Source organism: Spermophilus citellus (assembly GCF_964194105.1).
Source record: "Spermophilus citellus genome assembly, chromosome: 5".
In the NCBI taxonomy this organism is placed as follows: Eukaryota; Metazoa; Chordata; class Mammalia; order Rodentia; family Sciuridae; genus Spermophilus; species Spermophilus citellus.
This window is the reverse complement of record NC_138186.1, coordinates 167,115,973-167,187,611: the sequence shown is the minus strand read 5'-3', so window position 1 is coordinate 167,187,611 and position 71,639 is coordinate 167,115,973. Positions and strand designations below refer to the sequence as shown.

Genomic DNA, 71,639 nt, shown 5'->3' with positions numbered 1-71,639 from the left:
AGAAGCACATATCTTATTAAAGTGGTATCATAAATCAATGGCGATAGATATTTTATAAAGAAATAGCCTGAGAAAATCAATTTGAAATTTTGGGAAAATATATTAATTTCTTATCTCACTCATAATAAATTTCATATGAATTAAATGATGATGTATAGAAAATAACCCCTTAAGCATAATAATACATGTTAAAACTTTATCTCATCACAGCAAGAAGAGTATCAAAGTATAAAAGCAATGGAAGAAATGAAAGAAAAATCTTTTAAAATTTTGAGCAATTTTGTGGGTCAAAACTCCTTAAAACCACAGGAGCCCGAGACGCATGCCTGTAATCCCAGCAGCTTGAGGGGCTGACGCAGTAGGATTATGAGTTCAAAGCCAGCCTCAGCATTTTGTGAGGCCCTAGGCAACTCAGTGCGACCCTGTCTCTAAATAAAACACAAAAAAGGGCTGGGATGTGGCTCAGTGGTTAAGTGCCTCTGGGTTCAATTTCGAGTAATCCCCCCCTCCCACCACCACCACACACAAACTCTTAAAACCAAAAGGCCAAAAATAAGCTGGGGGAAAAGTCACTGGCACACATTTCCAGCTTCCTAAAATGTACTGGCTTCGCATCGCTCTGCACTCTGGCCGAGAACAGGCTATTTCTATGTTGCGGGGCTTGACTGAGCCTGTGCCCGTTCTCCTGACCCCCTTGTGTCCACGCACTGGAGATATGGGAAGACGCTGGAAGGAAATTCTACCACTGACTTAGAGCGCTTTTTGAATGCCTATGCAAATATTGAACTATTTCAAGGATTAAGGATCTCATCATGTTAAGTGTGTTTTGAGAAGTTGTATTAATTCAGGTTGGAAATGTGATATGGTCCTTCAGGAGAAGTCAGAGGAACAAAAATAGATTTTCAAGGACTGAATTTAACCAAATTTCAAGTAGATACTTGAAAGGAGCAGCAAAGAACCCCACTTACCAGAGAATATTACTCCCTTAATAAGAAAGATGTCTCTGAATGCTCATCAGTGAGAGATAGGGCCAGGATTCCCTAACTCGGTCATTAAGGGGCAGGTACATGTTACTTAGCAAACAAAACCCAGAACTTATTTGTCTGTTTGGTTGCAGCATAAAAACTAGGATCAATTTCACTTGCAGAAATGTGCACCGTGTGAGTGCAATGTGAAAGATAACCCCCCCCCACACACACACACACACACAAGCTTGTTAAGGAAATAAAAATGAATTCACTTGCAACTTCTGCTCTGACCAAGGTGGAATAGAAGAGACCAGATTTACCGGCTGGCCAAAACCATCATGAAAACTAAACAAAATATAGCCAGGTGCAGTTTTAAAGGCATCAGAAACTGGGCATCAAAGGATGTAATCCTGGAAGACAGGAAATATCAAGGCCAGCCCTGGGCCCACCCCAGCTTGGTGCTATGAGAAGGTTTCCAGGCCATGTGGTGGGAAAGGGAATTTAGAGGACATCCAGTGTCCCCCTGGATAAACACAGCTAAGTCTCTGGGAGACCAAGGAGGCCACAGTTTGCAGATAAAAGTGCCAGAAAGTACAGAGTTGCAGGAACAGAGAATTCCTGAGATCTGTGGAGGATCACCCACCCTGAGGATTCAGCAGAGTGCTGGGAAGCCCAGGCATGCTGGGAAGCTCTGAGGCTGGGGAAGAAGCGTCTTAGAGGGTTAGAGGGAAGAGTGTCTGGTCCTGACACAGGGCTGCCTGTCCCTACCCTGGGACCGCCTTCCAGCCCGTGGATCACAGGGTGGCATGCTCACAGCAGTCTTCTCGTGCATGGAGTACTAGCTGTGACAGAGTTGCTCCCTTCTAACTAATGAGTCTTACAAGCAAGAGCCAAAAGGATCAAACTTTTTCCAAGTAATTTAACTGCAACTCGAAGTTCAAGATATTTTAGATACACAAAAATATCCAGACCAATTGAAGTAAAATTCACCAAGCATACAAAGAAACAGGAAAATATCTATAATGTGAAGGAAAATCAACCAAACAAAACCAACCCAGAATGGATATGAGTGCTACAATTAGCAGATAGGACATAAGGAAGTAATTATAACTCTATTAGTGTATTCTGGAAGTTCAAAAGATAAGTAGACCCAAATCAAATTTATACATCTACAAATTATTAGGTGAAAAAATACCAAATGTAAATTAATAGGTTTTTAGACATTCCTGAAGATAAGGTCAGTGACTTAAAACTCCAAAATTAATTTTAAGTTTTAAAATAAAAAATCAGCAAACTGTGAGACAAGCTTCAATTGACAAAACATATGTGTATTTGGAAACTCTGAAGAAGAGTAGAAAGGGAAACAACAGAAAAACCATTTTAAACAATAATAGATACAAATTTTCAAATTTAGTAAAATGTATAAATCCACTGATCCAAGATCGTTTTCTAATCCTGAGCTCAAGAAACATGAAATTACAGAAAGTCACTTCAAAATAAAACAGTTGAGCTCAGTGAACACACCTGTAATCCTAGCGGCTCAGGAGGCTGAGGCAGGAGGATTATGAGTTCAAAGCCAGCCTCATCAACTTTGTGAGACCCTGTCTTCAAATAAAATATAGAAAAGGGCTGGAGATGTGGCTCAGTGGTTAAGTGCCCCGGGTTCAATCTGTGGTACTGAAAAACAAAAACAAAACAAAACAAAACAATCTTGCACAAAACACTGTTAAAAGGAGAATCTGTAAAGTAGCCAAATAAATAAATAAATAAATATTTCTGTAGCTATCTCTCTATAAATATAAATATATAGATAAATAGCTACAGAAGAACCCAGATGAGGGTGAGAGCCAATGTTTTGCAAACAATGCAAGTGAGAAGATAGTGAAGCAATATCTTCAAAATACTGAAAGAAAGAAAAAGAACCTGTCAACTTAAAATTCTATGCCCCGTAAAATACTTTTCAACAATGAAGACAAAATAAAACAAGAATTATACATTCTGAAAAGGGTGAAAAAAATGACAGCAGTCACAATAAACATTAAAGGAAGTCCTTCTTAGGGAGGAGTAATGGGTCTCTGGGCCACCAGATGGGAAACGGTCCAGGAAGTCACCAGAGCGAGGTGGGACCGCCAGGTGGGACCCCTTGGGTTAATCTTGGGGAGGGCCAGAGTGGCCCTGCGAGGTGGCAGTGAAGAGGGTGACAGTGAAGATGGTGTTGAGCCTGCAGATTACACGTGCGCAGGAGATAAACAGGAGTCAAGGATAACGCGGGAGTTTGGGGGCTGAGCTACTGGAAGAAAGGCATTGCGGGTAGCTGAGTGCTGCAGACTAGGGACCAGCTTGCAAGTTGCCTCAAACATCTTCCAAAAAAGTTGAAACTTGGAGCACAATTTAAAGCAGTTGATAGAGATCTTCCAAGCTCAAAAATAAAACCAATTCGTTGGCTATTGGATTAGTCATCGGCCTGAAAGTTGTCAGCAGCCAAAGAAAGTCTAAGAAAAAATTGGGGGGAAGAAAAAAATGTAAAATTGAGATCTGTTCTGGAGTTAACAAAAAGAAAAGTGCGAGAGGGGAAGGGAAGAGGAGAAGGAGGCGCCTGGTTTTCGTTGCTGTTAAAGTGGACCCTGTTTGTGCAAAAACAGTGCTTTGCGGGGGGGGGGGGGGGGGGTGGGGGTGGGTATGTTTTGAGAAGAGCAACCTTCATGGTTCACCCCTAGGAGCTCACTGGTGGAGCTGCGAAGTCCCCCGCCTGCTGTGGGCGCTGGCTCCAGGCGCCGACAGAGGGCGCTGCGGAGACAAGAGCCGCTCTCGCGGAGGAAGACCTGGGACCTCCGCGCTGAGAGGCCGGGAGCCTGCCTGAGCCGCTGCTTCCACCAGAGAAGCTGGAGGGTACTCACAGAAGGGTACCCAAGGACAGGAGGTCACGAGAAAAGTCCCTGACAGTGAAGGATTGGGAAGGAGGAGGATGCACTTTGCTGTCCATTGGCCTCTCCCTTGGCACATGCAGAATTGAACCAGGTTGCAAGGGAGACCAGGAAAAGATGGGGACACCCGCAAAGTCAAGGTGACGTAAGGGTGGCCCACCGAAGTCCAGAAGAACAGACACTCAGCCTGCAGCGTGCACCATCCAGAGGAGCAACAGGACACCTCGAGTATAGGGACATTTATAGCACGGGCCTCCCAGCCCCAGCAGAGCCCAGGCACAGTTCAGTGCAGGAGCCACAACCACACGTGGCCACTTTAAATGTAAATTGGCTAAGTTAAATGAACTTAAAAATGCAGTTCTTCAAATACACTAGCCAGATTTCAAGGGTTGATAGCCTCATGAGGCCACGTGTGGGAAGAAGGACCTAGTGTCTATGGACTTCTGCAACCAGCTCTGCCTGGAGACCAGTGCTCGGTTCTCTGTGGGTGCAGCTCGAAGCCTGAGACATGGGACCATGCAGGGAGAATTCCAGGCCATCTCCAGGGCAGTGTCCTCCCAGATACACTCACAGAAGCTGGGAGCAGGGACCCTGCGGCTGAGTACCTGGCAAGTATTCATTTTATCCAGCGTTTGCCTTCTCCGAATCCTCCTCCACAGTGGACTTTTATGAAGCATTTTTCATGTTTCTACCTCCGCCTTGGTGGTGAGTGCTTGGTTCAGGCTGGGTTTGCTCTGCTATGAAGGGCTGTCAGAATGGAAGCTGTAGCTGTGGAACACCCTCTCAAGTAATTCCCAAGGAGACTCAGGGCTCAAGCTGAACAGGCTGCCTGGGGTGCCTGGGATCAGACCGCCATGAAGAAACCAGTTGGGTTATACTGGGGCACCTAAGATTGTGTCCAGGCTTGTTCTGGAAGCCCGTGAGCCAGGTTCTCAGGAGGAAGTCTAGATCTTTGAGCCCGCACCTTGAATCCATGGGCAGCACAGCCTGCATGAGTAGTGAGCACCCTGTCGCACATCTCCAGGAGTCACTGGGGAAAATGCTGAGTCCCTGACCCCAACTCAAAAACTGTTCGAGCCATGAATGGAATCCAGATTTTGAGACTCACTGCCATATGGGCATCCTGCTGCCCATGAGAAGGACCAAGAGTCAGGGCCGCCTTCACAGAGGTCCATCGTCAGTGGGGGCAACAGTCTGTCACAAACACACATCTGGGTAGGACAGTGCAGAAATTCAGAGCACAGACCAGAGCTCCATGAGGCCCCAGACTTCTTGCCAGGCTTCCTTTACTCCACCAACTTGACTTGTTTCCACCCCTCTTCAGGTGTACTGTGGATATTTCTGGGTTCTACATGAAGCTGGCCGCACATTCGTCATTGGCTGCAACGGGGAGTGTAACACACAGAAACACAGTTCGTCTTGCCGGCTGGCAGCAGCTGAGAATTTTGCTCTCGCTGGTCCCAGCGTAAGCGGGTAAGGGCGTTGAGCCTCTGGATGGCGTCAGCAGCGTTCCTGAGTTATCTCCTGGAGCTGTAGGTCATCACAACAACAGGCAAGGAGGTGCACCTGCTGTGGTCCCTGGCAGTGGCCACAGGCAACGGTCTGTCCCGGCAGAGACACTCAGCAGCCCTGAGGGAGCGTCGAGTTGTGAATTTCGTCACTGGCACACTGACATAAATCGAGTAGAGCTTGAATGTCACTAGCTATTTGCTGGCTCTGGTGGTCTTTCCCAGACTCAAGCCTCTGGACTTCATGACAACAGCTCTGCAGAGTGTCAGATTTCAAGGTGGGGCTGCCAAGTGACCCCAAGCAACCTGTAGGCAGGTAGCCTCTTGTGACCAGAAAGGGCTGTGTTCTCAGCAGAATGACCCCCCAGAAAGAGCATCCTGGAGCCTGATTCCTTCACTCTCGCTCTGCTGTCTCTTACCCTTGTTCATCCACATGGTGACTGAGAGGCACATGGACAGGAACACAGGGTGTCAACTATGATAATTAATCCCCCTCCCTCAGGCCTCTGAATGCACTGACCAAAGGAAAGGATTCCAATAAAACTGGATGTTTTCATGAAATCAACTTTAACTCTGCAGAGATCACACCCAATTCTCAAAGGATCAAAAGCTGTGTGTGGATTTATTTACTGCTTGGCAAGCATCTGGCCACCCAATCACCAGCACTGGGGAAAATGATCAAGTGTTCAAAAATCCTCTGGGATGGGTCCAGAGGGATTTTTTTTTTTTTAACAAGGAGATGGAAAGAAAAACAGACACTTTCCCAAAAAGAAAGTGTGAGTGTGGGAGGAACATTTGGTTTCTTAGAATCAGCTCAACAAACATCATTGACAGGTCACAGGGATCTTTGTTCTTAAGTGCATTGGAGCTGAGCCAGAGAGTGCGAGCAGACCAAGCAGCTCAACCAGAGAGATGCTATTTTGCAGGTCTGAACCCGGAACTCTTGAGCAAGTGGAATTGAAGGTCTGACTGACGTTAGCCAGCAGGGTTTGTTGCAAAGGGCCCTGATAAATCAGCACGACCAGGAGTGGTATGCGGGTCTGTGCCATCTGAGCCACATTGCCCACCCTCTCTGAGTTCTCATTGTTCATCCCTAAAATAAGAACTTGGACCATCTATCCACAGGCATGCAGTATGTTCTGGAAGGGGAAGGGAGTCTGCTGGTACCTTCGGCTGGAGACCAGAGATGCTGCAAACCACCCTATGCTGAGCGGAACATCCCCACCGAAAGAGAGAGGGATGGCCTCAAATTTTAATCATGCTGAGGTTGAAAAGCCTGATTTCAACTCTAGTGGATGACATTTTCAATAAGTAACATCCAGCTCAAACATCCTTCAGATAGCTCAGTACATTTCTTCCATTTCAGATCACTTGTTTTTAAATTGTCCCCAATTATTTATCCTAGATACAAAGAAAAATCTTCATACCTTGCCTAAATATGTGGATGGTTAGCTCTGTTTGAACAAAAACAAACAGATGAACAAATGGAATAAAGAAAGCTCCCTAAGACATGGGGAACTGGCTCCTAATATATACCTACAATGGCAGTGTGCAGCAATTCAAGGTCTTCCAGGGCATAGCCCATAGGCCAGCAATAAAATCAATCTTTTGGGAAACTACCTGAATAATTGTTGGGCTGATGTTTGCTGAATGAATGATTCATCCAATCAGCTGGGCTCAGACCTGCTGAAAAGAAAACACAGAGCTCACAGAAGGCCCAGACTGTGGGAAGTGGGAGGCGAGGGTATCTGTGACATGGTGGCTGTTGGGCCTACGTGCAGCTCTGGAAAGAAAATAAAGCTGAAGGTGTTTCCCCCACAAAACGCTCTTTCACACTCACCTTCTCCAATAGAAGCTTTGTTTAGAAGAAGGTGCTTTCTTGGCTGACCGCCTGTCCCGCCCCTTCCCCCTGCAGCCTGAGTCAGAGGCTGGGGCTTCCTCCTGGGGACTTTCTCAGAACCCGGTGACACTCGCAGCTGGCACTGCTTGCATTTTACTTCATTGTCTGTCTGGCCCACTGGACTCCAAGTTTCTTGAGGGAAAATACTGTGCCTTGCTTGTTTCTGTATTCTTAGCATCTAGCCACTATGGACATACAGTAGGCACATCATAAATGTCACCTGAAACTGGTCCGTGGGGCAGGCCAGAGTCATCGTAGGAACTTGGAACCAGAGAAGTGGCTCTTGAGTTTCCAGATGAGTTGAGCCCCTGGGTGTGGTGACCCCTCAGTGCTAGACTGTCATGCTCAAGGAGGAGCCTGAGTCGAGACCTCAAGCTTGTACATGACGAGTAGCTAAAACCCGGCTCCCAGAATAAAGTAAGGGGCTCTCTGGAACAGAGGAATAAGAGAATTGGAAAACATGTTTATGTGTCTGCTTAAAAGTCAAACTCTGTAAAGGAAGTGGCTGAATGTGTAACAAAAGGACACAAAATTACAGAAATAGAACAAGGAGGTTGAAAGGCACCAGATACAAATTCGACCATCATGACAGAATGCCATGACAAGTTACCCGTCAGGCCAAACACGGAGGAGAAAATCAGGGAGGAGAAGGGGCATCTGAGAACTTGACATGGACTGTGACACGGAGGTGGACTGGAAATACAGGCAAGAGGTCAAAAGAAACAGAGAGGTCTTAGTCCATTTTCTGCTGCTGTAACAAAGTAGCAGAGACTGGGGTATTCTTAGTTTCTATAAGGAAAATGCTATTTTCTCACAACTCTGGAGGCTGGGAACTCCAGGATAGAGGGGCCACGTCGGTGAGGGCTTCTTGGTGCATCATAACATGGCAGAAGGCGTCCTGTGGAAAAGGGGCACTCACGCATGTGGTGGGGGGTGGGGTGGGGGAGAACTGGGCCAAACTGGCTCTTTTAGTCAGCAATCCCACTTCCTTGCAGACAGCATTGACCGACCCGTTCACGAGGACTCAGATCTAGTCATCGCTCAAAGGTTCCACTTCTCTATACTGTCCTGATGGCAAATCCCATGGTGAGTTTTAGAAGGGACGTTCAAGTCCTAGCAGAGGAAAGAATGGAAAGCTTAGCTTACTTATGAGAAGATTCCAGTTAAGAGAATGGGGCAGAAACCTTATGCTAACAGAAAGCAGATAGAGAAGTTTCCATAAGAAACCCTGCCTGAATCTTCCTGTTACACCCATGGAACTGTGCTTCTCAATCAGCCAGGTAAATGTCGCTGCTAGTAGCATTACTACAACCTCTTAATTAGAGATGGGGTCTCATAACTAGAGAGAGCTGCCTCCTACGATCCTCTCTGCTCTGAGCTCTGCATCTTTTCTGAGGAGACCAGAGACTTCTTCCCCAACATGCCATTGTACACCACCATTCCCGGGGACAGCTTCCCCCAACACAGAGTTCTGTTCTGTAAGCAGAACTCTCCTCCCCAGGCAGAGTCAGCTTGGTTTCTTTGTATGAAGTAGCTAATGATTATCCTCCATCTAACAGACAGCCAGCGTGGGAGAGATGGAGTGGACAGATGGACGACAGCCAGACCACGCCAAAGCCAGCACTCTGTGGCAGTCAATCCAGAAGCCAAGCCACCGTCTGTAGCAATCAGCCCAGGAGGCCACCCTGTAGCCATAAACCCCACGTGGCTGGGACTTGATCGATACCTGGCAGTTACTATCCCCAGGTTTTGTCCTTGCTTCCAGTTTAGGACCAACCAGAGGAAGCTAAATATGCTCTCAAATGCAGCACACAAGATGCCTGCCTCCAGTTGGCTGCCTCAGCTTCCCAGGCCCATGGCTCCCAGTCAGGGCTCAGGTGAAGCCACCCTTGCCCACTCCAAGCCGTCCCCTGCCTGCATTGGAGCCTCTGCTGGAACACAACTCCCTTGCTACCGAGAGCTCTCGGGAAACAGCATTTACTTTCCCACCTGGGTGGGCTGTTTTTGTTTTTGTTTTCATTTCCTACACTTGCAGGCCTGGGAGCTGCTGGAAGACCTTAGCCAGAGCCCGGCTCAGTAATCCTGGACATCTAACTTTCCAGGCCAGCCCAGGACCACTGTCACCCTGTTCGTTTACCCTTGTCTCCCTTTCCACTCATTAGCCAGAGAGAGGTGAAGGAAGGTAAGAGGAGCCAGCCAAAGAGGGACTGGGGTTGTAGCCAAATAGCTGAGACCAGGTCATGTATAAACAACGGAAGTTTATTGCTCACAGCTCTGGAGGCTGAGGTCAAGGTGCTGCAGGTTCTGTGTCTGGTGAGGGCTGCACCGATGGCACCCTGTTGCTGTGTCTTCACCTGGCAGGGGGCTCACTCAAGCCTGACTGTAGGGGCGCTGATCCTGTTCATGAGGATGGAGCCGTCAGGACCTGATCAGTCCCCAAGGCCCCATCTGTTAATACAGACAGCCCCCAACTTGTGGTGGTTCCAGCTTGCAATTTTTCAACTTTACAATGGGCTTACCAGGGTATTAAATGCATTTTTGATTTAGGATAATTACAATTTCAGCTGACTTTGTTGGAATGTGTATGTTCAGGGTTTTCCATAGAAACAGAACCAACAGATCGCATATGATTGTAAGAGAAGACGTATTAGATCGTTCGCAGGATCACGGAGCAGGAAGCTTCCCACATGGCTGTCTGCAGGCTGGGGGGCCAGAAACCAGCCACTGCTCTGTACAAGAAGCTGCAAGCTGCAGAACAGGAGAGAGAGGCCGACGATGCAGCCCAGTCCTGCCCCAAGAGTCCCCCGGAGAGCCACGGGTAGAAGTGTGAGTTCAAAGACGAAGGACCTGCCATCTGATGTCCACAGGTGATGGCAGGACTGAAGCACACCTGCTCGAGGAGCGAGAGTGTGAGTGACAGGCTGGCTTCCCCTTCTTCCGTATCTTCCCTCCACTCAGGCCCCGGCATGTTGGGTGTGAGGCAGCTCTCCTCACTTGACGTGCTCACCCCCGTGCCAGTCTCCCCTGGAAACGCACTCATACACACACCCAAAAGTCTGCTTTACCAATTTTCTAGGTCTCCCTTCATCTGGTCAAAAATAGCCATCACTGGATGTAGCCCCATAAGTCAAGGAGCACCTGTAGGTTCCAACGTGTGAGTTTGAAGCCACATCGACAATCAGACCATGGCAGGCTGCCTCACCAGGAACAAAGGAGTGAGAATATGGGGTGCAGCTAGTCAGGAAGGAAGCTCCCTTCATTTACATGAAATACCTACCATGGATTTAGTGACCTCCTTTCTGTGGCTGCATCAGTTTCCTGTGGTGTTATAACAAAGTACCACAAACTCAGAAGACTAAACCTAAAGAAATCTATTCTGTCATGGTTCTGGAAGCCAGAAGTGTGAACTCTGATTGTTAACAGGGCCTCCTCACCTCTGAAACCGGCAGGGAGGATCTTCCTTGGCCACTGTCAGGTTCTGGAGGTGGCTGCTGATCCTCCTTGGCTGGCAGCCACAGCACGTAGTCTCTGCCCTCACCTCCAGGCCTCGGCCTGTGCATCTTCTCCTCTTCCTGTGGGGATTCCAGTGACATTGGACTCGGGGCCCACCTATTCCAGGATGAGCTCATCTTAGCTCATTCATCTGCACCAATCCTGTTTCCAAAGGCGGTCACATCCTGAAGCACCAGAGCTTAGGAATTCAACGTGTATTTGGGGGAACATATAATGACCTTCTGTCTTTCCCCCCCTTCCTATGGTGATCATGCTTAAAAGCCTTCCACCAGAAAGTTCTGTGTAGATGGAAGGACCTAGGGAGATGGAGCCCTCCTTGTCACCAGGCTTGGAAGAGGACAATCCCACATGACAGAGTGGGTGGCAGAGCCTGTGTAATGTAGGAGAAAAGCAGTAAACACAGTTTTCCCTGCTCCCCCACACAACGGTGCTGCCACCATGCACCTGGAGTTAGCGTTGGCTCCACAGATGAGGAGCTCAGTCCTACAACTGCCCACTCTTCAGATACTGCCTCCAAGTCCAGGCCTCTGGAACTTCTGACAGTGCAGCTATCAATTGTGGACTCCCACGAGTTTCTCTTTGGGTCCCATTAATCTTCTGAAGCAGTTGGCAGAGCTCAGGGAAGCACTTCACTTTCTGTTGCCCAAGTATTGCAGAGGGTCAGCCCGTGGAGACTGAGAACAGCCAGGTGCAGAGATGCCTGGGGCAGGGCCTGGGCAAGGGGTGCAGAGCTTCGGGCCCTCTAGAGGCACACACCCTCCAGCACCTCCATCTGGTCCCCAGCCCAGAAGCTCTCAGACTCCCATAGTTCAGGGTTTTCTTGGAGGCTTCACTACAGAGGCACATCGATTGTGAACTTGATCTCGAGCCCATCTTCCCTTCCTGGAGGATGGGGGTTGAGGTTAAAGTTCTAAGATTCTAATAGTGTCCTGCTCTTTCTGGGTCTATTCCCTATCCAGGAGCCCACCTCTAGTTACCTCATTAGAACAGAAGATGCTTCTGTCACCTGGGAGATTAGAGGGGCTTAGAATGTGTTAGCAACTGGCGTCAGAGACCAAATATCAGAATAAAAGATGGCACCTATGTATCAGGAAATTGCAAGGGTTTCAGGAGCTCTGTGCCAGAGATCACACAGATCAAACACATATAATCCTTATTCTATCACAATATAAGAGTCCATTCTCTGGCCTCCAACCGTGGGCCACTTATAGTAAAATGATATGTCACTCAAAAGATACTGGCACTTTATAGAATCCCATTCAGTCATTAATATCAGCCAAGTCCCTCATACTGCATAAAATGCCCACCAGGATCACCATTCAGGTTTGCCAACTTGCATTCCATCTTGTCAGGTTCCCAAAACAGGAGGGTCTCAGCAAGCACGCACCCTCCACCTTTCGGGCATCTGGTGTGATTGAGGTAAAACAAGGTCACATCTCAAGGTCATCTCTTGCCCTGAGCCTCTTTCAAGGTGTTTATGTAATATAGATCTCCCTCACTAAATAACCCGTTTATTCATTCCTTGGCTTGCTGCTGCTATTCCTCCTTCTCTTTGTTTATACCCCAACTTTTTGCCCATGGAAGGGACCGGGGGATGGGCATGGTAAGGACATGGAGATGGTATGCTGGTATGCACTGCAGGCAGCAGTGCAGGTCTAGCAGGTGCCTCCCCTCAGTTCACTCCGAGTCACTCAGGGTGAGTTTGCAGGGTACAGAACTAGAAGGTCATGTTCACCACGGAGCATACAGCCATGTTCAGTCTAACTATGACTTTGCCAGATGGGGGAAAGGTACAACCACCCCATCAGGCCTGTTTCAGTTTGGATCTGAAATGTCCCTCAAAAGCTGGTGTCTTGAAGGCTTGTTCCCTGTGCAGTATTCAGAAGCAGGCCTTCAGGAGGCGGGGCCTAGCTGGAGAAAGTAGGCCACCGGGTTGTGTCCTTGAGGCTATATCTTGTCCCTGGCTCTCCCCCCTACCTCCTCCTGGCTGCCATGAGCTGAGCATCCTCCCTCTACCACATGCTCCTGCCTTCCCACAGGCTCTAAAGCAACAGGCCTCCAGACCAAGGACTGAGACATCTGAAACCCTGAGCCCAGCGAGCCTTGTTCCTCTCAGGTATATCGTCACAGTGACAGAAACAGGCCCTTAGGAATTCTGACACTGGTCTAAAGATCGACCAATAGTCAGACCATAGTTTCCTACTTAGAAACCACCCCTGCATTCTGCACTCGTCAGCATGGCCTTTATATGACCACTATATGGGGTAAGGGATAAAAGAATTGAGGCGACTTGGGGAAGCAAGGAGAAACACAATCATAGTCACTTTGCCAGCGTTTCTCCCTCGGCAAGAACTGCAAGTCACTCTGTGTCCTCCCCACACCCTCCTCAGCTCCACCAGGAAAGCAGAGGAGTATCCATGGACACAACCTCAGCTTCTAGACTACACCGTAGGGGTCACGCCCTTTTACTGGATCCACAACTGAAACCAATGGGTTTGCCCCTTGGTGAGTACCAAGCCGATGAGCACAACCTGGACATTCAAGGGGGAGGACAGGTGCGTGACCTGCAGCAGTAAGTGGCACACTGAAGACAATTCTCCCAGGAGTTACTCCCTGAACAAAGAAGGCAAGGGACTCTGGAGAAAGCTAACACATATCCATGCAGGAAAGACTCGTCACGCGTGGAGTTGGGCACGTTCCTGAGCATGCCCAGTTTGAGGTCGAACATCACATGTCAAAAAAATGGTGGTCAGGAAAGAACACCCTGGGGTGCAGAATTTAGTATGACAACGAACAAAGTTCACTCTAGGTCTCCTAAGAGTGAGACCAAGTCATTCAATAACTTTGGTTCGTTCCTTGTAAGTTTCTCTGGAAGTCTTAGCTGAAAAACAAAACAAAACTTTGAAGGAGCCTTAACAGTCAGTTGAAGGGGCAGCCCCACCCCGCACATAGGTGATTGCCCCTGGAAGGACCTGTCTAGTGCCACAGTGCCCACTTAGCCATCCTAATTAATACTGCTCAAAGAATGGATCTGCAGCTTCTGGTTCACAGTCCTGTATTAGAGGAAGCACTCCCCAGTCAAACATGTCTATTCCCACAGGAAACCAGGTAAAAGAGACCCAGCCCTCCATAGGAAGCCCGTCCAAACACACTAATTCTTCTACAAACTTTCACTTGGATTCCATCACCGTTACAGTGCACATTGTAAGCTCCACTTGGCCTTCATCAGTAGGTTTGGCTTACACACTAGGTGGCAGAAATGTCCCCATGAGACAGGGTAGAGCAGAAATAAAGGACAGGCAGAAAGGAGACAGAAGGAAAACAAAGCGTCTCTGATCAGAACGCCTTACTCTAAAGCTCCTCGTACCATTCCTCCCCAGCCCGGTTTTCCTCCAGCCCTGTCACTCCCAGATTTCTGAGAAATCCACAAACTGTAGAGCTACTGAAAATCCACTCACCTGTGAAAGTTTCCTGGTTTTGATTAAAGCTTCAGTGCACTGTTAACCTATATGTTATGTGCATGGCCAGGTGAAATCAACCAGAGAAAATTCTAAGAGACTTTGAACATTCTCCACACGAAAGCGACGTCAGCCTGACGATCCTGGGAGACCAGACCACCATACATGGCTTGTGATCCATGATCAGGAACTGAGCTCAGCAGGTGACATTGTTCCCCAACACCTGCCCATGCCCACCCCTCACAAACTTTCCTTCAGAAGAAGAGCCCGAGACCCCACTTCTCACTCTCGCGGTAGCTGCTTTCTGCTTGGGAATGTGTATCTTCACCTTTTGCCTTCTGAAAAAGCCCTTTCTCTTTGCTAAAACCTGACATGCCTTAAATCTTTTTTTTTTTTTTTTGGCAATGTGTCAAAAGCTTAAAGGGTCCAAATACAGGTCTCCTCTGCCTCTGCTCAAACCCCTAAAGGTGACACCAGACAGGTGTGCTATCTCTTCCACACAACACTCAGATAAAAGAAGCACACTTCTGTACGTAAAGCTTGTTTAAGCATGTCAACTCTCATGAACCTATAACTGCTATATTTGTATGTTCTCTCACTCTGTGGAACCAAAGCCCACTGGTGAGGGCCTTGCAGACACTACTGTCATATTAAGTCCTAGGAACTCCTTATTTCCATCCTTTGACGGGGGTGACCTCCTGTGCATAAAGCTTTGGATCCCTGGCTCTTTTGTGAATCTTTACCTTGATTAACCTGCCTGACCATTGCACCCAAGCGATTGCTGGTGAAGTTTCCCATTGTAAACTTTCTTCTGACTTTTAAAATTTCTCCAAACTGGGGGATATAGAGTAGACTGGCTTGGAGCCCTTTAATATTGGGGGACTTGCAGGTAGTGCCTTGGCCCATCCAATCTTTGGTAATGTTGTAATAAAATCTTTATTTTAACATCATTAATGTCTTTTCTTAATAATCATCTAAACATTTCCACCCAGCTGGGCCGAGTCCCCTGTGTCTATCAGGATTTGCTTTATTCACTTTATATCTTAACAATCATTTTAAAATTTCTACCTGTGACTGTCCCCTCTGCCTTGCCTCGTTTTCTTTATTACCTTCGTGCTTTCATTAGCATCTGATGGACCCTTGAGGGATGTTCCTTAAGTCTCCCTGAACTTCTGTGGGTTCTGTGGCAGTAGGGTGACGGTGCAGGTGAAGAACCCCTAGCAAGCACCCCCCACCCTCCACATCTGATCCTCCTTGATATCAACCTCCTCAGCTGGTCAGCTTCCTCATCCTCCACCCACCCCTGCATGATGTTGAAATCAGCTGCGGCCTGGACAGAGTTGGACATCAATTCCTTAAATAACAGAGCACTCAAGTTGTCTTTCTGTTGCTAAAATTCTATGCCAGGAGGACTCTGAGGGTCCCTACAGACCAGGTCCAGTTATCTGCCACCAAAATCAAGCAGAAAAGGTTCATGCTAAAGTAGGAAAGGACTTTATTCAGTTTAGCTATACTGGGAAGGACCAGGGAGCCAGACCAAAGGCCTGTTCTCAGGGAGCTAAGAGGAGCTTCAGGGATAAAAATAAGGAATAAAAGCAAGGGAGGGGGCGGGTGGTAAGAAGTATGCAGAGTCAAGCGGTCTTGGTCAAACTGGTGATCGCTGGCTCTGGATGGCCAGGCAGGGCCTTGTCTGGGATAAGAAAATTGCCACTGCCTGGGAATCTCAGTTCTTGTCCTGAGGTATTACCAAATCGGGTCTGTTGTTCCCAGAATCCAAGTAACTACAGGAGAAAATGACTCAGAGAAAGAGTAAGTCAGAAAGGCAAGATGGAGTTAGGTAGGACAAGGACTAAGCCCTCCTCAAGTTTAGGGCAATGGCTGGAGACTTCCAGGTGCCACAGCGGTGGTTTGGGACAGCTGGAGGTTGACAGTCCCTCTGTCCCTCTGACTCATGAAAATATCTTAGTTCCTCTTGGTGCCCTCGGCCTTGAAGGGAAGGATTGCCAGTTTTAAATGAACATTCTTAAATGATTAACATGTCTAGGCGCACAGCTGCGCAGGAGTCTGACCCGGAGTTCAAGGTAGAAAGGAGACAGGTGCAAAACGACGGTGGAGATGCTGAGGTTTCATCCTGCTCTTTGTGACCGTCTGACATCGGCAGGCCCAAGCGATGAGTCTGTGCTTTTTAGCAAATACAACTTCTAAGTCCCTGTTACATTTCAGGAAAATCTTCCAGAACCCACACAAGGATGGTTTGGAACTCACTTTTCAAGAAAGGGCACATGCAGGAAAAACAACCAACTTTTCTAGAGGATAACACAAAGCCCCAAGTGCAGCACAGGATGACCCCCCCAGCCCCAAAGGAGCCCTGTGGGCCGTGAGGAAGCATGGTGGCCGTCCACAGCTGTGCGAAGAATCCTGAACGCCCCTTCTCACCACTCTGCCCACAAGCAGCTTCTCCCACTCTTTTCCTGGAAGATCCCCCAACTATCAAATGATCGCTGGGCCAGATTTGAGCTGTCACCTTTCTAGTTGGCCACAAAACAAAGCCTTTTCTCTTTGCAAAGATCCAAGGCCGTAGCATTGGCTTCTGTGTGCATCGGGCAGCGCGCCCATTGCTTGAGACCAGCGATCACCCTGGACTGTCTTCAGCAAGAATCTTGTTAGTGACTTAGCCTCCTCCTGACCCCTGGTGTCACCTCAGCCATTTTCCATACTCTGACCCCCACCCTGCTTTCTGGCCATAAATCCCCACCTTCCCATGCTGCATTCAGAGTTGAGCCCAATCTCTCCCCCAGTGTAAGACCTCACTGCCCCGGTCCCCTCACCTTTGGACACGGTTTTGAAAAAAGTCTTGCTTTCTATGCTCTCACAAGTTCACTGAATAATTTTTCCTCCAACAGAAGCTAGGAGACAAAGCTCAGACTCACTGAAATCTGAGCTTGATTTAGTATCAAGATTTGACCCAGAACTGTCTTTTCATTTCTTTTTAGCCATTATAGAGAATGATAGCCAAGAGTTTAATATTTCACCTTTTTTTTCATTAGTTTGCATTTCCTTATACACCCAGGGAACCAGCTCCTGGGAGCTGAATCCATCTCTAAATCACTGGTAAATTTCACCTGTAGTAGCTAAGCCCAGCACAGCTGTGCTTCTACACCCCGAGCGACCGACTGTGTGGCCACAGGGAAGCAAAGGCTCTTCCTCCTTCACCCCTTCATCCTTTCCCTCCCCACCACACATTTCTGGGAGCCAAGGCCGTTCTAGCAAATCCTACCTCACAGACACCATAGGAGAGAAAATCAGGCTGAAACAAAGAAAGGAAAGTGACTGCATTGAGAAATGTCTCTTGAAATTCATAAAGCAGGGAAATCCTTGAGAAGCTGGCAGAGGATGCTGCCACAGGCAGAAAAATCAGGAGGCTTGAAATACAGCAGCAGTTGCAATTTTGTGGCTTTAATTTGCCTTACTAGTTCCCTCCATTTGCACTGACTTTTTTAAAAAAGATTTTAAAATACCAGACAAACTGCCATTTCATCCATAAATCCTCCACATGGTATGTGCTAATTGACTGTGCCTCTTTGTTTAAGCATGACCACAGGCTCTCATCAGACCTGATTACTGAATATCACCTGCTTCCCAGTCCACATTACAATCTCCCTCACTGTCTCCAAGATTATTTTTACAGCTGAATCCAAATTCGGTCCACTCCTTGTGTTTGGTTTTACATTTGCCAAAGTCTCACTGATTCCTTGGGGAGACTGTCATGCACAGAAAATCTGGTTCTGAAAATGGCTGATTCCTTCCTTATAGTATCACTTTGCCCCACCCTGTCTGTGAACCGATAGGTTGGGGCTAGATGGGATTCAGGTGTGTGTTTTAGGTTGCCTGCTGTGCAAACACATTGCCTCACAGCGCTCGGCCCATAAAGTCTCATTGTCCCACATTTTGAAAAAACGTTTGTCAGATAATCACTGCACAATGTGCTGTCTCAGGGCAGTTAGCACATCCTCACTTCAAATGTTTCTTTGTGGTGAGAACATTCAAAATCCTCTCTCATGGCTATTTTGAGCTGTCAGTACATTAAAGTAAAAGATGTCATCCTGCTGGGTAACACCAGAACTGTGCAATGGAACTCCACAACGTACCCCTTCTTATTGTAACTTTGTCCCACTTTTGGTATTGTTCCATGTCCTCAGATAATGTCAGGCTGCTCCCTCCAACATGTGTTTCCCCTGATGTGCCACCTAATGAGTTGAGAGTCTATGGAAGAAGACGACGTTAAGATTCATTATTTCATGGAATTTACAAACATCACTATGAATTCATAGATTATTTACACTTCATCTGTCTCAGTTCAGGTATCTCAATATGTCTCAGTTATTCTCTTTAATGTCAAATTATCCCTTTTTGCCAGTGGGGGCATCTCCGGGTCTTGTTGACCACTCCTTGGTCAGTGGTCCCAGCTTTCTCGATTTCTGGCTCAGCAGGCTGCTGCTGGCTGCTGATGTCCCGCCCCTCATCTGGAATCTGCACCTTTTCTAAGAAGGTGCATTTCTTTCATCCACTGCACCTCTGCTCCAGTGGAAAGTTGTGACAAAATAAAGCCACAATGGGCCTTCCCAGCAAACCTCAGGATTCTTTTAGTGGTAAGCTTATAGCTAAGCTGCTTTGTATTTTTAAACTAGTTTGTGATTAACATATCCCCTTGGATGCTACCAAACCCGTGTGGAAACCCTCTTATCACAAACTGATGGGAGGCTCGCGGGCTCCGGTTTCCTCCATGCTTTGGATAAACAGGCTTAAGAAATAATAACTTGGTCAGGAGGATATTGCTTGCTAATCCAAACTTAAAAAAAAATGAAGGCTGAGAATTAAGGCAATGAAAATCTTAAAAGACTCTTCCCATTATTCCCAGGTAGTGCTCCAGGTAACAGTTGAAGGATATTCTTTCGGTTCTTTCTTGTTGGAGTCCCTCTCCAAAGAAAAGCAGTCTAATCAAAAAGTTGACTTGCTCTTGGGATTGGAGAGGTTCCATGCTCACAGAAATTCTAATTGCATTCAGATTTTTAATGAAGAGTTCACTTTTGGTAAATGAACTCAAGCTGCCAGCCGAGTTCCAGGGCCTGCCTGCCTACCAGTCCGGATGTCGAGGAAAGGAACAGATTTCCTCACCATCGCCAGCCTCATGGTGCGGCCCCAATGACAAGAGTCAGATTAGCAAGGGGAAAGCATGCATTTGTTTAACATTAAGATTTACATGACACCGTAACCTTCTGAAATAGACCCCAAATGCAGGGAAAGCTGTTCTTCTTTATGCTTAGTTTGACCAGAGTGGGCGGTGATGGACGGTGACAAGGAGGAACAATTGGACAAAGGGGCACTCAGTGGGTGGTGAGTCCCTGTGTCTTCAGAGAGAAGGACGCTCCTTTTCTGCTGGCCTAGGGAGGGTGCCTCTCAAATGAGGTGCTGCAGGGGAGAGGGTAAGTGGGAGAGGAGATGGGCTACTTCTGCTTTCTTGAATGCCAAGGGGCCATATTTGAAGGTGGCATGTCCTGAACCCCAGCGCTAATTTGGAAACCTTTAGACCAAACCAAATACTTGAGTTTAATTTTAGATGGAGTAGTAACACAGTCTCTAAAGACAAATGCTGCCGGGGAGGGAGAAAACCTGGCCCTAACTGAGTCTTTTTAAAAATGATGCCTAGAGCTGGGTGACCCTGTGTAGTCTTCCGGGTTACCCTGGTGGTTGTGTTAGGCTCTTGTCTTTTAAGAGCTTAAGAGTCCAGTCCTTTGTGACTTCTACACTAGACTGCTCCATGTGAAGACAGGAAGTGGAGGAGGAAAAGAAGCGCTACCCAGAGACCAGGCGCCCTGGGACCAGGAGCCAGGGAGCCATCCTCCTGTCTCCTCCTCCCCCATGGAGGATGCCTGCTGGTCTCACCACCAGTCTAATCCCAGCTTCCTGGCTCCAGGGAAGCAGCCCAGAGCCGTCATTTTGTAGGGAAAACAGAACCAATGCAGATAAACAGCTCCGAGCTCACCCCGGGGACGGAGCCCCAGGAGAGTTCTACTACTCTGCCCTCCCTCTGCTCCCCTGCTCTCTGGACTTACGAAGTCTGCTCTCTCCAGCCCTGTTTGAGAAGAAAACCTCTGGTCTACACTGGGCAGGCCCTCTGGAGTGGTCACACTGAGGCAAGACAGAAACCACTCTGGCTGTTCCTGGTGGTAAGGAGGAGCCGGGGGTGTTTGCTCTGGAAAAGACAGGACACCCAGCTAAGAGGAGCTGTCTTCCCCTATCCACAGTTTCACTTAATCCATCTGATTCCAGAAAGGAGAATAATATCCAGTATATGGAAGCTTCCAGAAGATGAATCTTGAGGCACTGTGAAGACTCTTCCAGCATCAGTAATGGCCCAGCAAGGGAGCCCTCAGTTCTGGGTCAAGCCAGATCACCCGCAGCTGTGTCCATCTGGCAATGGTGCAAACGGCAGGCAGCTGGGAGATGAACAAGATAAAAGTGTGAGCAAGGAGGGCCGGGGAGGGAGGAAGGAAGGAGGCAGAAGGAAGAGAGGGAAGGCGTGTTGAGGGATGATGCTGATACTGCAACCTGCCTGCTGATAGTCCTGGGAGGTCGCATGCATCAGCTCTGTGACCCAGGTGCAAACGCCACTTCGTACAGAAGTGTGTGCCCAGGTGACACGGATACTTGAGGGCCAGGCTGGCACTGGCCAGGCTCTGTTCAGTCTCCTCCTCACCTCCTGCCTGTTGTCACCACCCCTGTTAGCTGCAGAGAACACAGCCTCCCTCACTGTGGGACAACTGACCTCCACCCGTCAGGTAGATGTCAACTTAGCTAAGGGGACCACTGACCCCATGGCACCAGATACTGACTGCTGAGGGTGTGCTGCCTACAGATATTAACCCCAGACCCTGGTGCTGGCTGGCACATCACCTGTTCCACTCTATGATCCTCTAAGTGCCTGAGGCCTGCCTTGCCTAACTTCTCTTCTTGACTGCCCCCTGTCTTCCTGTGGGGGAGCCGAGACAGTCTGGGCACAGCTGGGCTTCCTCAGTGCCGCACAGAGGATCTCTGGGGACAACATTTATTTACACTACAAAAGAAAATAATAAAAGATTGAGAAATACTTAATCAGAAGAGATTATCAGGTTACATGGATTAAATGATCATTCAGCATTGGGTCAAATTACCCTCTGGTCACACTTCTGCACATTCATCCCATAAATGAAGTGACAAAGACACTGGATGCCAGATGAAAGTTGCAAGCACTGAGTTAGCTCCCTACTGCGTTCCACCTTCTCTGTGGCCTCTCCTTCTCTAGGAGATCTCTGCCAGTGTGGCTTCCCTGTAGAGTCCTCTGTCACCTAACAGGATTGATGTTACCACAGCTGACCGAGCCTCAGTGGAAAGTGTTGGCCGGCTGTGGAAGCTGATGGCTCTACGTGGTCTGAGGTCTTGCCTCGCCTTGTCTGATCGTTTCCTCTAAGCACTGGTGATGAATTTCCACATCACTTCCCGGTGCTCTCTCCTGGCCTCACCTGGCGCCCTCTTGCCCCTGGCATGAAGACCTGGCGTCCTCACCCAGGCTGTGTTTGTAGTCAAACCCAGGTGCAAGTCTTCTTCTGGTCCCTGGGAGAGGAGTGAGGTTGGACGACTGTAGTCACTTTAACTCACCCTCTCCCACGGCCTGCTGCAGAGTAACAGAACACCTACACAGAGGACAGGGTCTAGCTTCTGACTCATTCACTTAGGACTCGGGCTGCCATTGAGGAAGCCCCTACACGCCCTGAACTACTCACTTAGCAAATGGCCAGTGGCTTCAGTGGCAGAGGCACCGCGTAGCAGAGCCCCTCTCTGAGGCGGGGGGTGGGGTGGGAGAGGTCACCTGAGGGCTGCACTGAGGCTCCTCCTGGTCACTGACTTCAGTAAAGGAGGAGGAGGAGGAGGAGGAGGAGGATAAAGAAAACCAACTAGATTCAATTCCTGGTGTTTTATCCTGCAGATGGATCAGCAGGTCACCTTTTCTTCTGGGCAACATCAAAATGCCCTGGGGACCCTTCAGTGCAGCAGTAAAGTCAGGCCACCTGCTCCCCTTGCATTTCCTTGCCCTCACCACCATCCTAAAGAGACACCCCTAATCACAGCAGAAGTGTCTAGGCCAAAAAGACAGCAGCACAGAAACTCTGTCTCCTGCACTGGCACTTGACCAGTGCGTGAGGAGAACATGTAAAACTTTGCTCACAAACACGTGGAAGACAAAAATGCCAGACTGGAGTAATCACATTATAAAAGCAGAATTTCAAGATCGGGGGGGAAAATCAAAGCCCGCGGCCACAGCATGCTCCCGAGCGCCCCTGGAGGAGCCCCGTAGTAAAGGGGGCTTTGAGCAGGACCTAAGTGGATGCTGGCTGGAGACCCTGCTGCACCCTGCCTCTACTGCCGTTTGGAGGAAGGTCAGGTTTGTGGGTGAAATGGGGATATGTTAATTTCCTGGACTTAGCGAGCTGGGGAGATCAACAGGCTGCAATCTGCAGAGGGACTCAGATTTCTCCCTGTGGGGTACAGAGGAAGGATTGTTTTGGTGCTGATGTGAGGCAAACTCATAGAGAATGATGTTACAGTAAACACAACCTTGGCCCCGGGGCCTGCTGCGGGCATTTCCGGGCAACCGCTGGACCTTCTTCCCCTGCTGGAGAGGTCTCAGTGTGAAGTTGGCCGACCAAGGAAAAGTCTGACCCGAAGGCTCATCCCTTTCTAAAGTAAACTAACTCGCACCCTTTGACTTTTGGTCAGGAGTTGTGCTGAGCTGGCCGCGGCCGTTCTCTGCAACACTTGGGGTGGCGCAGGGGAGGCCTCGGGACCACCTGCCTCCAGGAGCCATGCCCACCGTGGATGACATCCTGGATCACATAGGGGAATTTCATCTTTTCCAGAAACAAACGTTTTTCCTCTTAGCTCTGCTCTCTGCTACCTTCACCCCCATCTACGTGGGCATCGTCTTCCTGGGCTTTGCCCCCAGCCACCACTGCCGGAGCCCCGGGGTGTCTGAGCTGAGCCAGCGATGCGGCTGGAGCCCAGCGGAGGAGCTAAACTATACCGTGCCCGGCCTGGGGGCTGCGGATGAGGCCTTCCTCCGCCAGTGCATGCAGTATGAGGTGGACTGGAACCAGAGCACCCTCGGCTGCGTGGACCCTCTGGCCAGCCTGGCTGCCAACAGGAGTCACCTGCCACTTGTCCCCTGTCAACATGGCTGGGTGTATGACACTCACGGCTCCTCCATCGTCACTGAGGTAAGTGAGGACTCAGAACAAAATGCAAATCATTGAGCTTTCCTGAAGGAAGGAACCAGGAAAAGCCTGGATTTCATAACTGTGCGCAGACACGGTCTTTGGCTCCCTGTCTGCACAATCATAGTTTCCGAGTGAAAGCTGCAGCCCCTAATGTGTTTGGAGTCCGTGTGGATTAGTTAGAACTTCCTCACATTCTGAGGATAATGATTTTAGTTTTCGCAAGTCTCAGCAGGACTCCTGGACAGGTTGCCAGGGAGTATTTCCAATCTTCCTCTTTTTCAGAAGCCCCACGGCTCCCTCTGTTCTGTCACAGGCGAATGACACCTGGAAGCAGGTGGTGCCCAACTAAACCATGATTTAGTGTGTGAGGAGATGAGCTTTTCTTTTGGTGGCTTTTTTTTTTCTAATTTGCTCAAAGTGTCCAAGTGATCACAGCAAAATCTAATTGTGAAGCCTGGTTCCAGCAAGAGAAAACATGGAGGCAGAGCAGAATGGGAAAGTGAAATTATCTTGAAAGTACAGACAGAGCCAGTTGTCTAGCTCAGCTGGAGAAGGCTGTGCGTGTACTGTGGAGAGCTCCCAGGTGGACCGGTATTTGGGGAGAGAAGACTGGTTGGAAAGATCTGGAGAAGTACCAGGTAGGGCAGAGACTCAGGGTTCGATACCCTGCAACTCCACAGTGTGGCTAACTCCCCTCCTGCAGAGAGGAGGAAACCAACCGAGACCCAGAGCAAAGTTCTGCACCCAGGCCCAGGGCAAGTGGCAGAGGGTTAGTCTAGATGTGTCTCAGGATGTCCAGGCCAGCGCCTGTTCACCCCAACCCTGCCTCCTCCTCCAAATAAAAGCAAATGCGACAGCCACTAGCAGGACCCATTGAATCCCCCTCTTACTAAAAGGGTAGTTAAGAGATGCTCACTGCACAGTCTCCTGCTGGCTGCTTGAGTATCCTGCCCACACACCTATTGACCTGTGTGTTAAAATTTAAAGGAAAATGGACTCATCTGTAAGTGGAGTAGTTAGCCACTTCAGCTGATGTGGTGCACGATCCGGTTGAACCAAATGACATACCATCAGATGGGAGGCTACGTGAATTCGGGGCCAGTCTTTGGTGGCGTAAAGAAAGTTAACATGGTCAAGACCTAGTTTGGTTTTGTCACTTGGCCGCACCAGCTCAGTTCAAGGAAGGGTTAGCAAGGTCCATGGCTGAGCTCTGTCTCTCAGGATCTAACCGGTTTTGTTTTCCTTCCCCCTGGCTTGGAACACATCGCACCTCTGGACAGTTTAACCTCGTGTGTGCCAACTCCTGGATGCTGGACTTGTTCCAGTCGGCAGTGAACGTAGGGTTTTTTGTCGGTTCCATGGGTATCGGCTACCTGGCAGACAGGTAGGTGAAGCACCTGTGGGCCACTCAGGTCCCATGGGTCCAGATAACCCTGGGCTCCCCGGGGCTGCTGGAATCCTTCCTCTCCCCAAACACCAGGCCACTCGCTACCTCCTGCCTGGTGTGGTTGTTGGTATAATCTTAAGTTTCTTTTGCTGTGCTGTTGACAGTAATGACTCACGTCTTCATTCTCAGATTCTCTGGGGTCAGAGAGGGATGCGTCCTCACCAGGCAGCACTGTTTCCTGCCAGGTGTCCAGCAGTTCAGTTACTCTCTCTACAAGAGAGAGCAACAAATGATTTCATCCCTTTTGTAACTGCCAGCTCATTCTTTGGCCTCATCGCCCCCCACCTTCACGAACCTTCAGGCCGTGAGCTCTGACCCATCCTGCTCTGTCTCCTTCACCAAGCGCCACCTCGCCAGGCCCGTCTGCAATCTCCCCACTGCCTCTCAGATCATGGGATTCCTGAACTGGGTCCCTGGGGCCAGATGGGGCTCAAAGCATGGGACCTAAGACATGGCTAATGTTATGAAAGGGATGTGGGGTCTGTCTACACTGGGAGAGGTGCAGAAATTCCACCATGTCACAGTTGCTGGAGAGAGTCGAGGAAGGGCCTCTCACACCAAACGTCCTCAGAGGACTCTGGGGTTCTGTGTCCCCCTGTTCAGTACTCGCACCGGCCCAGCTGTCCCTGTGCCTCTTCTTCACCCCTCGTTTCGGGATCCCACGCTCACTGTGCTGCAGGTTCTCACATTGTGCACCTTTGCTCTCTTGATGTCCAAAGTGATATATTTAGGGGTCCTCAAAAGGGAAAAGAGTGGGATCATTTGCTTTGTCCTGGATGAACACTTAGACAACTTGGCTCCAGGATCAAAGGTGCAATAGCCATGATCCTGACTGTGCACTGAGTGTTTTCCAGTGCCGTGCCCTGAACTCAAGGTTTTGAACAGGATCACCTACTAAGACGGTGAATACTGAATAAGTACAGGCTACACGTATATAGTTACACATAAAATAAAGCTATATGTAAGTCTCAAATCAGTGGGGAGTACACTTGTGCTCACTGCCCCACATTGCCCTATCCATCTCTGATTCAGCCCCGACCTGTGAGCACAACATGAAACATAAGCAGAATGCCTTCTCTGATTCCTGCTATTGTCAGGCTGAATTAGAACTTGTCAGCCTGATAAAGATGCATGGGACAGCTTAATGACTTTACAAGGGCCCCGGGGCGACCTGGCAGCAGGAGAGAGGAGGATGCAGAGGAGGAGAGAGCCAGCAGGCAGCTGCAGCCATCACAGCAGGTTCATAACCGCCGGGAGTCTTCCTGGCTTGCTGGGGGAGGCCTGCGGGGAGGAGGAAGGGTGTTCGTTTTTATTTCTGTTGGCACGGAACGGGGACCAGCTGTTTGGAGATGCTCATTAAGCCAAGATGGACACATTGATGAGAGAGGCCCAGGGTCCAGTCTTGCTGCCCTGGGAAGCTGGCCATACTGCTCAGCGCTCTCCCCTCTCCCTCCTGCATGGCCAGGTGGAGACACCGACAGCCCACGTACAGGGAAGGATGTGAACACACAGGTGACATCCTCACCCGGTGGGCTGAAGACAGGAGTTAATTATTCTCATCCCACTCGAGGAGTGGGAGGAGATTCCTGCTTCCTCCCCACGGGACATTCGTGAGTCACAATTCGGTCAATCACCCTCCTCCTTACATGACCTCATCGCTCTGCTCCTGGGGTGGAAATCTCTGGAAAGCTGGTAACACACTAATTTTCCCCGAAAGGCTGTATACACGCCTCTATTCTTCTTCCTAAGCTTTATTGAGTTTTGATGGCATTTGCCCCTTCTGTGTCATGGGTGCGAGGGCAAAGGGGGACCCAAAGCAGTAAGAACCCCCACAGGCTTCAGAAAAAATCAAGCCATTTATCTTTTGCTTACTTAATACCCATAAGTTCAAGGGCCAAGAATCTCATAGAGACCTAGTTTATCTACAGATCAAATCGACATTAAATAAAATATATTGTCTTCCACACACATAAAACATTAATATGCCTTAATAACTGATTAGGGTGTCTTTTAGAAAAAAAACAGAAAGACATTCATGAAAAGGATGTAAATAAGAATTCTGGGGGGAAAAAGGAGGAGGGAGGAAGGGAAGAAAGGACTATCGCATCTCACAGCAAGTTGGCTTTTCAGGGTTCAGCTTTGCAAAAGAAAGAAGGCATATGTCAGAGAATTTGAAAATGAACCTTTCCTAAGCTGAATAACTTGTTTCTTCACCCATAACCTCCTAAGGCAGGATTTGAGGATCACCTGACACATGAAAAAGGAGTCCCACCTCAATTCTAGGTTTTTTACTCCAGTGACAATAAGGAGAACCAGGTTTAGAGCCAGGCTTGACGATGTTTAACAGGTGACTCTCTGAGGGGGAGTTCGGGCCTTTTCAGGCTACCAAAGTGAGGTCACTGGACACAGGTGGCCATAAATGTGCACTGTTCCATAGCATTTCCACCACATAGGCACAGTATCCTGGTGAGCATAGATGGTCACATACAGCAAAATAATTAGGAAGCAATGTTTTGCATGTTTACTACTTTTTTTTTGGTACCAGAGATTGAGCCCGGGGGTGCTTAACCACTGAGGCACATCCCTAGCCCCCTTTTTAATATTTTATTAGGACAGGATCTTGCTGTGTTGCTTAGGGCCTTGCTAAATTGCTGAGGCTGGGTTTGAACTTGCGATCTTCCTGACTCAGCCTCCTGAGTGGCTGGGATTACAGGCATGTGCCACTGTGCCTGGCTTTTTGTTTTGTTTTGTTTTGTTTTGTTTTTAAGTTAACTTATTTAGATGTTAGTTTATGTCATCTAATTTTTGATAATGGCTGTGTTTCACAACTAGCTGCAAATTTTCTGACTTTGATAATCAGTTCTTGGGAATCAGCACCCTGCTGTCTGCATGTCCAGATCAAAGCAGAAGCCAAGTCCCAGTAGGTCCCTGTCAAATGTGCCCAGCATCCATGATCTCCCGAAGCATGTTCTAAACTAACTACTGTGTGCAAGTTTTATTGGAAATCCTCATTTGTAGGTTTCATTTAGGATAACAGCAGGATCTTGTTAGAATTCGGGTTCAGATCCGGTGGCCTGAGAGGCTGCGCCTTTAACCAGCTCCCACGGGATGCTGGTCCCCGCTGTCCCCTCATGCTGATATCCCTGAACCCAATCCTGAGTGGTAGGCAGCTAAGACACTCACAGAGCTGTCGGTGTTGTGTCTAACCTTCTCTCTGGTTTTATCTTTTGGTTTTTCATAAAATCATTTAAGTGATGCCATCTGTGGGTGAGTCTCAAACCACTATCCCAGAACTCCAACATTTCTTCTGGCCATGATTTATTTTTTAAAATAGCATTTAGTGGAATATATCCCCCAGTAAGTCTCTCTGCATCGTGGATTTGGCCTTCTTGCTTTGAGTCTTAGTGGTGAATACTCCCTCTCCTCTTATCTTAAGGTATTTGTGCATTCACAGAAGCCTCGCTGAGGTGTTTAATTTTGCACCTGAAGGAGCTAAGGAATGCCACCCGAGCAGGTGTCTACAGATGATAAACTTGAGGGTGAAGGGAAGGCTGTGAGGTAGGAGAATGTGGGAAGAAAGGCGAAGGATTAACTGAGCCATGACTTTGGAAGGCTTTGAATTAAAGGCCACGGGGTTATAGATTGACAGTGGAAAGCCACTGCTGGAGAGCCCGAAAAGGACACGGTCAAACAGAGTTTAAGAAGTTCAGGAGTTTACGGTGATTACCAATGAGACTGCTTGAACATTAAACTTCAGAGTTAAAGCATTAACATTCTCAAATATTTATTCAAGATGTTGTGGATTATTATTTGAAACAGTCACTGGAGCATAGTTGCCCATTAATAGAGCAGCAATTACAGAAAGGAATCTCTGCCACCGTTAGCACGTGCAATCCTAATGACAAAAGAACACCCAGGAAGATGGAAGTGGATTACAGATAACATTGTCTTCTAGGAAACAATTTTAAAACCCACCAACATTGAATTAGAGTGTCTTTTAGAACACAACCAAGAGGACATGATGAGAGTGTCACTGGGCCCCAAGTCAACTCTCAGACCATCTCTATCAGCCCATTATTTGTTATATAGTGTAACACCTGAGGCTGAGGAATGTTATAAAGAAAGGAGACACAGTTAGCTTACAATTCTGGCAGTTCGCGGAGACAGCACCAGCAACAGGGAGCTCTGGTGAGGACGTCAGGGTGCAGAGCATCGGGAGGGCAGGAATGTGCATCAGAGGGAGCGATCACTTCACAAGACAGAGAGCCAGGAGGGTGGTTCAGGAAGTGGGTCACTCTTACACAGTGACACTCTCAGGAGACTAACTCAGGCTTCCCTGAGGATCACCTTAATTCCTCCACGGGCAGTGCCTCCAGTGACCTCAGCACCTCCTGGCAGGCTCCGCTGCTTAGCGGTTCACTGACCTCCTCGTGGCCACTCAGAAGACCTGAATCCCTGGGGGATGAACCACATTCACACCAGGCTGCCATCCTTGCAAACAGCAGGGGGAAAGGCCGGGGCATCTACCATGTCTCCCTTCACCCTCTTCAGCTGTCAGACGGAGAAATCAAGCCCAACAGCGCAGTGAGAGGTGAGGCTGTGATTACACCCACTCGCCGGGTTTGCCTCTCCAAGTCCCGAAGCTGGTGAAACCCGAGTCCCTCAAATAAAGTGAAGCCACCCCACCAGGGTGCTCCACAGAAGCCCTCGGGAACCTGGGGGGACCACTGACCGTTTCCATGGAGACATGCAAAGACCACAAAACCCAAAGGCACAGCTGAACATGGGTGAGGGTGTGTCCTGCATATTGGAGTTTGTTTTTTTCCAAAGCAAAACGTTCTTGGGTGGGCAGCTGGCAGAGACTGTTAGGGTAAAGGCCCCGCTCACAGGATGATGATCAGCCTGGCTGGCCCTGTAGGCATTCAGCACTGGGTGGCCTGAAGAAGGAACACTGTCCCAACATCCCCACCACAGTGTCACTCTGAAGAGCCCTGGGGTGAACGGGGCTCATTGTGCTTCAATTTTATACAAAGTCTCGCTGGCAAAACGTCCCGACCAGAGCTGAAATCAGGGATCCTCTTCATGACTCTGTCATTTAGACTTAGCCTCTGATTCTGGTTAGATTTCCATGACTTTCATGAGTCTTCTACAACTTCCGTGAATCAGATTCAATCCAATTCCCTCTGTTTTCCTCCCTGCAGATTTGGCCGTAAATTCTGCCTCCTCGCCACTATCCTCATCAACGCTCTCTCTGGGGTCCTCATGGCCATCGCCCCAACCTACACGTGGATGTTGCTGTTTCGCCTGATCCAAGGACTGGTCAGCAAAGCAGGCTGGTTAATAGGCTACATCCTGAGTAAGAATCTGTGGCACACAGGGCCTCTGTTCCAAAGTGTGGTGGGGAGGGCCAGGTGGGACCTGGACCCAGCTTCAAGACCATGTTGAGAGACTTTCATTCTGTATCAAAAGAATGTTTTGACCCCTTCAGTGAACTCTGCATCCCCCTGTGAAAAGAAAACAAGGTAGAAGCAAGAGAAAATGTCATGCCACCCAGATTCCTGGGTGACTCTTGGAATTTTTTATTTCTGTGCCCTGGAGTGTTGTGCAGAGAGAAAACCTAGCCTGCCAGGCAAAGATGATGGGTGCTTTTGACGTATAAAGCACTTTATTACTTTACAGACTTCCATTTGAGTTAGCCAGAATTATCCTCAATTCATATACAAGGAAACTGAGAATAAAAGTACTGGAGTGGACCTAAGTTACTCAAGAGGCCATTTGTAGATTCAGCAATATAATTTACATCCCATTCATTAGTAGCCAGAGTTCAGGTTAAGGTTCATGGGGCTTTAGGGTATACTTAAATTCTAATAATGGGACATCTTTATAGCAATAGTAAGAAAATCACAACCACAATTAGATCTTTGAAATTAGCCTCATGGTTACTTTTCCTTTGGCTACATTTAAATAGCATCTATTCAAAGTTAAAATAATAATAATAAAGCTCTCATTATACTCAAGAGAACTAGAATATCTCTGCTTGCACAGCTTTATTGAGTAAAGAAAATTTGGGGAATAAGAGTAAGAGATGGTTTTTAATGCTATCCTGCCAAGGCAGGCATCTAATGAATGTTTGGTCAGTTAACATATGCAGTTATTCGACCAGTGACTTGGTTTCTAGAACACACAATATGTAGAATTTGTGCAAATGTAAATTTCAGCAAAAGTTACTCTTAACCTCCTCCCATTGATTTCTTCTCCAGTCCCTCTCAATGCCCTTGATGTACACTCTGTTACTCCACCTCTCCCTGCCCATCTTCCCCCAAACTCATCTATTCCCCCAACCACTTTATTGACACCCTCAAGCATCACTTTGTTGAACGTTTTTTTTTTAAATAGTTTGGATAATTTGCCATAATTTGTAGGAATATTTAGGGGCTTTTCTGTTTGGTTTATAAATGGTTGAAATCTTTGACATATTTGTCAAACATATAAAGCAAAAATGTGGCTTGTGGGACATCCAGAACTTGAGTTCGACTAAAACCATATAAACCAGCCCTCCCTGACCCCAAGCCCAGGACCTCACTGGTCTGCCTGATGTAGTCCTGGGAAGATAAGGCCACTGTGCCACCATATGCAGGAGCCAGGTGCTGGTGAGTTTGCTCTCGGAGAACAAGAAGCTCTGGTGTGTGGCGCTTTCCAAGTTCCAAAGTATAAACCTTCCATGGGGCTGATTTCAAGATGACAAGACTAAATGACCAGTTTGCAAACTTCCTGAAAATTGAAAAATAATTTCTTACATGTTAGCACTGGCTGACTCCAGCCCACTGCTGGGTTTCCAAGTCACTTATGCTAAGAAGCAGGGCTGCCAAGAAAGTGCTTAACCCTGGAGAAAACCAGTTACGTTCAGGTGTTCATGTACCAAAAATCTTCTACAGCCCAAAGTCAACTTCTGATCCACTTATTCAGATCATTTATCACCACCTTCTTATTCTAGATCAAAATTTTGCATTTGTCTGAAATACAATTGCATTTGTCCTTGAAATCATTCTATAAATCAAGCATTTTTGCTCATATTGGTAGGTCTTAATTTTATCTAAAGATGTTGAGTTACAAATTTTCTATTAATTAATACAATAGCAATCATAAGGAAATAAACCACAGGAACCATGTAAAAGAGGGCTGCATGGAAAATTCTAGAATGGGGGGATGGCATTTTCCTTTCTTTTGAGTTGCACATCTCACTGTACTGACAGCCCTGATGCACTGCATCTCGTTGACCATGGGGTTCTCTCTGCAGTTACAGAATTTGTCGGGCTCAGCTATCGGAGAACAGTGGGGATTTTTTACCAAGTGTCCTTCACCGTGGGGCTCCTGGCGCTAGCAGGGGTGGCGTACGCCCTTCCTCACTGGAGGTGGCTGCAGTTCGTGGTGACTCTGCCCAACTTCTGCTTCCTGCTCTATTACTGGTAAGTCTGTTTGGAACAAAAAAAGGAGATGGGTTGAAATAATTTATTTTGTTAACCTGGCTTCTGAATTCCAAGGTTTCTTTCACCCTCCAGGCCTATCACACAGGAAGCCCAGGTCCACATTTCAGAGATAAAAATCAGACATTCTTCCACTGGAAATCGATATCACAGTTTTGTGACCTAGATCTTACATTTCCTTTATTTATTTGGCATTTAACTTGGCTTTCACAGCCGTGGCACAATTTGGACTGCAGACCCTGTGAAGGAATCAATCATATTACTGTTGATATTCTGTTCCTCCTCACTGGAAATCTTAGGATGGAGAAAGCAGAGCTGGGCACTAGTCACAATACCTCCTCATACCCATGCCCAAGACAGACATCCCCAACCCATCACAGCAGTTTTATCCCAAATAAGGCCAACAAGGAACTCCGGACAGACCATACCCATCAATCAGAGTTACCAAGGCAAGTAAGATGTGTGTGTCCCCCTTGCCAATGGGAAACACATGGAAAATGACAGAGGTTATTAGAAACCCCTAATGTGAAGTGACCTAAAGTTAGGCAGGGAAAATGCTGATTATCAGACCCACTCTCCCTCTCGGGCACAGCCCACCTTCTTGGTTCCTCCTGGATGTATCCTGGTGTCTCCCATAGTTGCCTAAGAAACGCGCATCTCAACCTTCCCAGGGAGCCTGTTTCTCATCCAAGAGCCAGTAAAACCTGTGTCACAGTCAGCTCAAGAGGCCACAGCAAAATACTGCAGATGGAGGACTTCAAAAGCACACTCATTTCTCACAGTTGGTGGGCTGGAAGTCCAGGATCCGGGTGCTAGGCGCCTGGGGCTCACTCAGGCTGGCTGCCGACAGCTGCTTTCACCTTGTGTCCACCCATGGTGGACAGTGAGCCACAGAGCTCTGTTCTCTCTCTTGTCACAAGGACACAAACCCCATCATAAAGGGGCCCACCCTCAAAGCCTCATCTGATCCCAGTTACTTCCCAAAGGCCCACCTCAGGTTACACATTGGGAGCCAGGACCTCAACATATCAATTCCCGGGGACCTATAGTCCATCACACTCAGAGAACGATCCTATCTCCCTCTGTCCCTGGTCTCCCTGGGTTCATTTCTACCCTGGTTGTAGCTCTGAATCCACCCTTATTTTCCTATTCCACTAGGAAGTCTCATTTCTTGCCTGGACACTTTCCCAGCTGTTCTTCTTGACATTGGTTTTACTGTCCTCTGATCCTTTTTCAAACAGCAACTTAAAAATCCATCTTCATGTCACTGCATTGCTTAGAAACCCCCTCCGCAGCCCCAAGAATGGACACCTAATGCGTTAGCAGGAAGGCCCACTTCTTGCCCAGCTTCGGCCTCCTTGGAGGCACATCTTGCCATGTGCACCAATAGCATTAAGCTGAACTTATTTACAAGTCTACAAACTCCATGGTGGGGCTGCATTTTGGAAAGATCGTTCAGGATGCAGAGAAAACAGGTCTCATGGGGAAGAATGGAAGCAGGAGGTCGTCTAGAGGCCAGGGCAACAATCTGCAAGAGAGGGCCTGGGTGGAGTCAGGGGAGGTAGGGAGAGGAAAACACATAGAGCCAGTTCTAACAAGGTGACAAAGGCGGAGCTTGGGGCAGACGGCATGTGGCAGTCTAGAGACAGGAGGTGTGCAGTGGACGCCCCAGTGTAGGCTGGCACCTGCGTGTTGGTGGGAGTCACTCAAAGGGATGAGGACCGACCGGAAGGAGGCACAGGTGGGAGGGAATGGGTTGAGCTTTGGACATGCCAAATCTGAGGTGGTAAAGGACGTCACATGCAGATGCCCAGGGGCCAGGGAAATGTAACCATCTGAGTCTGAGTAAAATTCAAGTATCTTTTCATTGCTAACGGCACAGATGAGGTCACTCAGGAAATGAAGAGAGTTGTGAGAGGAAGGGGATTGGGCCAGAACCCGAGAAAGCACCAAGTTTTGGCAGCCAGGCAAAGAGAGAGGAGTCAGACCAAGGAAGAGCAAGGCAGCACCTTCACAGGGACCTGGCCACAGTATCCACCCCCCACCCCCGCCTCCCCTGGCCACTGCCGAGGCCTGGTGGGGCTTCCTCCCGACTTGGGAAGCCAAGCCTGCAGCTCTGTGACCTTGCTCCTTGCTGCTGCCGGTGTCAACAGGTGACTGGCTGGTGCATTACTTGGCTGGCCCGACCTGCAGTCAGCTCTGAGGTCAGGTAACTCAGGAGCCCTGTGGTCAGTCTCCTGTCCCACATCAGATTCCCACGGTAAGGCCCTGTGCATGACTGTCCAGTCTTTGTCTGAACATGAATAACCCTGTTTTATCATCAAACAAGCCACTTTACTATAGAATTGATCCAAAGTTCATGTTCAGGAGAATTTGGATTAAGCCAGGATTCCCCCTCCTATGATATTTTCTCAGTGGTCCTAATTTCCCAAAATATTGCTTTAATTTCTGCTCTATCTGGCAGGTCTCTAACTATCGGGGTTAACTCTACCAGAACTTCCACCTGGAAGGCTGTTGGGGTTCCTACACTCTGGGATTCCCTACCTCCTGGTTCCCCAGTTCACGCAACAGCTGGCCAAGCTGATCCTGGGCTTCCTTAAGGGTGAGATCTGGAGCTGCTCATGAGCACCAGGTGGCATCTAGAAAAACAGCCCTGCAGTGTCATAGTGTGAATTGTGGGTTCTGAGGCTGAGTATGCCACACTCCTGCTCCTGACCCTGAGCCTCCAGCCAAAAAGAGGTGCCCTGGCTCCTCCTCCTCCAGTGGCACTGCCACAAAAACATCCGTCCCAGGTCCCGTGGAGCCTGCCCCTCAGAGCACTGAGCAGCCATCCCAGCCGGGGCTACCCTTGTGCCATGCGCACTGGGAGAAGAGCCCTGACCTCAGACACTCCCCCTGTCCCTGGGGGAATCAGCTGCTGGAATGATGTATTACTTATGTAGGACACATCCTGCACACAAACACACACTCACACACACACTCACACACATACTTACACACTCACACACATCTGGAATGATGTATTATTTATATAGGTCACATCACACATACTCCCACACACACTCACACACTCACACACACACACACATCTGGAATGATGTATTATTTATATAAGCCACATCACAAATACACACACACTCATACTTACACACACACTCACACTCACACACACACTCACACACACACACATCTGGAATGATGTATTATTTATATAAGACACATCACAAACATCACAAACACACACACACTCACACTCACACACACACACACTCTCACACACACACACACACACACTCGCACACACACACACACTCACACTTGCTTTCCCCAGGAGGCTTTGCATACTTCCACTCTCCACTCTTGGACCCTTCTGACAGTTCTCAGACTTTTACAAAAAGCTTGGGGACACCTGAAGCGGCAGCCTGAAGGCCCCTAGTGAAGACTGATTACAAGTCGGCTCTTGAGGAAGGAGAGAATCAAACACCTGCTGCAGGTCTTTATCTCCTTTCTAGATCCAGCTGAAACCTGCCGGTAAGATCCTCCCAGATACCCCACTATGCAGTTGGGGGCCGGCCAGCTAAGGTCTCCCCTCCACTGACATTGTACTCTAGGTGTATACCTGAGTCTCCAAGGTGGCTGATCTCCCAGAACAAGAACGCCAAAGCCATGAGGATCATTAAGTACATTGCAAAGAAAAATGGAAAATCAATGCCAGCCTCTATCCAGGTAAGTCAGGGTCTTAGTTGTCCAATCAGGGGGAAGTGAAAAGGGAGGGTTTGAGAAACTGGGCCCATTAGCAATGGAAATGAGGAGCCTTGGAGGGGTCCACCGGCATGCACTTGGGCCTGCTTACAGGAAATGCAATAGAATATTTCATGCATGAGAGGAGAGCATCCAGGGAGAACACTTGAGACAGATCCGAGCAAATTCACAAGGAATGAGAAATCATACAAAAATCAACCAAGGAGCTTCTACCTTGTGCAACTCACAGCGTTGCTGGCCACTATCCTGCTCAAGCGCACACCCAGCATCCCCAGGCAGATTCCTGGGTCCATAAAGCAGTCCTTTGAGCACAAAAAATATCTTGGATACAAATTGTTTCCAAACATTTGAAGCAAACCCTTGTCTTCTTAAACAGAATCCAGTTACCAAGGAATCCATTTGTTCTGTTTCAGGGCTGGCAAGGAAAGGCCCTTTACCTTTTCTTTGGTACCTGGAGGGGGAAAAAACAACTCTAAAGTGCAAGAATAATCCATTGGTTCCCAACTAGTAGCCAGCTCACCGTGTTTGCTGTCCACAGGTTGTCCCCAGAGCTGGGACAGTCCACCGGGGCCACGCCTTTTTAGGGAGGTGCCCTTGGCCATCAATAGGTCTCATCACTTTGGACTCAAACCTTTTCATCTGACAGGGACTAGAGGAAAGAAAATGAAGTGCATTAGGAAATGATGTTGACACAAGAGTGAATCCCTCTGGATGAGGATCTGGATAGGCCACCTGGAAGGAGCTCAGACTTACACAAAGTCTAGGGCGAGGACTTGCAGGTGCAGACAACTTTTTCCTTCTCTTCGTCCCTGTACCTGGGTGGTGGAAATGCATCTTCCTTTCCACTAATGACCAGGTGGCACTAACTCTTAGGTTTTAGATTCTTTTAGTGACTGACCTGGGTGTCAGTCACAGGGGGATCACTGTCCCACCAGAGATGGCATGCAGACCATGGCGACCATCTGGTAACCGCCAGTCTTGCTCATGCTCTCTTCTCTCACAGGCTGTCCGCATCCCTTTTGGGAAGGAGGCAGTGGAATGGAGAGTCCCTGCTCCGCCACCTAGTGACTGCATTCTTCCAGAGTCGAACTTGTCGTGTACTAACTGCACCCTGTGTGCAGTCACCTGGGGACCTTGTGAAAATGCACATCCCCATCCATCTCTTGTTACTTTATTACTTTTGTTCCATATTTTTAATGGTGCATTACAGTCGTACATAGTGGTAGGGTTCGTTGTCACATGTTCATGCATGCACACAATGGAACAATATAATTTGGCCCATATCATTCCCCATATTTCGTTTTTCCCTTCCCTTCTTCCTCTCCCTTATTGCTTTCTTCTACTCCACTGATCACCCTTCAATTTTCATAAGACCCTCCCCCACACACATCTTTCTTCTACCTTCTCCTCTCTAGCTTCCCTCGTAGGACCCTCAACCTTCTAAGTTTGGCTGATTTTGTTTAACATTGTGTTCTCAAATTCCATCCACTTTTCTGCAAATGACATAATTTCATTTTTCTTTTTGGCTGAATAACCCTCCATTGTGTATAGACCACACCGTCTGTGTCCACTTGTCAGTTGATGGACATGTCGGCTGGTTCCATAGTCTAGATCTTTTATTTCTAAGAAACTCCAGCCAGTGCTGATGCTGGTCTGAATGTCAAGGTCCCAGAGAGACTTGAACCTCCTGCCTAACAGGCCCAGAGGGGTCCAGATGGGTGACCAGTTGCTTCACCCTCAGCCCTGAGGGTCATGGACCTGGGCCTTGGCAATACCCCAGGATGCCTTACAAATGATGTCACTTTAAACATGCACCATGATTTGCCTAACTTCTCCGTATTCCTTATGTATTCCTCTTCCATAAAATGGGTGGAAAATAGGCCCTAACTTCAGGGTCTTTATAAAGACTACATCAAAATAAGAAGTTCTTAGAGTAGGACTGGGCACATGGTGGACACAGGCAGTGTGGGTATTATGGTTACTTCTTCCTGGGACAGGGACCCAGTCATTAAACAGAGGAAGCCAATTTTATTGTTCATTTACTTAGAGCCTGAGAGCCGAGGAGGAAGTGGGCGAGAAGCTGAATCCCTCCTTTCTTGACTTGGTCAGAACCCCTCAGATAAGAAAGCATACTTTGATCTTAATGTACAACTGGTAAGACATTTTTCTTTGTTGTTTTTGCTTTAAAATTCCCCTAAATGCATTGAATCACAGTCACAACTGGGGCGGGAACAAGAACACCTGCAAAACATGACCTCATCCGGTGTTGGCACTGAAGGGGGCAGGGACGTGTGGCTCATGGAGAGGTTTCCCTGATAACACTGTTCTCACCAAAGCTGACGTGGGCTTCCAGGGCTTAGCAAGGTCTGCCCGGCCTCGACCTTGGCCGCTCATTAGCATCTTCGGGGAGTTATGAGATGCCACTGCAGACCCTCGTCTTTAGAAACTTGTTTAAATGGTCTGGGGTAGTGCCCAGTAGCCAAGGGTTCTTAAATTCTCCAGGTGATTCTAACACTTGCCAACCTGAGCCCAGCTGGTGTAAGAGAACTGCAGAGGGGTGTGGACTTCTGCAGGAGTCAGGGCTGGCAAGCAAAGAGACATTTCTTTTTTTCTTTTTGCTCCTAGAGAAAAAAAAAAATGAATGAACTTATGAACAAGAATAATCCAGGGGTTCCATGGTCCCCTTACTCGGACGAGGCCCTGTTGGCCACCCACGGGCTGCTTAGGGCTGCGAGCCGGGCCTTTATTATTAGAAAGGTGCTCAGAGCATGGAGACCTGCAGCAGCCCCTGCAGACTCATCAGCAGTGACAAAGGCAAAGCTTGCCACAACACTGCACAGGAAAGGCGGCTTGGAGAGCTGGCCTCCTCCGCCTTCCTTCCCTTTCTGACCTTTCATCCCCCCATGCCCCCTGTGTTTTCCATTACATGAGATGGCTGTTTCAAGTCAACAAAACTAGAACCCTTAGGCCAGAAGAGAAATCCTGGGGCCGGGAGGGGTACTCCTTTGGTCTTCTGTTTCTTGAGGCTTGAATTAAGTAGTCACTCCTCTTGGTCCCAACTGCTTTCAAGGACCACAAAGAGGACGGATCCACAACCACTAATGACCCCAGACAGTTTTGCTAGTAAATTGCTCGGCTAAGACATCCTTGGTGCTCACAGGGGCCATCCTAATGCTTCCCTTTTCCTTGTCCCCTGGTCACAGCCAGCACTGAGGCAGGCCCACTGGTGTCGGAGAGATGGGATGGAGGGAAAGGCCCCCTGCCATCCACTCCGGTTCTTGCAGAAGCCTCTCCTTTCTGGGGTGTGTGTGGTGCTCCATTTGACTCTGGCTCTCCCCTCTGCCCAGGTTCACGAGCTCTGTTCTCTACCAGGGCCTTATCATGCACATGGGCCTCGCAGGGGACAATGTCTACCTGGATTTCTTCTACTCTGCTCTTGTTGAATTCCCAGCGGCCTTCATCATCATCCTCACCATTGACCGCATCGGTCGCCGATATCCTTGGGCTGTGTCAAACATGGTGGCAGGGGTGGCCTGTCTAGCTTCCATTTTTATCCCTGAGGGTAAGTTTCAGGACAACCTGGGGGCTTGTCCCCAAGGCCTTAAGAGGGAGGGTCAAAACCCTGTGATAGGAAGTCCATGTACTTTATCTCACATCTATTTGGAAAGACAAAGGGAATACTCAGAACCTTTCTGAGCAAACCCATATGGCTAACCTGCTCTTAAGAGTGATGTGCAGTGTTTATAGCAGCACAATTCACAGCAATCAATCCATGGAGCCAACCTAGGTGTCCTTCAACAGATGAATGGGTAAAGAAAATGTAGTTATATATACACAATGGAGTATTACTCAGCCATAAAGAAGATTTTCCAGTAAATAGATGGAGATGATCATGCTGAGTGAAATAAGCCAATCCCAAAAAAAAACAAAGGCCAGATGTTTTCTCTGATATGAAAAAAACTAGTCCAAAGTAAGGAGGTAAAGAGAGAGAGAGAGAGAGAGAGAGAGAGAGAGAGAGAGAAAGGAAAAGGAAGATTTTATCAAAATAGAAGAAAAATCAGTGGATTAGCTGAAGGGGATTAAGGGGGATGGAGGAGGGACAGGATAAGGGAAGGACTGTGAAAGGAATTTGACCTGCCTTCCCTATGTACAAGGCACATATAGGAATATGCCACAATGAACTCCATCATCATGTATATCCACAGGAAACCTACTTCAAAAAAAAAATAAAATAAAAGTAAGTAGCAGAGGAGCTGGGGTTGTGGCACAGCAGTAGAGTGCTTGTCTAGCATGTGTGAGGCACAGAGTTCAAGCCTCAGCACCACATAAAAATAAATAAAATAAAGGCATTGTGTTCACCTACAACTAAAAATATTTTGAAAAAGTAAGTATCAGAAAGATGAGTTGAGTAGAGGGGAAGGGAATGAGGGAGGGAGGGAAAGGGGAAGAACTAGGGACCAAATTAGAGCAAATTATATTTCATGATTTTATAATTATGTCAAACTGAATCCTAATGTTATGTAAGACTAAAAAAAAAGAAGAAAATTTAAATAAAAATAGAATAAAAAATAAAAATAAAGAAATAAGAGCAATGATGTGCACACAGTCACACCTGAGGTGACAAAACAAGAGACCGTGTGAGACGTTGCACTATGTCTTCAGAGCTGACCCGGAGCAGGGAGCCTGGGCTTTGGGGAGAGCAGGCCCAAGTCAAAGTCTTGCTCCAGGACTTCTGGGGGTATGTGCCATCAATAAACGATTCTTGCCTTATGACATACTTTTTCCTAAGAAACAGAATCCCTTCAGCCATGTGAAGCTTTGTTCCATTGAATAGCACTTATTTACAATATGCCCAAGCATTCTAGTTTCTCTGGGGTAACCTCTGTAACGTGGCCCCAGCTTTGGGAACTGCTGGAGCACCGTTGCCCTTCACAACAGGGGTCTAGCGGTCAGAGTCTTGGAGGCAAAATGTGGAGACATAGAAAATCAGAGGTGGCCAGGGAGCAGGGGTATTGGATGGGCAGAGGGCAGGGGACTCTGGGAGGCAGAGAGAATCTCTGTGCAGGAGTGGATATGTGTCATCAGACAATTGTCCAGACCCACAGGATGGTCACCACCAAGAGTGACTCCCAGTCCTGATGTAAACTATGGACTGTGGGTGACAGTGGCATGTCACTGCAGGTTCCCCACAACCAAACGTTCCCCTCCTTGAGGTGCTCTGATAATGGGGGAGGCCACATTCACTTGGGGCTGAGGTGTTATGGCGAATCTCTCACTTTCCTCTTGATTTTGCTCTGAACATAAAACCACCTTTAGAAAAACAGTTTTTAAAAGAATCTTAGAATCACATGTGAGGTCAACACAGACCTGGAGAGCTGCTGCCACAGCCTTGATTCTATGAACCACCCCTGATCCCCGTCCCCTTCTGAACCTGGAATGTCTCCACACAAACCCGCTCTGGAGCCCTCTGGGGCTGAGGGCCCATGTGCAGTGTGTGAGTGGTGCATTGTCCCCACAGATCTGCAGGGGCTGAGGGTCGCCGTCGCGTGTCTGGGCAGGATGGGGATCACCATGGCCTATGAGATGGTGTGCCTGGTCAACGCTGAGCTGTACCCCACATTCATTAGGTGAGCGGGACGGCAGTGAGCCCTGTTTTCTGGCTAGAACAGCCTGGGCACAGCAGGGACACTCTGCTTTTGAAAGCATGGTGTAGGGAAGGTGGGCACAGAGAGGCAGCAGCTGGGCCAGCCATTCACCCTTCACACTTACGGGCAGGTGGCAGGCAGCATCCAGAGGCTGTGGTGAGAACAGTAGGCAGGGCTTGCAAGAGAGGGAGGACCAGGTGGCCGGAGGAGTTAGGGCAGGGAGGAGGGTGATGGAAGGGCAAGGTCAAGCTGCTCCTCCAGCCCAGAAGTTGGTGAGCAGGATGGGTTACGAAGGCAACTGCGAGACGGGGTGGTGCATGCCCATCATCCCAGTGATGTGGGAAGCTGAGGCAGGAGGATGGCAGGTTCAAGGCCAGCCTGGGCAACTTAGCGAGAGACCCTGTCGCAAAATAAAATTTTTGAGGACTGCAGATATAGCTCAAGAGTGGAGCACTGGCCTAGTAGGTTCAATCCCCGGTACCTCGATAGAAGAAGGCGGGGGAGAAAGGACGAGGGGGAGGGAGGGAAGAACATGGCCATACTTCTCAGGTCTGGACATTCAATGCTTTGGGGAAGGAGGGTCTGCAGGGCATGTGGGAGATCCCTGCCCTCCCGTGGTAAATCAGCTTCCTGCACTTCAGGAACCTGGGCATCATGGTCTGCTCCTCCATGTGTGACATTGGTGGCATCTTCACGCCATTCCTGGTCTACCGCCTCACTGAGGTCTGGCTCGAGCTCCCGCTGGTGGTGTTTGGTAAGAAATCCCCATAGAGGGCTGAACCCAACCCCATCTCTCTACCTGGACACAGGCTCCATGCCCACTAGTCCACACTAGTTACTAGAGATTTGTGACATTGTTGGTCTGCTCATTAGTAATACTAGCCCTTGTAAACTATTGGTCACAACCAACATTCACGCATGGGACTCCTGCCTCAGAGATAGAGTTGAAGACAGGAGGGGGCAGGAGGCCGTCTCCCTGCAGGGCCCCCCCCACCCCCCACCCCCGCTCTCTCCGCTGACCCCCACCCCTCCGGGTCTTGGTCAGAGAGCTGACCCTTCCTGACTCCATGCCTGGTAGCCCTAAAACACAAAGCCCTTTTATTTCACTAGTTCAAAGAAAGGCAGGTAAAATTCTGCATATGGCAATTTCCAAAACACAGAGGAAACAAAATCCACAAGGAAGAAAGTGCTTTGGTGGTGGCCAGCCTGAGGGCACTACCCCGCCCACCCCCAGGGCTGTTGGACTCCAGGAGCTGGGCAGTGCCTCCCCTTCCCCACGCCAATGGCGCTGGGACAGTCGGGAACACAGGCACTGAGCCCTGCCTGCCCACCCCTGCCCACAGGATGGAAGGTGCCGGGGCGAATCCATGGGATGCTGAACACGAAGCCTGGAGGGGTCCTGGGGTCCGGCACCCACCTTCACTCGTGTCGTTGCCGGTTCCCCACAGCTGCAGGCCGTGGGACAGGTGTCCCCAGACATGTGAGATGTGGACGCTGTTTCAGATTTGTGCGCACAGGTTAACGGACACCTTGGCGCACCCCTTTCAGTCTCCTGAAGGACCCACTCAGGCCTCCTGTACCTGGCCAGTGCCCCTTTCCTGTGGGCACACAGGACATAACTGGGCTGGAGGAGCGGGGCTAAGCTCCCACCTGCTGGTGGGCCCTGGGAAGCACCTCCAATCCCTCTCCTGTGCTGCACATCACCGCCCCCCACGCTTGCCCTGGTTCGTCTCTTCCCTGTTCTGGGGATTTGGGGGGAAACTGGGCTTCATCTGCTCTGTGTCTGTCGCAGAAGCCACAGACCATCCGTGGCCTCCCCCTTGAGACAGTGAATTCCTCCCACCCCAATATCATGCCAGAAGGCCGGGCAGGGCCGACAGATGCAGCTCGTCATCCTGAGACAACCAAGGCTTGGCCCCCGTGTGGCTGGCACTGCTGGAGGCACACAGGTGGCCCAGATCCTCCTGTCCCACTTCCTCTGGACTCCTTCCGAGAGGAGTTAGAGGCATATCAGCCTCGGCCACTCCCTTAGGTGGACAGTGGGTGGCTGAGGGGTCAGGAGAATATTTTAATATGAAAGCTGTCGCATGTTTCTCTAACTGCTATTTAACACAGCAACACAAAATCCAGGCCTGGGAGCCGCTGTGGACCCTCGCTCAGGCTTTGCCTTCCCTGGGAAGGAAGTGTGGCCGCTCATTCCTCCCTCCCCTCCTTCCTCCCTCCCTTCAGGTCTTGCTGTGTGACAGTCTGGACTACTGAGCTCAACTGACTCTCCTTCCTCCGCCTCCCAAGTATCTGTGACTACGTGTGCATGCCACCACACCCAAATTACCTTTTTTATTTTTTTTGACCGTGCTGGGGAGCAAACAGAGGGCCTCACACATGATAAGGCAAGAGCTCTACCGCTGAGCTGTGCCCCCAGCCCGGTGTCTGCATTGCACCCTCCACATTAACTCAGACAATCCCAATTTTACTTTTGAAAGTGTGATCTCCTTCCCTCACCAACCTTTAATTTGGCAGCTAGCAGGAAATACAGTACTAGTGTGCTAACGGTGGACTTGAAATAGCTATTAAGCAGCCACCTAAGAAGTCTGAAGATCAAAACCCTGGGAATCCTGGTTGAAGGAGCCCTGCAAAAATAGATGATGCGTATCCCGGTTCATTAGCTTGTCTTTGTGAACATACAATGCCAAATGGAAAATCTGATGAATCTATTGTTCATCGGAATTCTCTCTTCAGAGGTTCAAATGCCAGCCGGGTGTGTTTCCTGCTTGCATTCTTTGCAATACAGTAACTACTAAATTTGGGAGGTTTGGGAGAGTTAAAGAGGTTAGTTATTTAGTGACCATGTCCCTAGTTCACACCAGGAAGAGGCATTCTTCTAAGTGCTTGTCAAATATTCACTCATTTCAACCTCATAACAAGCCTGTGACATAGATATTTTGTCAAGGGAAATTAGAGGGTCAGAGCGATTGTAGAACTTCCCAAGGTCCACAGACTGGTGAGGAAGTCAGAGTGTGACCAGGTGCTCAGTGCTAGGGCTTGTGCTTCTGTGGAAGGGCTTTGTGGTATCCATTTTCACCATTTTTTGAGGGTAAAAATGGAATCTAGCAGGCAGTGGTTTGCCCCTCCCAAACTAGCAAAGAATCCACATCCCACTTCCTGCATTCTATTATGAAAAAACATATAAAATCATAAAAGACCCAAACTTTTATCAGAACTTAAAGAAACAAAACTATCAACTAATAACAACTATGGTTGTTACTAAAGATTACAACTAGAGACAAAGAAGAAAGAACTATAGGGACTTAATTATCAAGCCCCTGAACTTGGACTAAATGGCCTGACTCTATTTTTCAATGCTATTGTGCAGTGATACGTGACTCATGACTTTATTTGCTGGTAGTGGTCCAAGTTTTCTGACTTATTTTCCTTAACAAGTGCTTTATATTGGCACAGTTATGTTCTTTTTTCATAGATTCTTTTCTCAGAGTTATTTTCTAACTCCAAAGACTTTTAGTATTGTGGCAATGTCCTCTTGCCTAGAATAAACTTGACTCAAAATGTTAAGTATTTCATTTCCCTAAAAGGAACGGTCATCCAATGGCATTTGGAATTGGCACAATATTTATGATGGAAAATAAGGCAATTCAAGACGGCAAAGCAATCTATAAATAAATATATGAAAAAACACAATGGGAGGACGGGGTTGGGGGGAAGACAGACAAAGGGGAGCTCTAATTACAGGGTTCTGCCTTTCAATCTCTAATGTGATTTTCGTGTTGTCTTCCAGCTGTGATTGGCTTGATTGCTGGAGGACTGGTGTTGCTGCTTCCAGAGACCAAAGGGAAGGCTTTGCCTGAGACCATCGAGGAGGCTGAGAACATGCAGAGGTAGGCAGCTGGGATTCTGAGTGAACTTTTCAATAAATGTTTTGGGACAACTCTACCCAGTTGGAGAGAAAGATGAGGTTGAATCTGTGACTCATACCATACTGTGGGATAAATTCAAGCTAAAACAAAGGCTTAAACATTAAAGAAGAAAGAAAATACAAAAATCAATACACTGCAGGAAGTTTCCTTTATACCTTCATGAGAAGGAAGGTTTTTCTAAATATGACAAAAATAATAATAATCCAAGACTCATAGAAGAAAGATTCATTTGTTTGCATTCACAAAAATTAAAAAATCTGCATCAAAAATCTATCATAAAAACAAAATGGCTGCCCGGCGCAGTGGCGCACACCTGTAATCCCAGAGCTGATGGGGGGCGGGGGGGCGTTGAGGAGGGAGGCTCACAAGTACAAAGCCAGCCTCAACAAAAGCAAGGCACTAAGCAACTCAGTGAGACCTTGTCTCTAAATAAAATACAAAAAAAAAAAAAAAAAAAGGGCTGGGGATGTAGCTCAGTGGTCAAGTGCCCCTGAGTTCAATTCATGCTACCAAAAAAAAGTCAAATTTAGAGAAAATATTCATTACTCCATAGAGGGCTAATTTCCTGAACATAGAAAGAGCCTTAACAAATCCATAGTAGTAACCACCCAATTGAGATAATAGGCAAAGAACCTGAGCAGCTAATGCAGCAAAAAGGAAATCCAAACAGGTCTTAAATACACGATAATTGCTCAGTCTCCTTCATGATCAGATGTACACTGCATCAAGACACTTGGATTGTCCCAGATCACCTTACCTGGAGCCTGATATCTCAAGAGAGAGTTGGGGGAGAGGCAGCCTCTGGCACTGCTCATAGGAACACAGATTTGAAATCTGTGACAAGTGTCATGATGACAAATGTGCATGTCCTTAAACTTAGCAATTCCACCTGCTCAGAATTTACGTGAACAAAATGACACAATCAATCAGTAAAACATTTTTTATGCTAATGCACATTAGTTGGGAGACTGGTTAAATAAATTATAAGATTCCATTCAACAAACTACTATACAGCCATTCAAAAAATGGAAGGCAACTCTAATACCCGATAAGGAAATTCTTCAAATTGTACCTTAATGGCAAAAAAAGCAACACATAGAAAAGTAGGTATTTTATTATTAGTGGAAATACAGTGTAAATATATAAACATTCAAAGTATCACTAAAAATGGTGAAAGTATATGTTATGGTTTAGAAATTAGATGTCCCCCAAAAGCTCATGTATGAGACAATTTAGGAAGGCTTAGAGGTAAAATGAATGGGTTATGAGATCCTTAACCCAATCAGTGAATTAACCCCCTAATAAGGATTGATTGATAACTGAAGATAGATAGATAAATGATAGATATATAGATAGATAGAAGCCCCCCCAAACATATGATTTTACTTCCCAAAGTTTCAGTTACCTGTGATCCTCTACCATCCATCACAGTATGAAAATATTAAGTGGAAAGCTGCAGAAATGAACAGTTCATACATTTCACATTACATACTGTTCTGATTAGCATGGTGAAATCTTGCACATGCCTCTTGTGATAAAATCTCACATTCATTATATGAATAATTCCTTTGTCCACAGTATCTCTGTCATAGATGCTACCTACCCATTAGTCATCTCAGTTAGTTATCAGATGGACTGTCAAGGTATGCAGTGCTTGTGTTCAGGGAACCCTTATTTTACTTAATAATGTTCCTGAAGTTGTATGCTGGCAAATTGGACCTTCCAAAGAGAAATTGTAAAATACTTCCTTTAAGTGAAAAGGTAAAAGTTCTCAACTTAGTAAGGAGAGGAAAAAAATAATATATATGCTAAGATTGTTAATAGATATGGTTAAAAGGAATCCCTTATTGTGCCTAATTTATAAACTAAACTTTATTATAGGTATCTATGTATAGGAAAAAGAGCATATATGTTCAGTATGTCTGGGGGCTTGGAATGTACCTGCAGGGACAAGGGGTACTGCTATAGGTATATGTATGTGTGTGTGTGTATATATGTGTGTGTGTGTATATGTACATACACATACATCTGTGTTTACTTGAATCTCTGGAATAATGGGCAAGAACCATAACACTGTGTCTATGTATTTGGCAGCTATAGGATATGGATATGAGGGAGAATTTCAATGCATATCTTTTTGTAATTTCTGGATTTTAAACAATATGAACCTACTAAAAAGCAAACTTGAAAAGTCTGAATAAAGAGAAACTCCCAGGATGCCCTCTCCATAAGTCTGTTTTATGGTGCACTAAAACATTTTAATCTTTGTCCTCTCCATTTTGGGCTGTGGGTGCCATGAGCTAAACTGACTTCCCTCCACTGAACCCTCATACGAACCTCTCCAGTACATGGGCAAGATGTTGCTGAATCACAGGGGTCGGACGCTTTTCCTAGAACATGATCTGAGAGTTCAAAGGGATCACACTGGCACACACTGCAGCCCCAGGTTCTCAAATGCTTTTGCTGGCCCTCCCAGTGTATTTTAAAGTGGGAAATTCCACATGAACTGGGCTTCCATGATCTGTTGGAAAGCCAGCTTTGGTTACCCCGAGCAGGCTTTTCCTCTCGTTGCCGTCACAGCAGCTGGGTGATGGCACTGCTCTCCTCAGGGAAAGTCCTCGGTGCTAGGCCACAGTCCCCACCATTTCCTGCCGTCCTGTGTGCAGCACACACATATCATCTGCCTGGCTCATGTGAGTATTTGAGTTTGAAGCACTTAACCTAGGCCAGGCCCTTCTCCATGCTCCTTCCACGCACACAAGCACCCACCCCCACCACCGCCACCTTAGGACAGAGTAGGTCCTGTGCCCTATTGTACCCTGAAGCTAAGGATGGCCCCTTGCACCCAGAGAGCAGAGGCTCTCCAAATATTCCTGGAGTAAATGCAGAGTCCTTCTGCAGCATTGCTATTGGGGTCCTTCTGAGCTTTTCTCAGCCATCTCAGTGTCGGGCAGGCGGTCGTGCACAGCAGTGAGGATCACAGGCCATAATCCTGAGGGACCTTGCTCACATTCCTATCTGTGTGGCTTGATTACCTCAGAATCTTTATTGTAAATGGGAACGACAGTGAGCACTCATTGGATTTCTGTGACCATTATCTGAGACAATGTATATAAACTTCCTGGTGCCTAATGGACAGCCCAGAGCCACTGTCACTACTCACAGAAGCTTTTGTAGCTGTTCTATATAACAACAAAAATGTACCGAGACTGCTCATTGGAAATCAATTCATAAAGCCTGTTCTGAGTTGCTCTGAGCCTGCACTTCAGCAAGATGCACACACACCTGAACCTGTCACTGTTCAGGGTTCATCAGGATGTACAAAGATGGCTGAAGAGAGACTTCCAAAGACTATTCCTGCTATTTTATAGTCTGTCTTGTTACGTGATCTTCAGATCCTCCTCTGAAGATTCACACCTGGTTTTTTTTTTCTTTTTACTTTTTATTCTGTATTATGTAACTAGTTCACTGGTCACAGGCAGAAGGCAGACCTGTGTGAGGCCCAGGGGATTAGGGGAGACAGTGAGAGAAGGGCTGAGGCCCCCAGGATAAGAGAGAGGGTAGAAGGCCAGGTGTCCACAGGGAGGAGGATAGACCACAGTTGGCACCAGAGTGGACCCTAGGAACAGTCTCGTAGACACGGAGAACAGGGCAAGGCAGGAGCCACTCCCCCAGCACCCAGGGCATTCAGGCCCAAGGGCACGAGGCCTGTGAAGAATGTGCATGTCTCGCTAATGAGTTCTGCAGCTCACCTGTGAGCCTGCTGCCTTCTCTGTACAGGAGAACACTGGCTAAAATTATGGCCTGTGATCCTCTCAACTACTGCTTGCCAAGGCCTTTCCAAGTACTCCCTCATTGAATCCTCATAACACCCCTATGAAATAGGTATTATTAGTAACCCCATTGACGACTGAAAGCAACCCAGGCACAGAGAAGTTAAAGGACATGCCCAGAGTCACAGTCACCAAGTGACAAAGCCACAGTTCTCATCCTTGCAACTGGATTTCAGAGTCCACACTCTCCCTGCCCTCTGAGAGCCAGGCTCACCCGTGGAATACGGTGGTGAAGCACCCGTGCAGTTGTGGGCATGTAGGCAACAGTCAGCCCGTGTGGCTGTGGTTCTTGTTGCTGCCACTGTTGTTGTGTTGATTTCAGTGCTCATGTTGCTGCTTTCGGTTCTGTCATTGGCTGCTGCTAGGGGTGGTGCTACCATTGTTGCTGCTGCTATTGTTGTTCCTGCTGCTGTTGCTACTGCCACTGCTGCCACTGGTACTGCTGCTCTTATTAATGCTGCTGCTGCTGCTGCTGCTGCTATTGTCATTGCTGCTGCTGCTGCTGCTTTGGTGGTTGCTGTTGCTGTTAATGGTGCTGTTTCTGCTGTTGATGTTGCTGTCATTCCTGCTGTGATCATTGTTAATACTGTTGTTGCTGCTGTTGCTATTGCTGCTGTGGTTGTTGGTGCTGTGGCTGCTGCTGCTGTTGCTACCACTACTGTTATGGCTGCTGCTGTTGCTATTACTGCCTTTGTTGATGATGCTCTGACTACCACTATTGTTGCTGCTGTGGTTGTTTTTGCTGTTGCTGTTGCTTTTGCTGCTGTTGCTGCTGCTATCACTGATGCCATTGTTGTTGCTGATGTTGAAGTGGCTGCTATTGATGCTGTTATGGTGGCTACTTCTGCTGCTACTGCTGTTGCTGAAACTGCCGTGGTAGTTGGTACTGTGGCTGCTGCTGATGTTGCCATTGCTGCTTCTGCTGTTGCTATTGCTGCTGTTGTAGCTGCTGCTATTGTTGCCATTATGACTGCTGCTGCTGTTGCTGCTACTGTTGCTACTGTTGCTGCTGCTGTTGCTGCTGCTGTTGCTGTTGATATTGCTGCTATTGTTACTGCTCCTGTTATGGCTGTTCCTGCTGCTGTTGTTGCTGATGATATTGCTGCCGTTGCTGTTGCTACTGTTGCTGGTGCCATTCTTACTGCTGAGGCTGTTTATGTTGAAGATGCTGAGGCCATTGTTACTGTGGCTACAGCTGCTGCTACTGTTGTTACTACTGTTTTTGCTGTTGTAGCTGCTGCTGTTGCTGCTGTCATGGCTGTTACTACTGTTGCTGCTGCTGTAGCTGCTGCTACTGTTCTTGCTGCTGTTGCTGCTGCTGTAGATACTACTGCAGCTGCTGCTACTGTTGTTGCTGCCTTTGTTGTTGCTGCTGTTGTATCTCCTACTATTGCTGCTGTGAAGGCTGTTATGGCTGTTCATGCTACTGTTTTGGCTGCTGCTATTGTTACTAATGCTGCTGCTTCTGGGGCTATTGCTGCTGTTACTGCTGCCCCTGCTGTTGCTATTGATTTCAATGCTGTTTCTGCTCTCAGTACTGCTGCTGCTATTTCTGCTGTGACTGCTGCTGCTGGTGGTTCTGCTGTCACTGTTGCTGTTGATGCTGCTATTGTTGCTACTGCCACTGCTGCTGTTGATGCTGCTATTGTTGGTACTGCCACTGCTACTGTTGGTACTGCTGCTGTTTTTGATTATGCTGCTGCTCCTGCTGCTGCTGCTGCTGCTGTGGTGGTGGTTACTGATGCTGTTGGTGGTGCTGTTGCTGCAGTCGATATTGCTGCTATTATTGCTGCCATGGTTATTGTTTTTGCTATTATTGCTGTTATTGCTATTGCTGCTGCTGTTGGTGATGCTGCTGTAGCTACTGCTGCCGTTGCTGTTGTTGGTGCCATGGTTGTTGGTGCCATGGTTGTTGGTGCCATGGTTGCTGCTGCTGTTGTTATTGCTGTTGCTGTTGTTGCTGCTGCTGTAGATGCTGCTATTGTTGATTCTGTTGTAGCTGCTGCTATTGCTGCTCTTATGGCTGCTACCGTTGCTGATGCCATTGCTGAAGCTGCTGTGGTTATTGGTGCTATAGCTGCTGCTGATATTGCCACTCCTATTGCTATTGTTGATATTGCTCCTGATGTTGTTGTTGCTGTTGTTAATGATGCTGCTATTGTTGTTACAGTTATTGATTATGCTGTAGTTGTTTCTGTTGTTGCTGTTACTATTAATGCTGTTGCTGCTGTTGTTGCTAGTTCTATTGACACTGCTGAGGCTGTTGATATTTTTTTTTTTTTCAAAGAGAGAGTGAGAGAGGAGAGAGAGTGAGAGAGAGAGAGACAATTTTTTTTTAATATTTATTTTTTAGTTCTCGGCGGACACAACATCTTTGTTGGTATGTGGTGCTGAGGATCGAACCCCGGCCGCACGCATGCCAGGCGAGCGCGCTACCGCTTGAGCCACATCCCCAGCCCCGAGGCTGTTGATATTGATGCTGCTGTTGCTGTTGCTGTTGCTGCTGTTATTATTGCTGATGCTTTTGCTGCTGTTATAACTGCTGCTGTTGCTGGTGCTATTTTGGCTGTTGCTGCTGATCATGCTATTGTTTTTGCTGCTGTCGTTGATAGTGCTATAATTATTGTTACTGCTGCTATCAATGGTGTTATTGTTGTTAGTTTCACTGCTGCTCTTGGTACTGCTGCTCTTGTTGAAGATACCATTTTTGCTGCTGCCGCGGCTGATGATGATAATGGTATTGTTGTTGCTGCTGCTGTTGCCATCAAAGGTGATATTGTTGCTACTGCCACTGCTGCCATTGGTATTGCTGCTCTTATTGATGATGCTGTTGGTATTACTGCTGCTGTGGTTGCTTTTGCCATTGCAGCTATTGTAATTGCTGCTGTTGCTGCTGCTGCTGTCACTGATGCCATTGTTGTTGCTGATGTTGTAGTGGCTGCTACTGATGCTGTCATGGCTGCTACTTCTGCTGCTGCTGCTGTTGCTGAAACTGCTGTGGTTGTTGGTACTGTGGCTGCAGCTGATGTTGCCATTGCTGCTTCTGCTGTTGCTATTGCTGCTGTTGTAGCTGCTGCTATTGTTGCCATTGTGGCTGCTGCTGTTGCTGCTGCTGCTGCTATTGTTGCTGAACTTGCTGAGGTTGTTGGTGCTATGGCTACTGATTATGGTGCCACTGCTGTTAATGCTGTTGCTGCTGTTACTGTTGCTCCTGATGTTGCTGTCGCTATTGTTTATAATGCTGTTGTTGTTGCAACAGTTATGGAGGATACTACTGTTGTTGGTTTTGCTGTTGTTATTGCTGCTGCTGTTGCTGCTGCTGTTGCTGTTGATATTGCTGCTGTTGTTACTGATCCTGTTATGGCGGTTCCTGCTGCTGTTGTTGCTGATGCTATTGCTGCCGTTGCTGTTACTACTGATGCTGTTGTTGCTGCTGTTGTTGCTGATGCCATTCCTACTGCGGAGGCTGTTTATGTTGAAGATGCTGAGGCCATTGTTACTGTGGCTATAGCTGCTGCTACTGTTGTTACTACTGTTTTTGCTGTTGTAGCTGCTGCTATTGCTGCTGTTGTAGCTGCTGATGTTGCTGCTGTCATGGCTGTTACTACTGTTGCTTCTGCTGCTGTTACTACTATTGCTTCTGCTGCTGTTGTAGCTGCTGCTGTTGCTGCTGTCATGGCTGTTACTACTGTTGCTGCTGCTGTAGTTGCTGCTGTTCTTCCTGCTGTTGTAGCTGATGCTGTTGCTGCTGTCGTGGCTGTTACTACTGTTGCTGCTGCTATAGCTGCTGCTACTGTTCTTGCTGCTGTTGCTGCTGTTGTAGCTGCTGCTGTTGCTGTGGTTATGGCTGTTACTATTGTTACTGCTGCTGTTGCTGCTGCTGTTGTATCTCCTGCTATTGCTGCTGTGAAAGCTGTTATGGCTGTTCATGCTACTGTTTTGGCTGCTGCTGTTGTTATTACTGCTGCTGCTTCTGGGGCTATTGCTGCTGTTACTGCTGCCCCTGCTGTTGCTATTGATTTCAATGCTGTTTCTGCTCTCAGTACTGCTGCTGCTATTTCTGCTGTGACTGCTGCTGCTGGTGCTGCTGCTGTCACTGTTGCTGTTGATGCTGCTATTGTTGCTACTGCCACTGCTGCTGTTGGTACTGCTGCTGTTTTTGATTATGCTGCTGCTGCTGCTGCTGCAGTGGTGGTTACTGTTGCCATTGGTGGTGCTGTTGCTGCAATTGATATTGCTGCTATTATTGCTGCCATAGTTATTGTTTTTGCTATTATTGCTGTTATTGCTATTGCTGCTGCTGTTGGTGATGCTGCTGTAGCTACTGCTGCTGTTGCTGTTGTCGCTGCTGTGGTTGTTGGTGCCATGGTTGCTGCTGCTATTGTTATTGCTGTTGCTGTTGTTGTTGCTGCTGTAGATACTGCTACTGTTCTTGCTGCTGTTGCTGCTGTTGTAGCTGCTGCTGTTGCTGTGGTTATGGCTGTTACTATTGTTACTGCTGCTGTTGCTGCTGCTGTAGATACTACTGCAGCTGCTGCTGCTGTTGTTGCTGCTGCTGTTATATCTCCTGCTGTTGCTGCTGTGAAGGCTGTTATGGCTGTTCATGCTGCTGTTTTGGCTGCTGCTGTTGTTACTACTGCTGCTGTTTCTGGGGCTATTGCTGCTGTTACTGCTGCCCCTGCTGTTGCTATTGATTTCAATGCTGTTTCTGCTCTCAGTACTGCTGCTGCTATTTCTGCTGTGACTGCTGCTGCTGGTGGTTCTGCTGTCACTGTTGCTGTTGATGCTGCTATTTTTGCTACTGCCACTGCTGCCATTGATGCTGCTATTTTTGCTGCTGCCACTGCTGGTATTGGTACTGCTGCTGTTTTTGATTATGCTGCTGCTGCTGCTGTGGTGGTGGTTACTGTTGCTGTTGGTGGTACTGTTGCTGCAGTTGATATTGCTGCTATCATTGCTGCCATGTTTATTGTTTTTGCTATTATTGCTGTTATTGCTATTGCTGCTGCTGTTGGTGATGCTGCTGTAGCTACTGCTACTGTTTCTGTTGTTGCTTCCATGGTTGTTGGTGCCATGGTTGCTGCTGCTGTTGTTATGGCTATTATTGTTGTTACTGCTGCTGATGCTGCTACTGTTCTTGCTGCTGTTGCTGCTGTTATAGCTGCTGCTGTTGCTGCAGTTATGGCTGTTACTATTGTTACTGCTGCTGCTGTAGATACTACTGCAGCTGCTGCTACTGTTGTTGCTGCCTTTGTTGCTGCTGCTGTTGTATCTCCTACTATTGCTGCTGTGAAGGCTGTTATGGCTGTTCATGCTACTGTTTTGGCTGCTGCTGTTGTTACTACTGCTGATGTTTCTGGGGCTATTGCTGCTGTTACTGCTGCCCCTGCTGTTGCTATTGATTTCAATGCTGTTTCTGCTCTCAGTACTGCTGCTGCTATTTCTGCTGTGACTGCTGCTGCTGGTGCTGCTGCTGTCATTGTTGCTGTTGATGCTGCTATTGTTGGTACTGCCACTGCTGCTGTTGGTACTGCTGCTATTTTTGATTATGCTGCTGCTGCTGCTGTGGTGGTTACTGTTGCTGTTGGTGGTGCTGTTGCTGCAGTCGATATTGCTGCTATTATTGCTGCCATAGTTATTGTTTTTGCTATTATTGCTGTTATTGCTATTGCTGCTGCTGTTGGTGATGCTGCTGTAGCTACTGCTGCTGTTGCTGTTGTTGCTGCCGTGGTTGTTGGTGCCATGGTTGCTGCTGCTGTTGTTATTGCTGTTGCTGTTGTTGTTGCTGCTGTAGATGCTGCTATTGTTGATTCTGTTGTAGCTGCTGCTATTGCTGCTCTTATGGCTGCTACCGTTGCTGATGCCATTGCTGAAGCTGCTGAGGTTATTGGTGCTATAGCTGCTGTTGATATTGCCACTCCTGTTGTTATTGTTGATATTGCTCCTGATGTTATTGTTGCTGTTGTTAATGATGCTGCTATTGTTGCTACAGTTATTGATTACACTGTAGTTGTTGGTTTTGCTGTTGGTATTGCTGCTGATGCTGCTGTTGCTGCTGCTGTAGTTGTTGATGCTATTGCTTCTGTTGTTGCTGTTACTATTAATGCTGTTGTTGCTAGTGCCATTGACACTGCTGAGGCTGTTGGTATTGATGTTGCTGTTGCTGTTGCTGCTGTTATTATTGCTGATGCTTTTGCTGCTGTTATAACTGCTGCTGCTGATCACGCTATTGTTTTTGCTGCTGTTGTTGCTGATGCTATAATTATTGTTACTGCTTCTGCTACTGCTGCTATCAATGGTGTTATTGTTATTAGTTTCACTGCTGCTGTTGGTACTGCTGCTCTTGTTAAAGATACCATTTTTGCTGCTGCTGCTATTGCTGATGATAATGGTATTGTTGTTGCTGCTGCTGTTGCCATCAAAGGTGATATTGTTGCTACTGCCACTGGTATTGCTGCTCTTATTGATGATGCTGTTGCTACTACTGCTTCTGTGATTGCTTTTGCCATTGCAGCTATTGTAATTGCTGCTGGTGGTGCTTTTGTTGCTACTCCTGTTGCTGGTGCTGTTGCTGCTGCTTTTACTGATGTTGCTTTTATTGCTGCTGTGGCTGCTGCTGACAGTGCCACTGCTGCTACTATTGTAGCTGCTGCTATTGCTGCAATTATGGCTGCTACTGCTGCTGCTGCTGCTACTGTGGCTGAAACTGCAGTGATTATCGGTATGATAGCTACTGCTGACGGTGCCACTGCTCTTAATGCTGTTGCTATTGTTGCTGTTGCTCCTGATATTGTTGTCACTATTGTTAATAATGCTGTTATTGTTGCTGCAGTTGTTAATGATACTGTAGTTGTTGCTTTTGCTATTGTTATTGATGCTGCAACTGCTGCAGTTGCTGTTACTACTAATGCTGTTGTTGTTAGTGCCATTGCTTCTGATGATGCTGTTGATACTGATGCTGCTGTTGCTGCTGCTATTGATGCTGTTGCTGCTGCTGCTATTTTTGTTGTTGCTGCTGTTATGGCTGCTACCACTGCTGTTGCTTCTATTGCTGTTGCTGCTCTTGTTCATAATGCTGTTGTTTTTGCTTTTATTTTTATTGCTGCTGTTGCTGTTGTTGTGGTTGTTGATGCTGCTATTGTTATTGATACTCTTGCTGCTCTTTTGGGCCTGGAGACTATGGGAGCTCAGTGGATTTGTGTGTCTCCCCACCTGGAGCCTGAGAGATTTCCTGCACTGTGGGGTGATTTGGTGAGCCTCTGCTAATCCCCTCTCTGGTTGGACTGATCCATGAATTCTGGAGGGGAATTCTGAGGGAGGTAAGTCCTCAGGGCAGGCAACACCAGATTGAATATGACTATAAGGAAGGACATTTGCAAAGCGTTGGGCTTGGAACAGCACAATGAACAAAAAAAGCATCCTTCCAATGAGCATCAGCAACATCCTGGAATTCACAGAGAAAAATGAAGAGAAAACTTCAATCTGGGCAGCTGTTTACATTGCATTCTTCACTCATCATAACAACTGAAATGTAAATGAACCTTGTAGAAATAATTTCTCAATGTTTGTGTAAGAACTGATAATAGTATGTGAATTTTGCAATCATCATTTTTAACATATTTAAGTTAATTTAATATTTATTGCATTCTCTATTACAGAGGAAGACAGAACACCCTAAAAAGGGAACTTATTTAGGCCAGTTCCACTTCTAGAGGAGAGTTTTTAAACACCCATTCTATTAGCTATTGACAAAGCTCCATCCTTTTTTTTTAAATGAGAATCACCACTCAATGTGCGGCAAAACCAATCCTGGACAAATCCTACACTGATTTTTTTGTGTCATTTATTATCCACTTAATTTTGGTTTTTAGCCTCCTCATAATTTCTTTCTCCCCTCTCCAATTTTACTTCTTACTGCAGACCAAGGAAAAATAAAGAAAAAGTGATTTACCTCCAAATCAAGAAATCAGATGTTCCACTGAACTAAGGAGGGTGCTGCCCAGCCTGGCTGTGATGATGCCGAAACCAGAAGCAGAGATTTCTTCACCCACCTCGGCCGGGCAGTTCAGCTGGACTTGTGCTTGGGCTGTGTCCTGTAGACCTATGGCCAGCAGAATTTGTGGCACTGCTGTGTAAAAACCAACCCGCAGACCATCCTTCCAAGACACTCTGTTCTCAGCATTCCCAGGATGATACCCATTGACTTACTGGAATTTTTTTTCTAACTTTTTATTTCTTTATTTGATTCCTTTCCCACAATATCAAACCAGAATACATAGGGGAACTGTGGACAAGGGAAACCAAACAGAAGTTGGGAGAAGAGATTTTGTTTTAAAGAAATAAAACACCCAAAGCAATATTAAGTGGACCAGAATATGTCAAGAACTTTGAATAGGGCCTTGCAGGATCATAGGTGAAGAAAGTTTTGAATACATTGATTATTATCTGGGATAGACTTGAAAAGAAATTCAAATAAAAGATTCAGAATACAGCTTGAGTCCACAGTAAGTCCTTCTGTATCTGTGCTGGATAAGCACCAATGTCTGCCCTCCATCAAAGATCCTCAGCAGAGCTCAATGGAGAACACAGTTGGCACAAGTCAAATCACAGAGGATCACTTTTTGGCCTAGTAAAAAATTCTTGATCTTTCACTTAAACATTATTTATTGGCTTTTTAATATTTTAAAAAACCGAAAATTTAGCTCTCTTCACCTCTCCACTCATCCCAAAACACTTCTCTCTTACCTTCAAACTGCTTTATCACATTTTTATTAAATCAGAGAGTTGATCCTCACATCCCTGTGGCTAGGTGGCTGTTACTGACAGCTGAGGCACAGTGTTTGTGGCTTTCTGCCTTTCCTGCATCTGTATTGTTGTTGTTATTTTGTTTTCTTTCTTTCTTTCTTTCTTTCTTTTTTTTTTTTTTTTTTTGAGCATGAGGAGGATCCAGGATTGAAGCGAGGGGCACTTAACCACTGAGCCACATCCCCAGCCCTTTTTATATTTTGAGACAAGGCCTCATTAAATTGCTGAGGATGCTCATAATCCTCCTACCTCAACCTCCTGGACGCTGAGATTACAGGCGTGTGTCACCACATCCGGCAATTGCTTTGTTTTCTGTGTATCCATCATTAATTCTTCCCAAAACTCTCCGACAGAGCAATACCCGTGCTCTTGATGTATTCACATACATCGCACACTGGTTTCTTTTCTTACATCTCCCCACCCCCTGCACCCCTGAGAGCCTGGAGCTACTGGTCTCCCCACTCTGTTTGGGCTGGTGAATCTTCAGCCTCCCACACAGTCACTGGCCTGGGCTCTCCTTTCCCCCTTCCTGAGCATGCCCACTGCCTTTTTCTTATGTTAGATGCCCTGCCTATCTCCTAGATCCCAAGATATCCTCTTTTTTTAGTTTTTCCCCATATTTTGAGGAAGCACATCTTCTAGTTGTATATTAGTTCATTTTTCCATTGCTATAAAAAAATACCTGAGACTGAGTACTTTATAAAGAAAAGAGGTTTGTTTTGCTCACAGCTTTGGAGGTTGAAAGCGCAGCACCAGTTCAGACTAGCACCCCTTGCCTGCATCACATATCTAAGATGGCATCAAGGTAGGAGCACCCGTGAGAGGAGCAGTGACATGGCGAGGAAGAAGCCAGAGAGCAGGGAGGCACAGGTCCGGCTCTCTCATAGCAGTGCTCTCTGAGAACAACCGGGGTCCTCCAGAATGACACTAGCGCCCTCCAGGGGCAGCAACCCAATGGCCTAACTACTTCCCACTAGGCCCCGCCTCTCAACGGTCCTATGACCTCCCACATCACCATGCAGGGGACCAGGTTTCCAGCAGAAGAAACCACAGGGATGCACTCAAGCCCCATCCACGCCACCAGAAACAGCTTCCCGAGAACGCATCCCACCGTCCTTTATTTCTCTGCTGTCACACCAGGTGTTGAAACCTGCACCCGACATTTCCAAGCCCTCTGCCTCCTGGCTTCCTCTAGGCTCTACCAGTGGGCAGCACTGGCCCAAGGTAGGAAGGAAGAGAGAAGCCGTTCCCCTGCAGCAGGCAGGACCGTGGCAGCCGCAGAGCATGGTCCAGCCCTAGCAGCGGCAGCTGCAGCCAATGTATCACCCGCAGCTCAGAGCACAGACAAGGCCCTGGGCCCCGCCGGGCCAGTCCTGGTCTTTGCCTTCTCTGTCCAGCCTCCTTCCTGCTTTCCTCTCTACTAGCGATTTTATAAGGAAGCATCTTATTAAATTGACTCTATTTAAGAAACCTGGACCAGTTTCTCTTTCAGTGACTAATCACGGATTAATACTCTACTCGTAGCGTGGAGAGACCCAGGAACTAGACGCCCAAATGAGGGACTCTGGTGTCTGTTCAGTGACGTGACTGGGACTGAACACATCGATGGCCTTTTGTCAGTGGCAAAGGGGGCGACCCTGGAGAATGGCCAGCATGGACGGTGTCCCCCCATGGTGTATGGCGGGGGAACACAACTGAAATGATCAGCTGTGGTCACCTGAAATCAAGCACCTATTCCAAGCTGGACCTGAGGAGCCTGAGAGACGTTGAATCTGATCAATTTTGTGGGAATTGTGACCACAGAGTCTCAGGTAGGGCTGGCTATTCCTGACTCCACTAGAAACATTATAAAACCTTTAAAATACCAAGCAAGGCATTGCCAGAGAAGAAGACAGCTCCCCGTCATGGCCCTAAATGAAATTCCTGAGTTTTGTAGAGTCTAGGCTCTAATTTGCAAACCAGCAATTTTAGAAAAGATCTGAGAGAATATTTCCCTGATTTACAACAAAGTAGGGCCTCTTGAGAACAAAATCCAAGAGAGATAAAGCAAAAGAATGCAATTTGTCTACATAAAATGAGACGAATAAAGCTAGTGATGCTGTACTCACAGATGTCCAAAGAGGAAATCTGGATGATCATAGATGTGGAAAATATTTGCACCACATATAAAATCTCCAAAGGACTAATAGACAAAAGAAATAAAGAACTACTAAAAATCAATGAAGAAAAGTCTATCAGACATAGGGAAAATGATCCAAGAGTAGAAATAATCATTTACAGAAGGTAACAGAAAAAGTGAGTTAAGTTATAGAAAATATGTACACCCTCCTTGTTAGTCAGGGAAATACAAACTAAAACTACAACAAAATTTTTCACTCATCTGATTAGTGAAATTAACAAAAATTAGTAATATTGAATTTGGGAAAGGGTATGAGGAAGCTTTCATATATTTGTGGAAAGAATATTGACTGAGGCATTCTTTTAAGAAAGCAGTTTGGCCGTGTGCCCCCAAGTCACAAATGTGCACCTCTGACTTTACCATTTCACTGCGGGTATCTATCTATGAGAAATACAAATGTACACACAGAGAAACATTTGAGAGACATTTATTGAATCCCTTATAGGTGACATCAAAAATAAGAAATAACCTAAGTCCACAAATATGAGGAATGTTTAAACCAAGCTGAATCCACTCACCAATCCAAAGGAAGGGAAAAGGCCTACAGATGCTCCATAGAAAGACAGCCCAAGGTGAGTGTTAGAATACTAGTGTGAGAAAGATCAGGTGCTCAACTTACTGCTGGCCCAGAGAGGGGTTGTTTGGGCCCGGGCAGCGGATAGGGAGGGATTTTAGACTTTTCTGTAGGCATTGCATTTTTATGGTTTTGTGTACATATTCATGTCACATGATCATGTTACTTTTAAAAATAAATGATTAACCCTGGAAAGCAGTTATGAGGTTTCTTAAAATACTAAAGATGCACTTACCCTCTGACACAGCCCTGCACTCCTCAGCATTTTTCCCAGAGAAATGGAAATGTTCCCCAAAAATCCCACACACAATTGCTCAAGGTGGCTTAAAACTGGAAACAACCTAAATATCCCTGCTGGGTAGGCTATAAAGAAAAGTGAGATGACTGGGCCTGAGGATTCTGAGCAGACAACTCCAGAGAGGCCTCACAAGTGACCTTGACCTTGCTCAACTTGCAAACATAAATGAAACTTCGCTTGAGCTGGTAAATGATTGCATTCAAACCAGAACTGAAGCTCCACCAACCAGCAGCAGCCAATGGACTTATAATTGTACACCATGGAGTTTTCAAAGGGCTGGATCAAATAAAGCAATTGTGCAGCCATAACCGATGGGGCGCTTCCTTTCGTCGCTTGTGTGTTCATGCTGTGAGCTTGTCCCTCACACTTCTTCACCGGGCCCTGATCACTTCTGGTTTGGAGCTCTCCAACCCATGGATCACTATTCTCTTCAACTCTTTAACATTTCACTGTGTCTGACTTTACCTAGCGACATGGTGAGTGGTTAAACAAACTGATAGACCCAGCCAAGGATACCACTCAGCCTAAACAGAGACAAGCTGTTAGTAATACCCACATGGGAGAGAATCTCAAGGGCATCATGGGAGTGACAAAAGCCAGCCCAGAAAGGTCATTCTTGAAATGAACTCTGGAGAGTTGGAAAACAGATTAGTGGGTGAGTATGGAGGTGGCCATGTACATCTACCTATGCGTGTGATGACACTGAGCTATGCCCCCACATCACACCCATGCCTGTTCCTGATTTTCCATGTCTGTAATTATATCAGCTTTAACCACATGGGGTCAAGGGATTTTTCTGTGCTACCTTTGCAACTTTCTGCAAATCTATAATTATTGCAAAATTAAGTTTTTTTAAAAAAATAGTTACAAATACATTATTTTTTTTAAAGAGAGAGTGAGAGAGGAGAGAGAGAGAGAGAGAGAGAGAGAGAGAGAGAGAGAATTTTTTTTATTTTTTAGTTCTCGGCGGACACAACATCTTTGTTGGTATGTGGTGCTGAGGATCGAACCCGGGCCGCACGCATGCCAGGCGAGCGCGCTACCACTTGAGCCACATCCCCAGCCCAAATACATTATTTTTTAAAAAATGTAATGTCATAAGGGCCCAGAAGAGCTATTTCTCTATAGTGCAACATCTCAAAGATATCCATCAATGGTAGCTTTGAAATCTGAACAAATCTATCATTCCTCTCCCCAGAAGAATACCAGCACATTTGCACCCATGTGCACAGACTTGACAGATTCTTCGCTCAGCTAAGAACTCTTGCACAGAGTTCTTATCATACAGGGATAAGTAAACCCCAGCCCCCAGCCAAACCCAGCCCACTGCCTGTTTGTCAAATAAAGTTTCATTGGCACACAGCCCTGCCCGTTTATTTATAGACTGTCTGTAGCTGCGAATGCAAATGCAAGTGTAGGGCAAGTGCATGCCGGGGACCTTGATTGGGACTTGTTAGCTCTTAAGAGCAAGCTCTGTGCCCTTCCCCACCCTCCCACTCCCTCCTCTCAAATGGTCTCAGGTCTTATCTGAGAAACCAGGTGCAGGTATAGCCAGGGTGCCCTCCATGACTCTCCAAGGACTGACAGCATAAAACCCAGAACTGCTGAGGAGTCACCAATACAGCATCTTCCCAGGACCTTCCCGTCACCCATGTGATCTGCATCTCTGCATCTTCATGAGGCTGTGTTTGCTATCAGAGCCCAGCCCATCCTCAGCCCAGTCCAACCTGCTCTTGCAGGAGACAGCATCGACAGGGAATAGCAAAGCTGTTCAGACAAGCACCTGACACCCTTGGTCAGTGCTGTGTCCCTTGGCCCAACAAAGTCTGGTTCTATCGCAGTTGTGTCTGTATCTGATTCTTCTGATGGAGACCTCACATAAGAGCCCACAGAGCCAGCGACACAGCCTGCAGGAACATTGGAGAAAAGAACAATAAGAACCCAAGGAAGGTAGAGGCTTCATATTCTAAACTGCATTTCACTTCTGTGCACCTGAAATTAAACACAGTTTGTTGGCAGGCAAACAGGTAAGTAGCAGGGGGGCGGAAAGGTGGTACTTTAGAAAGAATAGCAACAAACTACACATCAGTTTTGCCAGTGGGCTGTGCTCAGAGCTCTGAGGACCACCTGATAGATGCCTCCCCACAGCCTGGAGTTGTGGCAGCCCCTCTCCCTGAAACCAGGGAGCCTGAGCTGACTTCAGGGCGTGGGACCCCAGCTGGGAGGAAACACGTGAATGGAAGGCCAACAGTCTACTCCAACTACAGTTTCCAAGACACGCTAGGAAAAGCCCTATTATCCAAAGCCCGTTTATCAAAAAGTAATATTATTTTAATTTAACCTTAAAAACAAATATATATATTTCTTTGTCATCAAGGAAGGAAAAAGATCTTTTCTTTAAATATAAGTCTTCCAATAATAGTTCTATGTGCTCTTTCTTGCATAAGCCACATTTACTCTCTGTTTCTGATTTACAATTTGGGTTTCTTAAAAGCAGAACTAGAACTAGAAACACTCGGAAGGACACGTTCCAAATCCAAGACCCCAGGCTTCTTCAGCTCTTTTTCTTTCCCGTGTGCTCTGTCCACAATTGACTTAGACAATACCTCTAGTGATTTCCATTTTAAGAAATTAGTTACATTATAATAAAAGTGAAACTCACTTTTACATTCATATTTCATCAGGTTACATAATAAGTAATCAAATTAGGTTATTATAATATCAAGTTCAATGAGGAAAAACAGAGTTGAGAGGAAATCCAGTTAAGTCGTGGCCAGCCTGAAACTCACTGGGTATTTGTGAGTGGGGAGCAGGCTAGAATGTGGCCATCTAACCACACATGGGGCTCACAGCTGGTTTTACAGAAGGGGGTCCTGTGAGTGGCTAAGTCAAGGTGGGTTGCAAAAGCCTGCTAAGCCTAAGGCTGGTGTTTTAAACAAAACATAGAATTGTGGGCTGGGGATGTGGCTCAAGCGGTAGCGCGCTCGCCTGGCATGTGTGCGGCCCAGGTTCGATCCTCAGCACCACATACCAACAAAGATGTTGTGTCCGCCGAGAACTAAAATAAATAAATAAATAAATTCTCTCTCTCTCTCTCTCTCTCTCTCCCCCCCCCTTCCTCTCTCTTTAAAAAAAAAACATAGAATTGTTATTTATCTACAAAGCCTCAATAATGGGAACTGTTATGGTTAGATATGAAGTGTCCCCCAGAATCTCATGTGTGACAAAGAAAGTTTAGAGGTAAAATGATTGGGTTATGAGAGCCTCCACCTAATCAGTGTGTCAATCCACTTGAATGGATTACTGGGTGGTGACTGTAGGCAGGTAGGGTGTGGCTGGAGGAGGTGGGTCAGTTGGGACACGCCTTTAAGGCTTATATCTTGTCCTTGTTGAGTCTCTGCTTCCTGATTGTCAGGCCCTGACTCTCCTCCCCCACACCCTTGCACCTCAGAGAGCACAACGGAGTTGGCCGTCTGAGGACTGAGCTGGGTGACTGTGAGTCCCAAATAAACTTTTCCTCCTCTAAGATCGTGCTTGTCAGATTTTTTGGCCACAGTCATGAAAAAGCTGACTAAAACAAGGAAAATGCCACCAAACCCCAAGAATAAGGCTCTCCTCCCCTTTCCTTGTCTGACAGATCTGAGCCCAGGACCCCTGATTGCCAGGTCTGTGAAACAACCACGTAGGCCCGCCTGAGTTCTGGGATCCCAAGTGACTTGAAAAAGACCTCATTTGCAACACAGTTTCCTCCACTTAAACCATGAATCATTCTTACTAACTACAAAGATAATAAATGTTGAAGCCGTTGGCATAAAATTCCATTGAGAAAAGGATCCACAGGGGCAGTGAGGACCCTGAACGGTCAAGTCCAAGGTGGGAAGAGCACCAGTCTTGGGCTGACATGGTCCTTGAGACCTCTCTGGTAACACTTTCTTTAAGGCAGGAAAAGGTGGAACAAGAGGCTGTCCTTGTCACCTGTCTCCAGCTGCTAGAATTTTCCAGTTTGTGTGACCTATGTTCCCTCACTATGCCTTCACTGGCTGACCAAGGACATGACAAGCCTGGCCCATCAGTGTTGTTACTCAAACATGACCCATCTTCAAGGATGGGGCCAGCAAAACTGAGAGCCCCCCCTCCCTGGTCCCTCTCTGTCCTCTCCCAACCTGCCCCCAGGTGGTCCATGGGTCCCTGCCCCATGACACTGGCCAATCTTGCCTCCCACCCTCCATCAAAAGACATCAGCAGAGGACCAGAATCTGAGGTCTCTGTTGGAGTGACTCGCGGGCCAGAGCACATGGGTCCTGTCAGCCAATCTGCTATGGAAACCGGTAGCACTGTCCCCAGCCCCAGGGTCTTCAGTTACCTGAAGTGCTTTGTGCCCAGAGGCTCCTAAAAAGCAATGGCTCACACGCCAGGCCTGTGGCCATGGTCCCACATCAACCCAGAACTCTCCAGCCCAGACTCCCTTCCCAGCTCTGGGATTCAGCTGGTGGGTCTCTGGCAGACACCGTTTCCCACTGGAATTTTACTGCCCATGACTAAAATGTTTATCCTCTTTAAATCTGGATAAAAAGAACTCTGGAAAAGTCCATATTTGCATTTTGTTTGCCCATTTTCTAAGCCATCCTTTATCCCCAGAAAGATCACAAGCTATCCACAAACTGATGTCCAGTAACGATTTTTCGGTGAGGTGCAGGGACCCAAGAGGAGAGAAGCAGAGACCCAGCTCCGGAGCTTATTGTTGAGGGGCCAACGCACCACACCGCACCACACCGCAGAGCCTGACCTAGGACCACGCTGTGTGCACAGCCTCGGGCAACATCAGGCCATGGCTGCGCTCGCAGAGGGGTCCTGTGGGCAGTTTCTATTAGCAGTCCTTGCTGCTGAACAATAATGCCAGAATCAAGGTAGACACCCAGGAGGGAAACAACTTGGATGTGGGTTTTGATTTCACAAGGGACAGAGGCAGGGAACCCAGCAATGACAGCACAGTGCCATCAGAGCCCCCTGGGAGGAGGGCAAGAGCCTGGCTCACTTGCAGAGCTAGCCTGGCTCACTTGCAGAGCTCGCCTGGCCTGCTGGGCTGGGACTCATCTCCCCGGGGAGCTGACATTTAGCTACAACATAAAAATCAGCAGCGTTTGCTAGGCAAAGAGCTGAGCCAGGGCCAAGCGGGTGGGAGCGGGGACGGGGAAATGGACAGATAAGCAAGAGATTTAGGGAAGAAAGAAGGGATGCTGATTAGATTGGGCAAGAGGTTATACGAGGAATTCAAGACCAGTAGAGCAGTGAGAATTATTCCAGAACAATTTTTACCAAAAAATAAACTAGAAACTAACCACAAATGCTCAGCAGCTTGGGGTTGTTAGAAACTGCAAAAGTCCAGAGGCAGCTCCAGGCACCCTGAGGTCATTAGTGTCTTGGAGCATGATCTAAACAACTTTTATACATAAAACAATCGGTGTGAAAACAGTTGAAGTACATTAAATGGACTCTTTGAGAGAGCAAGGGGAAAAAAAAAGACATTTTAGAACATTTTCATCCAAAATAGTTTAAAAAAGAAATAGAGTTAAAATTGCAGTTAGGGATAATTTTTAACTTTCTTCTTTAGAATTTTGGCATTGTATCACTTTTCTGTAATTCATGTTTTTTAAAAAATATTTATCAGTGGCACACACCTGTAATCCCAGCGACTTGGGAGTCTGAGGCAAGAGGATCCCAAGTTCAAGGCCAGCCTCAGCAACTTAAGAAGACCCTGTCTCAAAATAGAAAATAAATAAATAAAAGGACTGGGGATACAGCTCAGTGGTAAAGCGCCCCTAGGATCAATTCCTAGTACAAAAATCCACACATACTTGTTAGAGCTGGGAATTTAGCTTAGTGGTAGGGTATAGATGGGGCAAGAGTTTATATGAGGAATTCCACACCAGTAGCATGAGCAAGGCCCTGAGTTCAACCCCCTGCACAGCAAAAAAAAAAAAAAAAAAAAAAGCAATGTTGGAAACATAAAGAAGCATGCATGTGATCCATGGGTTATGATGAAGGACCTCCTCCTGAATTGTCCCTCGGCCACCCCTCACCACCCACAGGGAGCCACTTGTCCAGCTTTGTCCATATCACATCCCTGCTTTTGATCCTTGCTACAAATGCAAACAAGCAGCCGTGTGTGTGTGTGTGTGTGTGTGTGTGTGTGTGTGTGTGTGTGTGAACATCTAAATGAAGTTCATTGGAGTTTTACTTAGTTTTTTAAACAGATTTGTTTAGCCATGGGATGGCTGATTGCCTGGGTTAAGAGACGCCCAGATGCATGATTTCTGGAAATGTCTGCAGAGGTTTCTCCAGGAGAGATTGGCATTGGAATCAGTGGACTGGGAAAGGTCTGCCTCACCCAACGATGTGAACAGCCCCATTCAGCCAGCTGAGGGCTGGGAGGGAGCTGAGAGGCGGAGAAAGGTGAGTTTTCTCTCTCCTGAGCTTGGGGCATCCACCTTCCCCTGCCCTTGAACTCCAGGCTCTCGGGCCTTTGGACTCTGGGACTGGAAACAGCGGCCCCTGGGTTCTGGAGCCTTCAGCCTTGGTTTAAGAGTTACACCTCTGGCCACCTGGACCTGAGGCCTTGGGACTTAAACCGAGCCTTGCTACTGGCATCCCAGGGTCTCCAGCTCACCACAGCCGCCCCAGGACTGCTCAAGCGAATTCTCTGACAAGTCCCTTCTCACATAGCTGCAGGTAGGTGGATATTCTTCTGGTTTTGTTACTCTGGAGAGCCCTGATTTATACAAGGTATAATCTTCATACAAAGGGAAACCACACATATTTATTTACACTTTGGTAATTGTGCCTGCACTTGTGAAATCATTACCACAATCAAGATAATGAATGTCTCCATCACCCCCAAAGTTTCCTCATGCCCCTTCTATCCGCCCCTCACCACTGTCCTCAGGACACCACTGGTCAGCTGTCTATCAGCACAGATTCATTTCCTTTTTCTAGAAAATTCAGTTGAACCATACTCTTCTTTCTGTCCACTCAGTATAATGATTTTGAGATCTGTCATATGTGGGTGCAGGTATCAATGGCTCATCCTTTCTGTTCACGAGCAAATATGTTTCTGAAACTTATAAAAATAGTATATTGTATGCAGTTTTCCCTGAAGTGCTTCTTCACTCACTCTTAGGAAGGCAGTTTATTTGGGAAATGACCCTGGAATGGGACACAAGGGAGCAGGAAAGGGAGAGAGGAAAGGACAGACGCCCCTTGGAGGGCGCCTCCTGGGGGTCACTCGCAGTGGTCTCAGTTGAATTGTAGCGCGACCTCTTCAGGAACACACAGAACCCTTTCTGAACAGGCCTCCTGAAGAATACCAGCCCCCACCTGCTCTCCAGGCTGAACGTGGTCCGTGTTTGTTTCAGTGGAAATAGCTGTAGTTTCTCATAACCCATTATGGGAACCAGTGTGGGGTTTGTTTTTTTTTTGTTTTTGGGGTTTTTTTTTTTTTTGTACATTTATATATCTACGTTCCTGATGATTGAAATTGGGATTGCTTTCTGTTTTTGTGCTTTACAAACACTGCCACTCTAAAAAAACCTTATGCCTGTCCCCAGGGCCTGTGTGCAGGTTTCCATGGAGCACAGACCTGGAAATAGAATTGCACGGTCATAAGATGTGGGAGTGGTTCCCACCGTAATAGAATTCTAAGTTATTATTGGCAGGTTTGTGTTTGCACTCCTACCTGCAGTGTCAAAAAGGTCCTGTCATTGCACATGTGCAGCAACATCTGGTATCCTGGCGCCAGTCTGGTGTTAGCAGACTGTGTCCCGCTGTCAGTTAGAGGGAGCTCTTCCATCCCGCGGCCCTAGTGTGCGCTTCCCTGCTTGCTGACGAGGTTGCTCGGCCTCTTGCAGGTCTGCCTTTCTGGCTTCTTTTCTGTGAAAAGTCTTCTCAGGGTTTCTCCCACAGGGTTGTTGGTTTCTTCTTATCTATTTTGGATACTAATATTTATCAGTTCGAAGAGTGGGAAATATCTTCTTTGAGTTAGTGACGTGGCCTTTGCTATCCTTTGATGTCTTTAGATGAAAGGAAACAGTTTGGCCGCTGGAAGCGTGGGTCTCCTCTCCAGTGCCTGCGGGGCTGGGGTTCAGGGGATGCTCCCACACAGGCCTCAGCCTCGCTCGCCCTCCCAGGTCTCCAGGGCTTGCCTTTGACGTTCAGCTGGCTGCCCATCAGACTGCACCGTGCCCATGGTGGGGAAGTGTCCCTCCTGCCCCGGGCACTTTGCCGCTCCTTCTGGGGACTTTCAGGAGACAGCTGTTTCCTGCACTCTTCTGTCTTCTCCACTACCTTCCCATCCTGCCTCCCCCGCCCTGGCAAGACCCATGAGCCGGTGGTGAACCTCCACATCCAGACGACCCAGCCTCCCCAACTTTTTCCTCCTCTTCAGGAGTGTATTAGCAGTCCTGGGCCTCGATGCATGAATTCTGTCAAGTTCCCCTCAAAATTCTATTGGGATTTATTGGAATTGTTCTAGATCTATAAATCAAAATTGGAAGAATTGATATCTTCATGATGTAAAATGTTCTGATTCATGAGCATCGTTTATCTATACATGAATTCAATCTTCTCTCATATCTTTCAGTAAAATTTTAGTATTTTTCCCCACAGTGTTGCCAACCTTAGATTTATTTCTACATATCTAGTTTATTTTTAGGTATCGTATAATTGTTGCTGTTATTTTAAATGGTATGTTTATGAAATTGTATGGTTTTGTGTTGCTACAAGTATATAGAGATGCGGTTGGTTTGGGGGTACCTGTTTCATTATTCCCAATGCTTTGTAGAATCTTTTTCATTTTCTGTGGAGTGCATCATGCTATCTATGAATAATGACAGTGTTGTTTTTAGTTTTCTATATTAAGCCATGTTTCTCCCAGGACACTGGCCAGGACCTTCAGCACAGTGCTGAACCAGTGGTGAGGGTGGTATTGCTGCCTTACCCGGATTGAAAGGAAATAATGGTGCTGTTTCTTCACTATGAATGATAATCCCAGCGCATTGCTGGCCAAGGCCTTTTACAGGCTACACAACTCCCCCCGCCACCCGCCTTTTTTTTTTCTCATTTACTAAGCATTTTCCCCACTTGATCTTTTAACAGATTATAGTAGTTCCCCTTATCTGCAACTTGACATTCCTGTAGTCAAACATGGTCTGAAAATAATAAGTGGAAAAATCCACAATTAAACCATTTTAAGTCTTAAAACACTGAGTAGGCTGATGGCTCAACGTCCCACCCAGGGCACAAATCATCCCTTTGTTCACTGTATCCATGCTGTAACACTACCCACCTACTAGTGACTCAGTAGCCATAGTTTACTAGATGGACTGTTACAGGGTTGCAGAGCTTCTGAGCAGGTGGCCCTTATTTTGCTTAATAATGGCACCAAGCCACAAGAATAGTGAGGCTGGCAAATCAGACATGCCAAAGACAAACTGTAAATTACTTCTTTTAAGTGAAAAGGTAAAGTTTTACAAATCTCCTAGACTGGGGTTACCAAGAACTACACTAACCTCTTAGTATGTCTAATGCATTCATTAAAATTTATTAAAATATGTACACATAGGAAAAAACATAAGCACAATGTGTAGGGTTTTGTTCTATGCATGGATTCAGACATCCACCGGGGGTCTTGAACCGTATTACCCCCACAGACAAGAGGGGACAACCATGATGATGTTTATAGATTGGCTAATGTCAAACCACTCTTGAATGTCTGTGACCAACCTCACTTGGTCATGCCGTTAGAGTGGTATGAATTATTAGATCTGGTTTGCTAGCAGTTGTTTAGAATTTTTCAATCTCATTAGTGAGGAGAAGTGCCCACAGCTGATCTTGGAATGGTGGCTGCCGTGAGCATCACAGATCTCTAGCAGCCAGAGTAAAACTAACCAAGGCCAGGGCTGGGCTGAGCCTCGCTTCCCACAGGCTGCTCTCGGACCACGGCTGAGCTTACAGGGACACTCGGCACTCCATTCCTGAGCAACTAGTCTGACTGCTGATTTTGCAAAGCCCCTGCCCAGGAATCCAGGATGCTGCTCCCACTTC

At 47.3% G+C, this 71,639-nt stretch overlaps 1 protein-coding gene across 1 annotated transcript; it reads left to right on the top strand.

Moving 5' to 3' along the window:
* Nucleotides 1-22,819: 22,819 nt before the first annotated feature.
* SLC22A2 (solute carrier family 22 member 2) lies at nt 22,820-57,925 on the top strand. The gene is made up of 11 exons (XM_081295318.1): nt 22,820-23,582; nt 24,863-24,966; nt 30,231-30,385; nt 32,327-32,495; nt 36,125-36,239; nt 38,323-38,429; nt 39,623-39,837; nt 41,794-41,902; nt 42,562-42,674; nt 45,714-45,813; nt 57,606-57,925. The coding sequence occupies exons 1-11, from the start codon at nt 23,172-23,174 to the stop codon at nt 57,670-57,672; spliced, it is 1,665 nt and encodes a 554-aa protein (XP_081151444.1). The 5' UTR covers nt 22,820-23,171; the 3' UTR covers nt 57,673-57,925.
* Nucleotides 57,926-71,639: the final 13,714 nt, after the last annotated feature.

Excerpts from the sequence above, each read along its gene's own strand:
- SLC22A2 (XM_081295318.1), top strand. The coding sequence starts at position 23,172 with ATGCCCACCGTGGATGACATCCTGGATCACATAGGGGAATTTCATCTT. Across the intron at positions 38,430-39,622 it reads TTGATCTTAATGTACAACTG|GTTCACGAGCTCTGTTCTCT; the intron begins GTAAGACATTTT and ends CCCTCTGCCCAG. Across the intron at positions 41,903-42,561 it reads CTGTACCCCACATTCATTAG|GAACCTGGGCATCATGGTCT; the intron begins GTGAGCGGGACG and ends CCTGCACTTCAG.